The 69,664-nt window shown below is 42.8% G+C and overlaps 2 long non-coding RNA genes across 2 annotated transcripts; both read right to left on the reverse strand.

Annotated features, from left to right (window-relative positions):
* Nucleotides 1-14,204: 14,204 nt before the first annotated feature.
* LOC110343402 lies at nucleotides 14,205-25,720 on the reverse strand. Its single transcript, XR_005879077.1, has 4 exons — nucleotides 25,680-25,720; nucleotides 22,235-22,318; nucleotides 15,076-15,161; nucleotides 14,205-14,663 (listed from the first exon to the last, which is right to left on the reverse strand). It is a non-coding gene; the product is annotated as an uncharacterized LOC110343402 (long non-coding RNA).
* A 17,482-nt stretch (nucleotides 25,721-43,202) lies between these two features.
* On the reverse strand, nucleotides 43,203-54,590 carry LOC121141830. Its single transcript, XR_005878765.1, has 3 exons — nucleotides 54,439-54,590; nucleotides 46,770-47,061; nucleotides 43,203-43,427 (listed from the first exon to the last, which is right to left on the reverse strand). It is a non-coding gene; the product is annotated as an uncharacterized LOC121141830 (long non-coding RNA).
* Nucleotides 54,591-69,664: the final 15,074 nt, after the last annotated feature.

Below are 69,664 nucleotides of genomic sequence, written 5' to 3' on the forward strand. Positions count from 1 at the left end.
GGGATGCAGGTGTGGAAACAGATTCATTTTCCTTGTTTGCTCTCACATTTTCTGACTGTATTTATATTTTGGTACTTTGACTGTAAAACCAAACCCACCAGGAAAGATATTCAGTCCCTAAAGAAGAAAAGACCCAAGACAAGGCAGAAAGCTTTACTTGCTGTGGGATCCACCTAGATTTGACTGCATTTAAAAGTCACAATAGGCTGCTGTGTACTTTGCTCAAGTCTCTGTGTTTGACCACATTCTTCACTCTGGTAAAATAATAAGATTCATCCCATGTTGTTGTGAGCAACCCCCCTTTAGCTATTACAAAATGAAAAATGAGAAAAAGTGGTCCAAATTCATGATCTAAACTGATAGTACATGTAAAATCATGGTATTTTACATGAATTTGTTTTCATAAAATTTTTTTGAGATGGATCTCACTATGTAAATCTGAAACTATGTAGACAAGGCTGGCCTTGAACTCACAGAGATCTAGCTGCCTATGCCTCCTGAGTGCTGGGATTATAGCTGTGTGCCACCATTTCCTTATGATTCTTTACTGGGGTGGACATGACCACACTACTGTAAGATATATGCTTAAAGTAGAATGGGTTGGTGGGACAGAGAATCTGTGTGTCCTTCTTATTAAATAATACCAAACTGCTTTTCAAATTAGAGGGGCCAATTTATAGATTCATTTATTATTATTATTATATGCGTATGGGTGTTTGTCTGCATGTATGTTTGTGCCCCATGTGGGTGCAGTGCCCCCAGAGCCCAGAAGAGGGGGTCATGTCCCCTAGAACTAGAGTTTCAAATGGTTGTGAGACACTACGTGGATGCTGGGAACTGAACCTGGGTCCTCTGCAAGAGCAGTCAGTGCTCTTAACCTCTGAGCTGTCTCTCCAGTCCTGTGAGATGGATAAATTTATATCTCACACATTCCAGTAATACATGAGGACTCCTGTTTTTCCAGGAATTGGTGTTGTCATTGGTGCTTGGAGGATCCTCTCATTTAATGACAAAGTGGCATTTATGGCACTCCCTTTCTGCATGCCAACTGGAAGACCAGCTTCTCATGCCTCTCCAGAGGAAGTGGCCTGCCTTCTAGCTCTCTCATGAGCTGACTTCTTGCAGCTTCACCCCTGCAGGTCACTTCTTGCTAATGTCCATCTCTAAGGAACTTTAGAGCAAACGCACTAAACGACACTGTTCCAGTGGGGGTATTGGTGAGGATATTGCAAGAGATAGGGTTATGGAGGTGTTCTAGTTGACTTCCTCTTGTTGTGATAAACACCATGACCAAAAGCAACTTAAGGGAGGTTAGGGTTTATTCAGCCTACACATCTAGATCTTCTAGGTCACAATCAATCACTGAAGGAAGTAAGGACAAAAATTCAAGGCAAGAATCTGGGAGCAGAGACCTTGGAGGAATGCCACTTACTGACTTGCTCTCTGGATCTCTCAACTAGCTTCCTTATACATTGCAGGATCACCTCCCTAGAGATGGTACCTCTTGCAATTAGCAATCAGGGCAATGCCCCACAGACGCAGGTTAATATGATGGAGGCAATTCCTCAAAAGAGATTCCCTCTTCCCAGGTGAATCTAGGTTGTGTCAAGCTAACAGGAAAACTAAGACAATATAGTGGGTAAAGAATGAATGAATGGGATCTAAAAGTTGTGACATCCATGGCCACCACGAAAGAATAATTGGAGTATAACTGAATGTAAGCAATGGAGGCAAATACTATGGGTGACATCTTAATCAATGTTCTATTGCTGTGAAGAGACATCATGACCATAGCAACTCTTATAAAGGAAAACATTTACTTGGGGGCTGCCTTACAGTTTCAGAGTTTTAGTCCATTATCATCATGGTGGGACACGGCAGCCTGTGGGCAGACATGGTGCTGGAGAAGAAGCTGAAAGCCCTAAATCTGCACCTACATGAAGCAGGGAGAGACAGAGACAGAACAGGCCTGGCTTGAACATTGAAATCTCAAAGCCCACCACTCAGTGACCTACCTCCTGCAACATGGCCACATCTGCCTCAACAAGATCACACCTCCTCACACCTCCTAAGAATACCACTCTCTGGTGACCACACATTCAAATCTATGAGCCTGTGGGGGTCATTCCTATTCAAACCATCACAGGTGATCAGCACTGAACTGAGTGTCTTCTGGTTGATGTATATGGGACCTTTGCCTCCCGTCTCGATGCTCAGGTCCTCTGACTCACTTAGGTTCTCTGGTGTGTGGGGACATTCTTCTTGTCAATGCTGCCGCTGAATTTGGTAACTGCCCCATCCCCAGCCCTAGTTTCCATATCTTGGATCCCCTCAAGCTGTGCAAATGAAGCTCAAGTTCCATATGACACAGCCCCTTCTAGAACATTCTCTAAGTCACCTACCAAATAGGCCCAAGCCCTCCTGGAAAGCACATGTAGGGTCTTCTCTGGGCCTGTTGTCATGAAGATATTACCTGTGTGTGCTTATGTAGGCCCAGATAGCTGAGGGGTGAGTATTAGCAGGCTGTTTGGGTGCCTTGTGGATATGAGGGCATCGGGGTCCCCAGCCTTGTGTGAAATCTCCTTCTTCTTTTGGACATAACAAGGAGTGAGAACAGGGAAGGCAACTTAGAGGAACCAGGAGCTTGGACCAGCTCTCTGTACTACTGTGTGCTAGTTTAAGATTGAAAGAAGTTTGAGAGTGTCAAATGCAAGTCACTAGTCAGGCAGAGGGATAAGACATCTTTTAGGCAGGGCGGTGGTGGTGCATGCCTTTAATTCCAGCACTCAGGAGGCAGAGGCAGGTGGATCTCTGTGAGCTGGAGACCAAGCCTGGTCTACAAGAACCAGTTCCAGGACAGCTTCCAAAGCCACAGAGAAATCCTGTCTCAACCCTTCTCCCCCAAAAGACATCTTTTAGTCAGGTAAAGGGATAAAACATCTTTTAGTTAATTGTTTTATTATTTTTGCTTGTTTGCCATGCTGACACTTGAACCCAAGGCTTGGCTCAGTCAACTGAAGTGACATTTCAAATGCTGTGCCTAAGTTACCCCCTTTGATGCCATTCTGACTCCCAGCTCCAGCTTCTTCTTAAACCTTATGGGTGTTGGTTATTTTCTGGAAGAGTTCCCTAGTCCTTCTAGGATCTTCTTTGGCTCCCCACCTTGTCTAGGAGTATCTAATGGTTAAGGCTGTAGCCCTGCACTTTAAGCCTCATAGACCCTATCAACCATGGCTCTTGACAATAATAGAGAGGAATACTTTCTTCAGTCTCCTCCTCTAACCATGAAGGATATCGCCATGGGCTTTCTGATTAAGTGAAGAGACTTATCTTAGATTGGAAGATGAAGAATTGGCCACCTCTTTAATTTAGACTCCGAGAAACTGAGACCAAACAAACCCTTCTATTACCAGGAATCTTTCCCAGATAACACCCTACAACATATTCTCAAAAGCTGGGCAGTCATTACTCAGTACAACTGGTAATTGGAGAAAAAAAATTTGTGTTGACTTTCAGGACAATTTAGACTTATGGAAGATGTGGGTTGTTTCTATGGATGGAATTGGGGCTCTGTGATCTAATCGCACTACAAACAAATGATTGCCCACTAGCTTCAGGCACAGGAAAACTTCAGCAAAGTGACTCTGTTCCTGTAATGAGAGAAAGGCAAAGAATTCATGTGTGAAGGTGAAACAATGTTTGGGGGCTGAAGGCAGAATCTGTTGTGATCAGAGGGACACACGGAACACTGATGAGTTCCTCACTGTGCAGCTTGGTGTGTGTTGGAATGCATTGCTGGTTGGTTAGAGGTTGCAGTCTGCCATAGCCTGGCAGCTCTGTCTCTGTCTCTGTCTCTGTCTCTGTCTCTGTCTCTGTCTCTCTCTCTCTCTCTCTCTCTCTCTCTCTCTCTCTCTCTCTCTAAGCTTGGCAATATGGAAACCCCTTCCCTCCCCAGTAAGGTTTCCAATTCTCTTCCTGCTCTTATCTAGAGAATGTCCCTGGGCCTGGAGACTGACCTTACCTAAAACCAGATGCCTGATTCATCCTTCGCTTGACCCTTGATACAGATCCCTGCACTAGGGGAGCTCTGCTATACTAAGCCTTGTGATAGGAGTGTGCCACTTAATGCAAATTAGGGTTTGTCCTCAGGCTCCCTAATCCTTTTTTATATGCCTTATAAAGTTGAGCCGATTCTCGGAAGTCTGTCTCCCGGAGGCCCTCCCTCCGTTGGTGTTCATGGCCTGTGTACAAAGTTTTCTGTTACCCCTTCTGCCTCTTTCCTCTCTCGAACTGATGGCCAATAGGCCAAGAGAAAGAGGACCCCTACAGGTTGGGGTGAGGAAAACAGGATTTTAAGCTAGAGAGGCAACCTTTGAAGGGAGAAGTGAAAATCAGAGGGCAGCCAGATGCAGGGATCATGGGTGGGATGGAAGACAATCAGGGCAGGATGGGTGGGGATTGCCAAAGGGCTTGGACTCCAAGGCTGAGAATGGATTTCAAATGATGTCCGATTCCTTCCCTGCCTTGAAGAGTGATGGGATAGAACACCTGTACATAACAGTACCTCATAACAACAGTATTTGTGGGAATCGGGAAAGAGACACTGTGGGTGCTTGGATTGGAATAAGACAAAACCAAATACCTATCATAAGGGAAAGCAAAGGAGATAGAAAATTCTACACAGGCAAGGAATAAGAATGTGGGATACAATCCCTGGAAAGTGGTGATGATGCCATTTCCCCTCACTTTTGGATAAGTAGATTTCAATGTAAACACAGAAGGTGAAAGATTTGGGTACAGTCACTTGATGGCACCAAGCCATCTTTTCAAGGAAGGATTTCACAGAATGCAGGACTTACAGAGTTGGTTACAATCGTTTCATTCATTATTGAACACAAAGCTTCAGAGTTAATAGATGTGCAGACTGAGGACTTTAAGCAACCAATGACGTTTACAGTCCTGATATCATACCTGTGCTGTGAGGAACACGAAGATCCTGTGTCAGGCAGAGTTGAGGTTCTACAGCAGGTGAATCATCATGATGCATGGCAGGATCACTTGTTCAAGTGTGTAATGTGAAAACCGCCAAAATTCAGAGAGAGGAGGTAACAGGGAAGATTCAGATACTCAAAATTCTGGCTGTGAGCCAGGTGCAGGAGGAATCTAGAATGAGGCTCCAGTATGTGCATCACACTTATGCAGGGACCCTACATGTACAAAAGGGTGTCATATTCCCTTGAAATGACCTAGTTGTTCTGGGATCTTCCCCAGAGTGGCAGTTAGGTCTTGAGGTGCTTTTGTTTGTGGGGCAGGTCTGATAAAGAACACTTTGGAATACTGGATAAGGGTCTAGGAAAGCAACGGGTAGCCACTGTGCAATACAGAGCGAAGGAAACTGAAGAAAGGGAATTTTTGGAAGACAGTGTGACAGCAGGCTGCAGGGTGGCTACGTAAATGAGAGACTGGAGGAAGTGACAAAAGAGTGGCCCTGATCCAGGCAGGAGGAGCATAGGATGGAACCAAGATTATAGCTCAGTCAAAAGAGCAGGAGAGATTTTCCACACTTGCAGCCCAGTAGACTTAGCATCACATCTTTAAAATCTTCCGGGGACAAAAATAAAACATGTGACAGAGATGTGGCTGTCACTGTCATCTTACAGAGCCGACATATTTTAAACTTCTTTCAGTTTGGACAAATCTTTCATTCAACTTTGTGACAGAAGCCTATCTGGAAATGTCATCGTTCATTTTTGTTAACTTTTGTGGGCACGCAGTTTTAGAAACTCAGGATGCCTCCTTCCTCCAGCTCTCCGGCACCGCAGGCCTTCGGTAGAGAAGACTGACAGGCAGTGTTTTGTCTGTGTGGTTTCTGTGAGTGGTAGCAATGGGAGTGGCATGCAGGCCAACAGCAAGCTCTCCGCTGCATTAGGGTTGTGGGTATCAGAGTTGGTGACCGTTCTGTGGTGGTGTTGTGATATTTAAAGCTTGATGGATGGCCACGGAATGCCTAGCTGGCATTGTGTGAGTGATTATGGTGTAATTTATGTTCCACATGTGAAACCCCAAATAAACCAATAAATCCAGTGTCAGGGCAATCCCAGATGTCAGACCACTCTGCAAAGTGAGTACACCGGGCCTCCGTGAATTTATGAGCACTGTTTCTCACCCCTCCTCCCATTTGAAGATTGGTTCATCTCTTTAACTCTGTGCTGCAAAGATGTGGAGGTTACAGTCGCCTCAGGACTTTCCTCCTCATTAATCTTGGGATTTGCCTCTGCATTTGAAAATGCTAAGATGCCAGAATGGAAAAAAAAAGCTTTGCTGGCTGTTTTGTTCATTACTCATATCTTTGTTCCTAGAGATAAGTGGAGCATTCCTAAGAAATTCAGGCAAGATTTTCCCATGTTGATTGAAATGAGTTTCTGAAGTCATTTTTAAAAGATGCTTGCTCATTATTGTGCATTACTATTACCAGAGGATTATTTCTCATCTTATGATCTTATAATTTAAGCTATCATTTTAGTCCTTAATTAAAAAGGAGTTAGGAAATAGGCAGATATTCATTATAGAAAAAAAGGTTCTAATATTATTTACATGAAATTGTTTTTTGAAATGTGAACAGAATTTAGATGAAGGCAGAGAGCTAGAAACTACTTGACAATATCCCCAGAGCAATGGATAAGTGGAGTAAAAGGCTTTCGGAGATACTGGTCTGGCCCCTATGTGTTTTACGGGTAGCAAAGCTAAGCCTCAGGGCGCTAGGTATTTTGCTTGTCTTTTTCAGCCATGAAGTTTGCAATTTGGTATTTGTGTCTGATGAATGACATAAAGGAGCCAGGGTTTCCGTAGGTGCCTTGGTTGGAGTGAAGATGATTTAACTGATATAATCACACTCAAATAGCTCAGTGTAAGCAATTATCTCTAATTACTGATAGTTTCCCTCTCCTTCCTAATGAAGAGTACCAAGGGAGGGAGCTTATCTCCAGGCACCAATTTCATTTCAGAGTTAATGGGAAGAGTTCATTCCGCCTGAAAGATTTTGATGAATTTTCATTTCCTCCAACCCCGTTCTAGCGAGGAATTGCTGATGTCTTTAGGCCCCAGCTTTCCTAAAGCCCTATCTTTCCTGAGGGTCTCCTCTGGGCATGTCCCCACTACTATCTGCAAAGCTAAGTGGATCAGGAAGCTCCCATAATCAGTGACAAGTGCTGGCAGCAGGTTCTGGAAGACAGCAAGATTTAGCTTCTGAAGGCTTCAATCAAGAATTCAGCGCATCACCAATCTGAGGCGCTGCTGCTGCTGCTCCTGGTGTGTGTGTGTGTGTGTGTGTGTGTGTGTGTGTGTGTGTGTGTGTGTGTGTGTCCCACACTCAAAACAAAGGTCCATTAATGCTTAAAGAGTTTCCTCAAAGAAGGGTCAATGCAAGTTTTTAATGTGTGTTTGGATTTGGGAATTTGGGTCATTTCTCCTCCTCTTTCTCCTTCTCTCCTCCTCCTCCCCTCCCCTCCTCCTTCTTCTCCTTCTCCTCTCCTTTTTTCCTCCTCTTCCTCCTTTTCCTCTTCTCCTCTCCTCCTTCTCTGCTCTTCTTTTCCTCCTCTCTTTCTCCTTCTCCTCCTCCTCTTCTCCTCTCCTCTCCTCTTTCTCCTCTTCTCCCTGCTCCTCTATCTCCTCCTCCTCTCCTCCTCTTCTTTCTGTACACAAGAAGAAGAGGGTATGCTTCATGTCTATAATCATTTGACTGGCTGGATGCATGTAAAGTGCTTAGATAACTCTTGACACATGGTGTGTAAGTATCAGGCAGTGCATGTTATAGGAAGAACAGATGCTGAGAGACTAATTCCCAAAGAACTGCAGAATATCAGTGGATGTGTGCACGCTGTTCTGGAAAATCACGCAGGAGAGTGACGCCCAATAACATATGTTAGAAAAAAGAAATAAAAACATCTTTTAAAAGCTATAGTTACTGAATTTTAGTGGTCCCACATGAGAGAGAATGATAACATGTTGAATTGAAGAAGAGAAGATTCAGGGAGAGTTAAAAAAAAATACCAGGATTTAGGATGGCACTTTTCAACCTTGGTTCATGAGAGAATGTCGGCGAAACTGACAAGGCTAAAATGAATGGTCCTGTTTCCTGGGATCAGGCCCCATACATGTAGACACCAAGGAAATTCCTTTGTACAGAGAAATCGAGGCTATTATGGAGGGAATTTGGCACGGGGCTTACTTTGTGAATTTCGGAGAGAATGAGGTAGAATGTGGGAAGAGCTGGGAGTTGAGGACTCTGGATTCTTTGGAATTTGCTCTTGTCAAACGCTCTTGAGGAAGTGATACTCCCCTGGCTCTTCTGGGTCCTCTAGGTCCTCAGTGCTTCCCGGCAAACCTCTGTGTCATCCATTTATCTAACCAAAAACTCCACCACACATCTTCAGCTACCTTTTAGTTCTATACAAACCAGCTATGCAGATTTACATTGTTTCTTAGAGTTCACTTTACAGTTAGGCTATCCCTGGATTATGTGATTTGTGACAGCGACTAATCTTCTGTGTCAACATCAAGTTAGGAAATTGTATTTCTAGAGCACCTGGTAAGGCCACATCCCTGGCTCCCTCTTTGAAAAACTTCCTGGCTATGTCACATCCTTGAGAACCCACCATTTCTTTACAAAGACACTTGGAAACAATTTCCTTTTGAGACAGGTTCTCACTGGGCACCCCAGGTTGACCTGGGACTCAAAACCCTCCTCCTCAGCCTCCTGAGTGTTGGAAACAGGGTTCCATTCCCATGCCTGGCTGTTTCTCCTTGTTTCATTTTTGGTTGTGAGCCCGGACTTTAACAGCTGAGTCATCTCTCCAGTCCTATCACTTATTTTAAAAAGATGTTGCTGATGCCTGGTGAACACACCAAAGTTGTACACTGTTTCAGATGCAATTAATTTTTCACACTCACAGTCAAAGAACACACACACACACACACACACACACACACACACACACACACCAACCAGTTTCTCAGACCTCTTCCTCAGCCATACTAGAAATCCCATTTTCTTGTTGTTTAGTGGTTACTTGGTGAGTTTTACTATTATAGCAAGTGGTACTTTCCGTCGTAAATGAGTTCACCTATCATCACCTAATGTACAACCATGTGGTTTGGAAACAGTTGAATTTTTTCTATTAATCCATTTACGTCTGAATTCAGTTTTCTGTCAGTCATCAATTGACTGTTCTAGAACATGCAAATAGTAAGATTATAGCAGTTAACATGATTTACACACAGTTTTTTGGACTGGCTTCTGGTATTGCCATTTTAAGTATGGCGCTATCTCCTGCTTGTTTTTTCCCAAGTGAAAAAGTGCCTGTGACAGGCAGCCCCCCAGATGCCTCCAATGACCCCTGTCTTTTTGTAGCCGTGCCTATGTGCAGTGTCCATCCCCATTTGATTAAGCAGATATGTAACCAATGAGATACAAAGGGCATGTTATTTTAGTCTAGTTCACACCTGCCATAATAGTTTCTATTGGCAATTTTTCCAACTGTTCATTCTAGAGAAAGTCAGAGAAATAATGTGAGAACACTCAAGCAGTCCCAGCATGATGAGAAACGGACACTTTCTGCTGAAAGCTGGCTCTAACTGCTTAGGAATGTGAGTGAGCCTCCTTGAAAGCCAACTGCTCTGGTTCCAGCCTACTCACCAGGTGATGAATCCCAGGACAATGACTTTACTGCACCCTCTGAACCACCCTTGAGCAAGAACTAGCCACTCCTGGTTCCTTGGCCCATAAAAACTCTATAAATTAGTAAAAGCCTGTTGTTTCAAACTGCTGATTTGGGTAGGGCAATTTGCTACATAGCGGCAGACAAGGATCACACTCTGGAAGTTGAATTCAGAGGTTACATTGCAGTTATGAGGTTGAAGATGCAATTTCTAGGTGCACTCACTCTCCAGCATCACTAGATAAGCAAGTAAAAAACGTTGTTTGACCATTAAGGCAGCTATCACATTGAACATAACACTTAGGATAGGACTTTTTCTTCATTTATCTGTCATGTGCATCATATGTTGCCCAGGTTTGTCTTGAACTAGTGATTCAAGCTCAAATAAACCTCTCCCCTCCGCATCCTGAGTAGCTGGGATTGCAGCTATATGTCACTGTTCAAATCTGGTTAGATTGTTATTTCAAAAACGTTGTGACTTTTTCCAGGCATGGTGGCACACTCCCTAACACTCAGGAGGCAAAGACAGGGTGAGCTCCGTGAGTTCAAGCCCAGCCTGCTCTATACAGAGAGTTTTAGGCCAGCCAGAGCTACAAAGTGAAAACTTGTATCAAAAGAAGTAAAACAAGATTCTTTGATTTTATAGTCTAGGCCTCTTTTTTGAACTTTTGTGTATGATAATCACCAACATTGACTTGTGACGTTCAAGTTACTAAGATGAGACTATAGATAGTACTTTTACAAATTATGTGCTTTTCCCCCTACACTTAGAATTCAAAAAGAATCATTTATCTCTTAGAAGCTAAAGGAAATTTTATCATGCAACCCCCTTAGCTAGGACATTTGGGTTGAGTTCCTATTGACAATTTTCTTCAATCCCTTCACTGCATTAGTCTATCTAGATTTTCTGCTTGAATCAACTTTTCAGGTCTGCTAGACCTTAAAGTCAATTAGGAAGTGTTTATGAAATTATCTTTCATATTATTAACCTATAGTTTTCCTTTTGTTGTGAGTTTTATAGTTTTCACAAATCTAGTTGAAATAAGATGAATTAGGAGGAATGGCTGTTTAGTGTGCGTATGTGTGTGTGTGTGTTTCATATAAGTGCGGTTCCCAAGGTGGTCAGAAGAGGGTGACAGATACCCTGGGGCTGGAATTATAGTTGTTTGTGAGCCCAATGTGGGCGCTGGGAAATGAACACTGTTCCTTTGGGAAAGCAACAATCACTCTTAAGAACTGAGCCAGCTCTTCAGTTCCCCTGGAGGTGACAACTGCCTGATGCATGCTCTATCGTAAGGCCTACTCCAGGGTAATGACTTGTCTACTTTACCTAAATGATGATATAGTCAATATACAGTAGAAAGACTCTAAGAAATTAATCAGTAGAACACTAGGAAAACCTTGAATCTAAGTTATTAAAGAAACACGCTCATACATTTTGCTTGTCATTCTCAAAGAAATAATGCTTTATTACTGTTAGTTAAAGCAAGTTATATAGGAACATGGAGGCGCTGGCAAAGGGATTATATGCATGATGGTTGTCATGCTTGCTAGCATGAGGTAGCAAAGTAAAAGGAAAGTTGAATGTATTAACAGGGATTTAGCAAGAATTTTCATTTTATGGTACTTCTCTTTATCCATGGGGAGTTCTAAGAACCGTATGAATGCCAGAAACCACAGAGGGACCAAATTCTGAAGTTATTATATGTTCCTTACATGCACATGCTATGATAAAATTTAACTTATAAGTTAGGCGCAGTGAAACATTAATGATGGCTAATAATAGAATATGCATGGCAATGCACTGTAACAGAAGTTATGTGGAGGTGACCTATGTATGTATATATATATGCATGCATGCACATATATAAATATATGTTGAAATTTTAAAAAGTGGCCTATGAGAGAAAGTCACCATGCAACAGAGCTTGGGGTGGAGGGGTTTTTTATTGGGGGAAATTGAATTGGGAAAAGAAGGGGGAGGGGGAGACTGGTCTCTGGGAACAGGAGCAGCAGAAGAGGCGAGAGAGGGGGGAAGGAGGAGGGAGGAGTAGGCAGGGCCCTTTTAAAAGGAAACATTGTGAATGTGCACAGTTGGTGCTCTTAGAGGCTGCAGTTAAGGGCATATCCTGTTAGAACCCCAAGGACAGGCCAGTACAGATGCCTGAATACAGATGCCCAAATACTAACACTGTATGCATAATCTTTTAGTACCTCTTTGTGGTTTATACTCAGCCTTTTTGTGATGGTATGCGCTAATACAATGTTTGTGTGATAAGATGAAATAATATGAAAGATACACACATTGTGATGTTAGGTGACTATACATGGGTTATATGGTCACAAGTACTATGAAACAGCAGCTGTCTCAGAGCAGAGATGACTACAGAGTGATTAGCAGGAGGGTAACATATATAGTGTGGATGCACTGAGTACAGAAATATGTCCATACTTTGGGTGGAATAAGGCGGGATAGTGTGAGATGTCATTGTGCTACTCTGAATACCATACACTTCAAAACTTATGAATTGTTTATCCATAGAATTTTCCGTTTAGTGTTAAGATCACTGGACCACAGGCAACTGAAACTATAGAAAGCCAAGGCATGGATAAAGGGTAATTACTGCATTCCTTCATTGGAATAGAGGCGCTTGCCCTCTCCTGTCCTAGTGGGATTCTACCCACAACGCCATGCTGGCCACAGTTTCTCTTCCCACTCATTATTCTCTCTGACATCTGAGCTGATGTGAAATAAAGGTTTCCCTTGGCCTCCGACGTTTAGAGCTATTCTTTATGGGATGGCTTGAACTAACTGAACTCTGCTGCTTGCTCAGCACTTGCAACTACATTCAGAGAGAGGGTTTTGATGGTCGGTCCAAGTTTTCCCTTTCTTAAGACATCTCTTAAAACTTCTACCTAAGGAGAGGTTCTGTTTAGACATGCATTTTGACCTCACACTCTTGTAATTAATCAGCACTTGGAGAAGCCTTTGCTTCGCTGCTACATTTTATCCCAGCACGTGAAATTCCACATGAGCTTCCTGGTGGACCACACACTGCAGAGACCCCTGCAAGGGGAGGTTCTTCTCAATCTTGTCCTGTGGCAACTCCTTCCCCTACCAAATTAGAAGTCAAGAGAGACTGTTACCTTCCCAGTGGCTGGGGACATTGAAGGATGTGCCACTGTTTCTTAAGAGAGGTCAGAACTTCAGAGCCTGGACTTTCTGGGGGGATATGTTTTTGAAGGCTCCCTCCCTCTATCTCTCCATCCCTCCATCCCTCCCCCCCTCTCTTGAAGATTTTGTTGACATATCCAGATTTCTGCTCATACCTGCAGAGAAACTGAAACACCTCCTCATTAGCTGAGTGTTCTCCTAAGCCCATGAGTCATGGCAGTCTCTGCTTATGACTCCCGGGACCATATAACAATTTTCACCTTTACCATTCTACATCAGCAGATGGTTTAAAAAAAAGTATCAGCAATGCAAGGGCATTATCATACCACATTAAACTATAACTAAAAGTGTGAGTCTCTTCCATTGGAAGAGCTTTCGATGCTGACACTTGGCATCAGGCACGAGGCAGGGCTCAGGGCCTCTGTTTTCTTCGTTGTCCTGTGACCATCAGCCTGGCTGATGTGGTTTTGGAGGAGCTGTCCCTTTTAAGAAGGCTTCCCCTGCAAACTGTGTTATGTAGTTTCTCTCTGCATTTCCTTGTTTGGGTTCAAATCACCACCCCATTATGGGCTATTAACATATTTAGTTGTTAATGAATATGTCCTTAGAGATGACCCTGTGAAGGGCTCTCCAAATCACAGGGAAACTAATTAGGAAGGGTGCCCTATATGTCACCAAAGCAGAGGTCAGGACTTTGATTCCATTCCAGCCTCCATCACTGTAGGACAAGTGTCCTTGGGATTGTGAGGGGTGGGGGCATTGACCTCCTCCCGGCTTCCATCATGGTAAAATGGGATGGTAATTATAATACCTATCCAGTTTGCTTTTTAAAATGTCAAAAGGCATAACATACTCAAATGTGTTTTAGGAAGTAAAAATGTCAGAGGGTGTTAGAAAGTCTTGCTCCCTCTGCCCTTGCAGAGGCATGTAAAAGCCTACAGCCATTGTTTATGGAGATTCTGAGCTTGGAGACAGCTCCAGAGGTCATCACAGCCAGGCCACCAGCATCACTGGTGTAACAGCTACTGCTGCCCCCATCCCGCGTTCCGATATCTTCTATTGGTGTGAACTCGCACTGTTGCCTGTTGCTTAGAAAATGTAGTTGTTAAGATGTTTTCTTTAGCTCTAGGCTTCCTGGCTGCTCTGAAATGATGCTTCTGCTGTGCCGAACTGTGATGTCACAGACACAAAGTCTCCAGAGACTGTGGCCTCTCCAAACCTCTGACACCATGAGCCCAAACAAGTCTTTCCCCATTTAAAGATGGTTTATCTTGGATTCTTGTTAGGGAAACAGAAAGTCGACTAGCAGGGGATGATGCCAGTAGGGGAGGAGAGAGGCTTCCTTTATCTTGGGGACTTTAATCCAAGACACCATGCTGCTGACCCCAACTGCAAGTGGGGGCACCTCAGCAGCCTCGCCGGTTACTTCACATTGTGCTTGTGTCATTCTGCATGGTCCAACACCGGTTAACCTTAGAACCCATGGCTAGGTGAGCTTTCTTCCCCCTCACCTCCCACTCCTCACCCCCCACCCCCTCCCTGGCCCGGCCATAGCAGCATCCTGTGTCTGCTTGCAAGCCTCTCAGATTCCTCCACCAAGAGAAGCTCCTGCAGTTGCTATTGGTCTGGGAAGCTGCTTCCACAGCTCTACAGGAGGACAAAGACAATCTCAGATCTTGAAGCTTCTTCATATTGAGGTGTGAACTTGCTTGGGAACTCTGAACACAGACTTTACTGTACCCGAATCGAGTAGCACATGCGTTGATCCCTGCCTGGAGAAGGACGAGACTCAAGAGTAGAAACATTTCTGGGGGGTGGGGGAGCATACAGAGGTTTGGAGCTCGGCTCCACCACGCCGCGCCTCGTACTCACTATTCACTTACTAATTAATGATGTGTTTTCCATCCACTGAGTGTCAGACAAGGGGCCTGAACATGGGGCTACCGCATTAAGTAATGGCTGAGAAGATCACTATGGCAGCTTGGGGTGATGGAAGGAGACATCAGGTTCACGGGCACGGGCTGCAGGGTGTGGGATATCTGGGTGGGTATGATGCACATGGCCTGTGGATACTGCCATGGCGTGGGTGAGGCAGATTCGGTGCCATCACATCTCTCACCGGGAAAAGGCTTTCTGAACCCTGCAGTGTGGCTCCATAGTGATGCCTGCCTGCGGTTTACTTACTGATCATCTGTGACTGGAAATGTCAATCCCGGCACGCGGGGAGTATGGCTTCCTTCCTTTGTTCCTGCCTCTTCTCAAGAAGGAGCCTGAGTAGAGAGAAAAAACAGCCAGAAACGCTTGTGTTAATTTTCCTCCAGCCACAAGACAAGAAACACTTTGACATCACCTGAATTAATAAGTTTGAATAAAACACTTGCTACAAACACAGAAGTACCTGTTGGCAAAATTCACACCATGCTTCAAAATTAATTTCCAAGCACGCTGGCATTCACCTTTGCCTTAGAAAGAGGAAAATGGCCTTCCTTTTCATTGTTTAATTTTATTTGACTATTACAGGGGGAAATTAGAGTGTATGGAATATAGAAATTGAATTGGAATCCAGCACAATGAGCTTCTCTTCCCAGAAAGTCAAATGCTGTTTGCATTTAAGCTGACGTGTTCCTTTGGGATTTGTATAAAGATTTTATCCTTTCTTCCTCGTATACTCCTCAAATTAAATCGTCGAGACTTAATTTGACTTCAGTCATTTTCTCTTTGTACAGACGGGCTACTCCAGTAATCAGGCTCTCCAAGACCAAAGTGGGTCATGCATTTCCAAAGACAGTTTAGAGTTCACAAAGAATGACTAGAAGTTCCTGAAAAAAATAACAACCAGGCATTTGATGATGGCGGCGAAAATCTGATTCTGCCTAAAGTGGTACATGAGCCACCGGGTTTAGAAACTAGGGTCCATTGATTTATTACTTTAGAAAGTCCTCTGGCTGTTTAGTTAGCTTTACATCAATTTCTACCTTTTTCCTGATTACAATAAATTATTCTAAATATGTATGGAGAGGGAGCTGGCTTACTATGCAGTAGGACTACGGAGGAAAACCCAGCAGAATTCACTCCCTGGCCTGGTTGGACCACAGTGTCTTCTAAGACAGAGTTTTTAGCTACCAATAATTAGTGTGTGTCAAATAGAAACACAGATAGTCATCAATTCAGTGCAGGCATTTTGTGAGATGCTGTCACCATGGAGGTAAAACCACACTCAACTCCAAATGCAACAAAGACATGGAGGGTCTACATAAAAAAAAGGGGGGGAGGGTCCAGTGGATGCGATGTCAGAAGGGGAGACATCAAAAGCAGGGAATTCGTGGGGCTGGAGGTTAAGGGCACTGTTGCTCTTAAAGAGAACCTGGGTTCAATTCCCAGAACCCACATGACATCTCACAGCCATCTGTAACGCCAGTTCCAAGGGATCTGACCCTGTCTGTTGGGCTCCACGGGCATTGCATACATGTGGTGTGCATATATGTGTATGATTCAGGCACACACGCACACATACGTATTTTTATTAAGAATTAAATAAAATAGATGCTGGTTTGAAACCCGTATTTGTGGCAGCTATTCCTCTCATGACCTGGTCAGAGCTGTAGACCATAGGACATTACTTTTCTTGAGGAGGAGCGGGACCGAGAGCCAAGCTCATGACTACACAGAGGAGAATTCCCCTGGCCATCCTGGTAGACCTTGTGATGAGATGTGTCACTTATGAGCTATTGGAATAACAGTGAGGAAGGTCAAACTGCCCCAGTCAATTGTGTTGTCATATTTGTGGATATTTTAAGCTCACCATGTCCAAATTTGCTGTCATTTCTCTCTCTTAGGCTAAATATTGAACTTAGTGTCTCAGGTTAAAAAAAAAACTGGATTGTTCTATTCTATTTACTGATTAAAGACTGAAATTCCTGTCTTGGGGCAATTTCTATCATATTTAGTAAATAGGCTGACTGTTAGATTTTTCTTCCTAAGCTAAACTTTAATGACTTAAACAACTAATTGTTATTACGAGTTTATCATGTTCTGGGTGCGAGGATTTAGTGTGTGTGTGTATGTGTGTGTTTGTGGTGTGTGTCTGTGTTGTTTGTATGTTGTATATATGTGTGTTTTGTGTGTGTGGCCTGTGGTATATGGTGTATGTATGTGTGTGGTATGTATGTCTGTGTTGTTTGTGTATTGTGTGTATGTGTGTGGTATATGTTGCTGTGTACATGTAGTGTGTGTGGTATATGTTGCGTGTGTGTGGTGTGTCTGTGTCATTTGTTTGTTGTGTGTATTCGTGGGGAGTGTATGCTGTGTATGGTGTGTGTGTGTTGTGTGTGTGTGGTATATGTGTGGTGTGTATGTGGCTTACAGTATGCGTTGTGTGTGGTATATGTGTGCTGTGTGTGTGGCATGTGGTATGTGTTGTGTGTGTCTCTGTGTGTCGTATGTGGTGTGTGTGTGTGGCATGTGGTGTGTGTGTGTGGTATGTGGTGTGTGTGTGTGTGTGTGGTATGTGGTTTCTGTGTGTGTGTGTGTATGTGTGTGGTATGTGGTTGTATGTGTGTGTGTGTGCGTGCTCGATGAGAATGAAATGACAGTGATAAAAGCTGTGAAGAGAAACGATACAAAAAGGAGTGCAGAACAGAGGAAGTGACCTTTGAACCAAGACCTGAGTGAGAAGAAAGGGGAAGAGCCCAGGCACGGATGGCCACAATGATTTGCATTTCTTCTCACTGTAAGACAGACTGTTTTGTACTCTGTTTGATCAGGTCACTGGATTTCTCAGACTATCTGTTAGTCCTCGGGTCCTCCACAGAGCACGTGACACACCAGTCATTTGGTACTGAGGACAGTCAGTCTCAGCCTCGGTTTGTCACTTAGGCTTCCAACTTCCCCTTTTGTCCCTGCCTCTATCTCTTCACTTTACATTTCTGTTGCTTGTTCTTTATCAGCTAGACACAAACCATGCAAGTCTGGAAAGAGGGACTCTCAGCTGAGGAGCTGCTTCTGTCTGACTATCTGATGGGCATACCTGTGGGGTGGAGGTGGGGTGTTTTCCTGCAGGAGGGCCCAGCCCACTGTGGGTAGTGTGAACCTGGCAGGTGGCCCTGAAGCAGGCTGAGCAAGCCATGGGGAGTGAGCCTACAAACTCATGGAAATTGAACAATGCACAATTGCACCATCCCTGGGTAAAGGAAGAAATAAAAAAGAAATTAAAGACTTCCTAGACTTCAATGAGAATGAAGACACAACATACCCAAACTTATGGGACACTCTGAAAGCAGTGCTGAGAGGAAAGTTCATAGCACTAAGTGCCCACATGAAGAAACTGGAGAACAGCCACACTAGAGAATTAATAGCATAACTGAATGCTCTAGAACACAAAGAAGCAAACTCACCCAGGAGGAGTAGATGCCAGGAAATAATCAAATTGAGGGCTGAAATCAATCAAGTGGAAACCAGGAAAACATTGCAAAGAATCAATGAAACAAAGAGTTGGTTCTTTGAGAAAGTCAACAAGATAGACAAACCTTTGTCCAAACTAACCAAAAGACAGAGAGAGATCATGCTAATTAACAAAATCAAGAAATGAAAAGGGGGGCATAACAACGGACACTGAGGAAATCCAGAGAATCATCAGGGCATACTTTGAAAACCTGTACTCCACAAAATTTGAAAATTTAAAGGAAATGAACAATTTCCTGGATAGATATCACTTGCCAAAACTAAATCAAGAACAGATAAACAATCTAAACAGACCTATAACCCCTAAGGAAATAGACGCAGTCATCAAAAGTCTCCCAACCAAAAAAAAAGCCCAGGCCCAGATGGCTTCAGTAAAGAATTCTACCAGAAATTCAAAGAAGAGCTAATTCCAATACTCCTCAAAGTGTTCCACACAATAGAAGTGGGAGGCTCACTGCCAAACTCTTTTTACAAGGCTACAATTACCTTGGTACCCAAGCCACACAAAGATACAACTAAGAAAGAAAACTATAGACCAATTTCCCTCATGAACATCGATGCAAAAATACTCAATAAAATACTAGCAAATCGGATTCAAGAACACATCAGAAAAATCATCCACCATGATCAAGTAGGCTTCATCCCAGGAATGCAGGGATGGTTCAACATTAGAAAATCTATCAATGTAATCCACCATATAAACAAACTACAAAAGAAAAACCACATGATAATCTCACTAGATGCTGAAAAAAGCTTTGGACAAAATCCAGCACCCCTTCATGATAAAGGTCCTAGAGAGATCAGGCATAACAGGAACATACCTGAATATAATAAAAGCAATATACAGTAAACCAGCAGCTAACATCAAACTAAATGGAGAGAAACTCAATGCAATCCTTCAAAAATCAGTAACAAGACAAGGCTGTCCACTCTCTCCATATCTCTTCAATATTGTACTTGAAATTCTAGGTAGAGCAATAAGATAACAAAAAGAGTTTAAGGGGATACAAATAGAAAAAGAAGTCAAGCTTTCACTATTTGCAGATATATGATAGTTTACATAAGTGACCCGAAAAACTTTGCAAGGGAACTCCTAGAGCTGATAAACACCTTCAGCAAAATGGCAGAATACAAGGTTAACTCAGAAAAATCAGTAGCCCTATTATATACAGATGATAAAGTGGCCGAGAAAGAAATCAGAGAAACAACACCCTTTACATTAGCCATAAACAGCATCAAATATCTGAGGATAACGCTAACCAAAGAAGTGAAAGATCTGTGTATCAAGAACTTTGAGTCTCTAAAGAAAGAAATCAAAGAGGATACCAGAAAATGGAAAGATCTCCCATGCTCTTGGATTGGTAGGATCAACATAATTAAAATGGCAATCTTGCCAAAAGCAATCTACATATTCAATGCAATCCCTATCAAACTTCTGGCACAATTCTTCATAGACCTTGAAAGAACAATAATCAACTTTATATGAAAAAAAGACTCAGGATAGCCAAAACAACTCTATACAATAAAGGAACTTCAGGAGGTATCACCATCCCTGACTTCAAGCTCTATTATAGAGCTATAGTCCTAAAAACAGCTTGGTATTGGCACAAAAATAGACAGGTAGACCGATGGAATCGAATTGAACACCCTGATTTTAACCTACACACATATGAACAATTGATTTTTGACAAAGAAGCTGAAATTGTACAATGGAAAAAGGAAAGCATCTTCAACAAATGGTGCTGGCATAACTGGATATTGGCATGCAGAAGAATGCAGATAGATCCATGTCTATCGCCTTGCACAAAACTTAAGTTCAAATGGATCAAAGACCTCAACACAAATCCAACCACACTGAAACTCTTAGAAGAGAAAGTGGGAGATATTCTTCAACGAATTGGTACAGGAGACTGCTTCCTCAACGTAACACCAGTAGCACAGACACTGAGCTCGACAATTAACAAATGGGATCTCCTGAAACTAAAAAGCTTCTGTAAGGCAAAGGACACAGTCAACAAGACAAAAAGACAGCCCACAGAATGGGAAACTATATTCACTAACCCCACATCTGACAGAGGGCTGATCTCCAAAATTTACAAAGAACTCAAGAAGCAAGTCTCCAAAACACCAAAGGATGCAATTAAAAAGTAGGGTACAGAACTAAATAGAGAATTCTCAGTAGAGGAGTCTAAAATGGCTGAGAGACACTTGAGAAAGTGCTCTACATCCTTAATCATCAGGGAAATGCAAATCAAAATAACTCTGAGACACCATCTTACTCCTGTCAGAATGGCTAAAATCAAAAACACGAATGACAATTTATGCTGGAGAGGATGTGGAGAGAGGGGAACACTCGTCCATTGCTGGTGGGAGTGCCAACTCGTACACACACTTTGGAAATCAGTATGGATATTCCTCAGGAAAATGGAAATCAGTCTACCACAGGACCCAGCAATTCCACTCTTAGGCATATATCCAAAAGATACAAATTCATACAACAAGGACATCTGTTCCACTATGTTCATAGCAGCATTGTTTGTAATACCCAGAACCTGGAAGCAACCTAGATGCCCCTCAACTGATGAGTGGATAGAGAAAATATGAAACATTTACACAATGGAGTACTACTCAGCGGAAAAAAATAATGGAATCTTGAAACTCACAGGCAAATGGATGGCACTAGAAGAAACCATCCTGAGTGAGGTAACCCAGTCACAAAAAGACAAACATGGTATGTACTCACTCATCATATATGGATTTTAGACATGGATCAGGATAGTTGCAGTCTGCAATGCCACTCACAGAGAGTCTGGGGAACAGGAAAGAACCTAAGAGAGATATGCATGGTACCCCAGCGAAGAGGAATGAGGCAAGATCTCCAGAAGAGATTGGCATTACGGCAGGAGGACCTTCATCCAGTGACTGATGGAAGCAGAGGCTAACACCCATAAATAAATACTTAACTGAACCCACGGAACCCAGTGACAGAGAGAGAAGAGCGATGAGCAAATCAGCAAAGAAAAGGCAGGTGAAACCAGCAGACACAGCTGATCTGAACAAGGGGGAGCTCTTGGACCCCAGACCGACAGCTGGGAGGCCAGCATGGGACTGATCCAGAACCCCTGAGTGTGAGAGTCAGTGAGAAGGCCTGGGCAACCTATGGGGCCCTGGAGAGTAGAACAGTGTTTATCCCTGACATACAAATGAACTTCGTGTGTCCATAACACAAAGAGGGATGATCTCTCAGCCTGGACTCTTAGGGGAATGCCTGGACCCTGCCCTGAGTGAAGTGACAGACTCTGGATATCCCTATGTGGAAGGAAGTGGGGATAGAGTGGGGAGGCTAGGAGGGATGGTAGGGGGTGCGGGAGGAGGGGAGGGAGAGGGAACTGGGGTTGACATGTGAAGCAAGCTATTTAAAAATTAAAGTAATTTTAAAAACCCTTGAGAAATCACTGCATGATCATGGCCTCTGTTTTGCTTATCAAAATCAGCACCGGAATTCCTAAGACCTCACTACAGTAGGAAGACCTGAGGGGTGCACACATTCTTTTGCTCTCTGAACTGCAGTATTGAAAGCCTTGGATTAATTGTCTGTAATTTTCAGTACATACTTTTCTTTGTCATAAACTATCACAAAGGCAACAGCACACAACATGGTGGAGACTCCATAGAGTTGCAGGATGAGATACCAGCTTGATAATTTTCTTTCATGAAATATTATATATTTTCATCATCAGAGTCTCAACTGGTACACTGACATAAAGCAATCACCTCGGGAGATTACCTTAGCTCTGGTCTCTATAATGGACATTTCCTGCAGCCTTAAAAAGCCTTACCTTCACCACAGAGAGGGAATTGAGAAACACTTTTTTAAACTCACCTTACTTTCGTCTATGGCTTCAGGAAAATGAGAAATGATCAGAAGTGGAAATCGCAGCTTCTCATATCATCTGGCAGCTGAAGTCTTTAAAGAAAAAGAAAGAAAAATGGATTGGAAACACAGGAACTGCCATTGGACGGCTTCAAAGGCTCTTTTTTTTTTTCCGAATGGGAAGCTGGGCTTTCACTGCTGGGATTTAACAGAACAAAGCTACACTTTGGGCCTCAATGAGTCTGATGTGCAGCTGTGGGTGGATCCCTGTGAGCTTGGGCTTGGTCTGCTCTGCCTCTCAGTATCCCATCCACGGCCATACTTCGCATCTTTAGTTCTGGAAACACTCACCCTGCCACTCCAGAGAATTCTAATTGTATTGCAGTTGAAACTCACTTAAATACCACTGGCCACGGGGAGAAAGGAAATAGATGATGTCTAATTTCTACCCAGAGTCAGGTGACCATCTGCTAGCCGCTCCATCACTGTCCTAGAGTCAGGTGACCATCTGCTAGATACTCCATCACTGTCCTAGAGTCAGGTGACCATCTGCTAGATACTCCATCACTGTCCTAGAGTCAGGTGACTGTTAAGAGAAGCTTTTTCTTTTGCTAGCCGCTTTGGTTTATCCCCGGCCAGTCACCATTATGTTAAGAGAAGCTTTTTCTTTTGCTAGCCGCTTTGGTTTATCCCCCGCCAGTCGCCTGGGCTCTGCTGCGCCAACCTGTTTCGAGAGCCGCATGAGTCCCAAATAAACACACAGGAGGCTATATTCATTATGAAGCTGTTGGCCTTGCTTGTCTCTTACTGGCTAGCTCTGCTTTAAGTAATTACCCCATAATTGTTAATCTAAGTATGTCTCTTACCGGAGAATAGTTCTGGGCTCCTACCCCCATGGCGGTTACATGTTGACTCTCCTGTGTTTCTCCTACCCAGAATCCTCCTGGATTCCTAGCCCCACCTATCTAGATTCCTATTGGCCAGACAGTGCTTTATTAGCATAAGACTTCCCCAACATCTCCTCTTTTCTGTTTAAACAAAAAGAAAGGTCTTAACTTTAACACAGTCAAATTGTATATAACAGAACAGTTATCAAATAAGAACATAGTTACAAAATATTAGCAAGATTTAAAGAAAATATCATCCATACCATCCTTGTGAGTTCAAAGTTCTATATGTAACTTATCTTTTATCATAACTAAGGAAAACTATAACTATCTGTCTTCAACTCCATCAAAGACCACAGAAGGATAATATATAAACACTAGGATTGACAGAGATATCTTACTGCCTGGACAGTCACCCGAAGTTCCTCTGTAACGTTGGGGCATCCATCTTCAGCCCATAGGCCACAATGTATCTGGAACACTTCTCAGCAAAGCAGGAAATTTCAAACTGTCCATCTGCATCAGCAGTCTGTCAGTCATTTTTCTGTGTCCTGCAGAAAGTCCCGTAGACTCATTCATGCAGCAGGAACCCTGTAAGACTTAGTTCAGCAGTCACATCCCTATGGGTCCTGCATGTCCAGATTATACAACAATAGTCAAACAGTCTAGGCAAGAGCAGTTTCTTGCCCAAATGGCTAATCTTGCCATGTTGAAAGCAAACTCCATAACAAGTTTCTTCGATGCCCATCTTCCTCTCAGACATAATTGGTGCTGCCAGGAGCAGACAATTCTCATTGTCAAGAAAAACCCTAAACCATTTTAAATGCCATGTTCTGAAGGTCTTTGAGAGGTTTGAAGACTGTCTATCTGTCTCAAATATATTTCTGTATATCTAGAATACCTAACTTATGTAACTAGAAATTCTATTATAAGTAACTATCTATAGTCTGTATTCAATTATGCATTACGTTGTAAAAGATCAGTATAAGCACAATACTTAATCAAGAGGAGAAATATAAGCATCACAAAATTGACTTTGAATTTGTATCAATAAATGAAAAACAATACCCATAACATAATTCCCCTTTTTTACCATTAAAAAGATTGGCTATGATCACTAGCCAATTATAAACAATCCCATTTAGATGAAAACAAAGATTTATAAACAAGATGGGAATTGGGACGTCGCTCATTCCAAACTGCTTCCTGCTGGAAGGGGGCGCTGTTCATACCATGGGGATCATGACAAAACTCAGAAACCTGTATCAGTCCGTATTTTCGGGGCCTGTAAAACTGCATCATCTTAGCTGTTTCAATTGTTGGAACATCTGGTCCACTGCTTCTGGGGGTCTTGGTTCGTCAAACCACAGAAGTCTGGAAGAAATCCTCAGCTTTTTATGTTCTGTGGAAACATAAGCAAAAACTCCTTTTCCGAGTAACATATCCTTATACTTAAATTTTGAAGTCAAGGCATTTTTAAAAGATAGAAGTTGGATTAATTCAGCAGCATTTATAATCAAGTGTACTTTAGCAGCAGTTCCTTCCTGAGCAAGCAAAAAACTGAAAAACACAATAGTGTACAGTATCCAGACTCTCTGTGTATTTTCCATCTTTGTGTGGCTTATTTATTTATTATTACTTTATTTCTTTCACTTTTATTTCTTTTTCTCTGAGACAGGGTTTCTCTTTGGAAACCTGCCTGCCTCTGCCTCTGGAGCAATTCCTACCGGCGTGCGCCACCACAGCCAGCTTTTGTATTTATTTACCACTTTGTCGTTTCATTTTCTCTCTCAATCTCACATATATGTTTAAACACACTGTAAACCGTTAAAGGTTTGTCTTTATCCGAGTCTGACTTTACTGTAAATCTTTATGTTTTTCTGGCCACGTGTCTTATCTGTAAAACTGCGGCTGTTTTAAACTGCCAGTTTTTTTTTTTCGTCAAGATGGCGGGCGTAAGCATGACTTCAGCTTACCGCCTCAGTCCTTGCTGACATCCAGCAAAAGCTGCCACTTCCAGCTGTACGTACACACCTTTCAAAAGTTAGCAGAGTCTCTTAAAAGGACCTTGTTGGTTTTTTTTTTTCTTTTTCTTTTTATGCCGAGTCAGGAAGACTCCAGTAAATGAGCCGCGTGAATCTCGGCTTGTTGTTAGCAAAACAGAGCACACCTGAGAAAAATGCTGCTACCAAAATCTGTGCTTCTCTCTGTTCTTCTGTTTTTAAAATTCCTTTAAATCTTCTGTTATTTTTCATGGAAATTTATGATCCCACTCCTGATCACCATTATGTTAAGAGAAGCTTTTTCTTTTGCTAGCCGCTTTGGTTTATCCCCGGCCAGTCACCATTATGTTAAGAGAAGCTTTTTCTTTTGCTAGCCGCTTTGGTTTATCCCCCGCCAGTCGCCTGGGCTCTGCTGCGCCAACCTGTTTCGAGAGCCGCATGAGTCCCAAATAAACACACAGGAGGCTATATTCATTATGAAGCTGTTGGCCTTGCTTGTCTCTTACTGGCTAGCTCTGCTTTAAGTAATTACCCCATAATTGTTAATCTAAGTATGTCTCTTACCGGAGAATAGTTCTGGGCTCCTACCCCCATGGCGGTTACATGTTGACTCTCCTGTGTTTCTCCTACCCAGAATCCTCCTGGATTCCTAGCCCCACCTATCTAGATTCCTATTGGCCAGACAGTGCTTTATTAGCATAAGACTTCCCCAACAGGTGACCATCTGCTAGATACTCCATCACTGACCTAGAGTCAGGTGACCATCTGCTAGATACTCCATCACTGTCCTAGAGTCAGGTGACCATCTGCTAGATACTCCATCACTGTCCTGCAGATGGATTTTGTGGTGAAAGGAATATTGGGCACATAAAGTGATTTTAGTTAGAAAGAGTAAATCTCTCTGTCTCTGTCTGACTCTGTCTCTGTCTCTCTCTCTCTCTGTGTGTGTGTGTGTGTGTGTGTGTGTGTACATATGCCTTATTGCACTTCCTGACTCTTCTGGAAATAGTTATTTCACTTTCATGTGTTGCTAGAAATCTAATCTCAAGAAAGGACATTTGAGACATCTGAATTTTGTTGTGAATTTATTGTCCCCTTGTGCTTCTCCCTCCAGGGGTGTTGTTCCTCAGTCTTGGTGGAGGGTTGGTTCTAGCAAAGCCTCCTCTATCACAAAGTGCTCAAACCTTCATATGGTCAAGGCTCCTTTGGAAAATGGTGTAGATTTTTCACAGAGCATAGAGATACCACCATAGATGCTAAATCATTTCAAGAGACTCATAACACACATTGTGAATACTCCATACATTTGTTCTGTTGTGCAGCTTAAAAAATGTTGACAAGATAAAAAGAACTCAAGGTATTCAGCACAGAAACAATTTTTCTTTCAGCCTGTTTACTTGAATCGAAGGATACAGAGGTATGACTGCAGACATCGTATAACATATTTAGAAGAAGAATGTCCAATGCTGTATACTATTGCTGAGAGATTTTTTAATCCCCCAAAGAAAACAGCTGACACACATTCACAAAAATAATTTAAGCTTCAGTTACAAGAAAAATAAATCCCTTGCAGAAAGATGGAAGAAACCCCTGAGAAACAAGAAATTTAAAAGACAAATTGATTCAGGGACACTGGTTTGGAAGCATTCTGTGGTTTCCACATGGCTTAGCGTGGAAGAAATGACTGAGTCAGAAGAGGATCTTGTGCGTACTAAAGCAAGCAGGATGCTTGTGGGCCGGCAGCCAGCTCTACTACCCATTACCTTCCTAAGTCCTTGTTTTTTGAATTCCTCATACTCCAAATGCCTTCTGCCCCCCACCTTCCTGCTCAGAGTGGAACACACAGGGCAGAATCCAAGCACTCTGTGGCTGCCTTCAGCGGAGGTCAGCGGTGGCTCATTGGGATACAGCTCTCTAAACTTTACATCTCACCAACTGACCTTCAGTCAGGGAACTCAGTCTTGTTGAATCCAGAGAAAAGCTATTGATTGGTGAAACAATGCCACAGCGATGAATCATCAAATGATTATTCATGAGGCACCTTTGATTTGTCTTCTACTCCTTGGGACCCTGTGGAGTACCCTTTATCTGCCCTATAACTAATGCTATTGTGGTTGGGAAGTTGCGCTGTTTAATATGTATTAGACATGAAACAATGAGCCCATCATGCAAATCAATATTTTTAATACAGAGAATGTTGCAGAGATGAAACTTTCTCTTAGACTCACAGCATAGGAAGTTCCACGAGGATATAAATTACTTAGGAGGGTTTCAATCTAAAAGGAGACTAAATGAACTGAAGGTGAATGCAGATGCATTGATGGTTAAAAAATGCACAAATCTACTGAGGCAATATTTTTGAAATGTGGTAGCAAAACAGAGTAGAAAAGCTTTTTTACGGTATCCTAGTTTGCTTTCTGTTACTGTGATAAACACTGACCAAAAGAAACTTGGGAAAGAAAGGATTTATTTGGCTTGTAGGTTGCAATCTGTCATCAAAGTACACAAGGGCAGAACTCTAAGCAGGATCTAAGGCAGAGAGTTTAGAGGAATGCTGCTTACTGGCTTGTTCACCTTGGCTTGCTCATCTTGCTCTGTAATGCAACCCATGACCATCTGCCCCAAGGTAACTATGACCACAGTGGGTTCCGCTCTCCTCCATCAGTTAGCAATCAAAAAAATGTCCCCTGGACATGTGATAGGAGAATCTAATGGAAGTTCCTTCACCTGACGTTCCCTTATGCCAGGCGTTTCTATTGGACAACCAAAAGTAGCCATCACGTATGGGAAATGAGACAGAAGGAAAATATAGGGCCATCCTGCATGCTGGGAATTTGCCTTGTTGTACTTCCTGACTCTTCTGTAGGTTCTTACAGAGATTTCTATGCATCCTACACATTTTTCTTACTTCTCATTGTATTTACTCATTTCACATTCATCGCCAAAGAAACATTTGTAGAGTGCTCGCCTTGTGCTAATGCTGTCCCCAGGGATGAAGTCAGAAGAATGAATTTTGTAGCCAAATAAGCATCAAGTCAATATTTTCCAATGACTAACTGAACAATTACTGACAGCCTTCTGCTTCCATGAGTAGCTGTACATCTACATATTCAATCAATTATGAATCGAAAACAATTTTTAAAGCTTACACTTGTACTAACTATGTGCAGAATTTGAGGAATGATTAGTTTCTAAGCCACACAGTGTAGCAGCTATTTGCATTGTGTTAGCTGTTATATGAATTGTCTAGAGGTGACTTAAGGCTTACAGGAGGCTGTGTACAGGCTCAAAACATGCTATAGTGGTTTATACAAGGACAAATAAATATCCATGTATTTTAGCATTCATCTGGGGGCCTAGAACCAATCCCCTACCAATATTGACATATGGTTTCATGTAATTTCTCAAAGCATCAATTAAACCTTATTTGTTGGTGACAAAATTGTTTGGATTGTGACAGTGTTTCGCCAGGCTTCCTTCTCCCTCATTGGTATTCCTTTATGGAATTATTCCTCTGTTTTCCATGAAGTTTTTGGATGTGTTCCCTGGAGAGTGTTTGAAATTTGGAGTCACACAGTGGCAGTATTCCCCTAGAGGCTCATGGGAGCTTCCTGATTCTTATCTGTCCTGAAGCACAGGTATTGAACTTGCCTTTGATTCCATGAACTATCCACATTTCTATACTCTCCTATATGCAATTCTTGTTTGACTATGTGAGTTAATGGGTATCAGAGTATATTGCCAATGGCTGTAGACCCTGTGAAATTCAAATGAGCTAATTTCCATGGGACAACCAGTGGAACAAACAACATGTGAATTCAGGAGTGCTATTGTCATAACATTGTTTATTAAGGTTTCATGACCTCGCCTCTCATGTTCCTTATAGCCCAGTCGATGTAGGAGGGTGAATTGGGGCATGATACAACTAGTACTTGGAGACAAAGAGATTCTTGGTGCATAGAGGAAAGGGGATTTACCCAGGCTAGGGCACTGGGGAATGATTACATTAAAGAGACATGATGCAAGATGAAGGATGACAGAAACAGAAGGACTAGAATCTGGGAGGAAAGAAACCACTGCAGAGTGGGGGAAAGGAAAGATGTTTTAACTAAGCAATGTACCTGGAGAGCTGGAAGGAAGGGTGTGTCGCACCCTGGTGGGATGGAAATAGGTTGGCTGTCACTTAAACAACCTGATACAGAATCTACAGAACTTCCTAAATTAGGCTAAGGAATTTGTAATTTACATTAAAAGCCAGGGAAAATTACAGAAGAAATATCCTGTGATGCGGAAAAAAACAAGGCCTCGTGGTTAGCTCTCCTTACAGCTGTGTACCTAGCAATTCCCTCTCCAATGCCAGCATTCATATGTGGAGATCATCAGGCTGGGTAGTCAGAAGTGCACCATCAAAACAGCAAATTCACATGGCACTCGTGGGTTGAAATCAATTATAGAAGAAACCATTATTGGCCGGTCTTTTTACAATGTGAGGGGAAGAACACAATCTTCTATAAGAAATACTATAGTGTAAGCTGCCAGCCAGTTCAGCTCTGTAACTCAGAAAACCATATACCACAGAAAGCCCCTGTAGGTCTGCAGATCCCCAGAAATATAGGGAGACACTCTGTGAGAGTGATAGCAAGGAGATGCTATATGATTTTAATCTTTAGAAATCAGACCTCCCTCACACACAAACACACACACCCAACACAGACACACACTGGCTGCCTTCCAGTGGTGCTTGTAACTTGTTCCTGTGACCACAGGAAAGGAAGTACCCCATGACTACTTCTTTGTCACCCCTAGAAGAGTAATCTCAAGGTAGCACTAATAATCCGTCGTGTACACGTGTCCTCACTTCCTCTTTCCAGAAGGGTCATAGGCTGTTGCACTGAGCAAGCCTTCATTGGCTTGTATAGTCCTTTTAAAAGTCCTAACACTTAGAAAGTAGTCACATTCTTAAGAACTGGGGCTTAGGGATTCACAATTGGGGTGCATAATTGAGTCTACAAGCATCACTACCCACGGCTCTCCTGAGACAACGCTCACCTGTTCTCCCAAGATGAAGGGTAGGAGATGTAAGACACTCATCAGCTCCTTTTGGTGCTTAATTAACAGCCAAATTAATAACAATTAACTTAAATTGAGCATTTATTATTCACTAGATAACAACTAGGCTAAGAAGCAGAATCTTAGTAGTCAATATGGCAGACTGGAGCAACCCAGGGGGATGATGTAGTAGCTACCCAGAATGATGCATCTCAGCGGGTCTGACTCTTAGGAATCTTGAACTCTTGAAATCCTACCTCCTCAAATTTTTCATTATAGGCATCTCAGGACCTCTCTATGCAGAGAGTACCCACCTTGTCTGTTAGCCCTGGCCTCTGAGAATAGAAGCCCTTTGCAGTGAACGGCAAACCAGTGAGTCCCTGCAGATGCAATGCACACCAATTCCATATTGTTTGGGGAGGAGTGCCTGCAGTCCCCAGAGAATTAGAAGAGGACCCTAAATACCACACAAGGAGGAAGGACTACCAATGCATTCCTTGTGTCTGCCAGATTAGTGGCAGAAACAATGACTTTAGAATAGGGGTCATTTGGGGGAAGCAATTGAAGAGATTTGGAGTTCTCAACCTACAGCCTAACCTTTGATATTGTGGATGTGGAACAAAAGATTCAGATTACAGAGAAAATAATTGTCAAGCACAGCAACTTACAGAGAAAATAATTGTCAAGCACAGCAACTTGGTTCTAAGAAAAATTGTTACTAATAAGTATAGTTAATGAACCACCTCTAGCTTTAAGGTCAGCATTTGTGGTTGTTCAAAACTTTTTTTCTAAGCAACACTGTCCACACAAATCCCAGTGGTCGTACCTCCTGTCAAGGTCTTTGTGGGAAACTGACATCAGGAGTTGTGTCTGGCTTGGCTGAATGGAAGGGAAGCTAACATTTTTGAAAGGGCAGGACAAATGCTTCCCAGGTGGTTTCTTCACTACAATTGGTGTTCAGAGTTCTGGGATAAGTTCCCCAGGCCTTCAGTTCTGTTTTCTGCTTTGCATCCCAAAGGAGTTACACACAGCAACCTTTCCCAAATACACACAGCAATCTTTCCCAAACATACCACCTACAAGTCAAAAAAGACCTCTTAGTTCACACCAAAACATGGCTCCCTTCTTCATGGAATGCCTGTCATTCTGATTTTATGGGATTTTGTTTTATTTTGAAGGAGGCTTAAATTACTTTGTTTGCACATTTAGAGGCTTATAGCCTAAAGATCACAAATCCAATAGACTCAAAGCTCTCAGTCAATAGTGTTCATATTTCTTTTTACCAAGGGTCTCATTTGAGGAAATACTAACTAAAAAGAGATTTGTAACCACTGTAAGATTATCTCAGGAATAGTGCATCTATTTAAGTGTAGTTAATACAGAATTTGAAACAATAAAATCTATATAAAAAAAGCCATCTGGGTGTTAAGGCTCAAAACTATGGAGGCTAGAGCAAGAATAGGACATGGGGAAATCTGGAACTTTCAAAAGTACGTGCTGAGATTGGGGATTGTTTGGTTGTTTGGGAGTTCTTTTAGAATTCTTAATAAAACTTATTTGTAGAAGGGTTTTAAGTTTGGAGAAGAAATGAATAGGAAACACAGAGAATTCTCACAGATCCTGCCGTACTCAGTCTCTCCCAGTTTTCTTTACTATTGATTCTGTGACTATGTGGTATACTTACAGCTGCTGAGCCAATATTAGTATGCTGTTATATTGCCTGAGGCCCAAAGCTGGCATTGTCTGTGGGGTTTTGACAAATGCATATTACATGTACCCATCACTAAACGGTCACAGAGAACACATTCTATGCCCTAAAACATCCCCCATGTCCTTAAACTTTCTCCTTCTGAGTTCTTCAAGAAGTTTTAGAGTTTATCATTTTATCTTTGGATATATGACCTGAATTTGTCTGTATTTCCCTATTGCTGGTGAGTTTTACATTTTGATGTTGTCTTCCTCACATTCTCTTCCAGCATGGAGACTTCCCCTGAGTATATCTTATAGGAAAGGTCGGTTGCAGAGACATCCAGCTTTTCCAGGAGTATCATAGTCCCCTCCATGTCTAGAGGACATCTGTACCGTGTGTAGTGTTCCCCTCCATGTCTAGAGGACATCTGTGCCATGTGTAGTGTTCCCCTCCATGTCTAGAGGACATCTGTGCCGTGTGCAGTATCCGAGTCAGGAGGTTTTCTTCTTTCTCAGTTCTGGGAGAATCTCCTCTTACTCTCTCGGTTGGGAAATTTGGTGTGTGTGTGTGTGTGTGTGTGTGTGTGTGTGTGTGAGAGAGAGAGAGAGAGAGAGAGAGTTTGTGTGAGCGTGTGTATGAGAGTGTATGTGTAAAAGAGTGTGTGTGTTAGTGTATGTGTAAGAGAGAGAGAGAGAGTGTGTGTGTGTCTCTGTGTGTGTATAGGACAAGGGGGGGTCTCTTTCTTTTCTCTTGCTACTTGAAAATCTCTTCTCTATCCTTCATCCTTGAGGGTTTTATCACAGTCAAGAGAAGACCTGGCTGAGTTCAATGAGACTCACAGCCTTTGAGATTCCTTCATTTCGATGTTTCTTATCTTGCTGTGGGTTAAGAGGTGGCCTGCTGTCATCTCTTTAAATACGCTGTTTGCAACTCAGTTATTCTCAAATATTTCCTAATATCACTAACCCAAATGCTTGTTTTTCAGAAGGTGTCTCAAAGTTCTTACAAGTTTTCATTTTTTATCTTTATTCTTATTTACTTATTTCTCTCTGTGGATAATATATTTTCAAACAGATTGTATTTGATATCACTATTCTTCCTTTTTTTTTTTTTTTTGGTTTTATGAGACAGGGTTTCTCTGTACTGTTTTGGAGGCTGTTGGACCAGCCCAACTATTCTTCCTTTTGACCTCTGTCACGTTTTTAATTTGCTAGTTGTATTTTTCAGCAATTACAAAAAAAGGGTTTTTTTGTTTTTTTTTAAATTGTTCCCACCAGTGCTACTTGTGTTTTTGGTCAACTTGACATAAGCCAGAGCCATCTGGGAAGCTGGAACCACAACTAAGAAAATGTCCCTATCAGATTGGCCAGAGTACTTGTAGGTGGGGTACTTTCTTGATTGATGTGGGAGGGTCCAGCCCACTGTGGGTGGTGCCTCCCCTAGGTAGGTGGTCCTTGGTGGTATAAGGAAATAGGCTGAACAAGCTATTGGGAGCCAGCCAAGAGGCAACCCATTTCTCCATGGTTTCAGTTCCTGCCCCAGGTGCCTGCTTGAGTTTCTGCCTTGGCTTCCCTCAGTGAGGGCCTGTGATGTGGATGTTAGACAAATAAACCCTTTCCTCCCCAGGCTGTGTTTGGTAATGGTTTTATCATAGCCATGGACATCTCTTTGTTCAGTTTCTCTGTAGGAATATTGAATCATTTATTGATTTTATGTGTGTGTGTGTGTGTGTGTGTGTGTGAGACTGAGGGACCCAGGAGAATGGAGCTGCTGAGTGAGGTGGAGTAAAGTCTCATGCAATGGCTAACTTTATTTATGGCATCAGACAATTTATATAAGAAAGGTCATATGAATAAAGTTCATACGAGTTCAGGCTGTAAACGTTCTGAATAGCAATAGCATGCAACAATGGGTAATCTGAACCAAACCCACTCCTATCTGCTACACCTGGAAGGGCATGAAATACATTCCAAGAACCTTCCCATGTTTTTGAAGAAACTGAGGTCACAAGAGTCTTGTCCTGTTTTCTTGAAGTATTCTCACAGGCACTCAGAGCACTCCTCATACAGCTCCATTCCTGGACCATGTTCTGACAGAAGCCTACTGAGTTTTCTTTAAGATGTATACTTTGGACTCTTCTCCTCAGCATTTACTCATGGCATCTGCTCGGCTTTTGTTATCTGATTTTGACCACTAGGTGAGGCTATTGCTTCCTGAAGTTGTAGATACCTGTTGCCATGTGATGTCACCGGGAACTGAAGGAGTAGGTACTTATGCCAGGCACTTCATGCCCATCTTTCCCACATGTCACGACCACCTCGACCAGCAAGGAAGACGCGACTCAGGAATCCTTCTCACAAGCAGTTTATTCAGGACCTTGATGAACAATGTGGAGGCAGCCGCAGGAGAAACCCCTCCTGCTCCCTAAATAGCCGAGGCCAGCCAACCCTGAGCAGCCACGTGTGCGCAAGCCATAGGCTCACCAGCATGCGTAAGCAATCTGATGATGATGGCGTGACCCCGGCGGGATAGGAACACACCAAATAAGGAGTTGTTTGTCACTCACCGTCGGGATGGTGGAAGGCAGAAGCCAGCGCCATCTTTAAGGTGCTTAAGGCGCGGTGTGGCGCAGCTCTCCACACCCACAGTCATAAGTAGGCTGCTTATTTTCTCTGATCCATGTCTGCTATCATCCCACCATCGTGTAGTGCTCCACGCCTGCTATCATCCCACCATCGTGTAGTGCTCCACGTCTGCTATCATCCCACCATCGTGTAGTGCTCCACGTCTGCTTCTGCCATCCCACCATCGTGTAGTGCTCCACGTCTGCTATCATCCCACCATCGTGTAGTGCTCCACGTCTGCTTCTGCCATCCCACCATCGTGTAGTGCTCCACGTCTGCTATCATCCCACCATCGTGTAGTGCTCCACGTCTGCTATCATCCCACCATCGTGTAGTGCTCCACGTCTGCTTCTGCCATCCCACCATCGTGTAGTGCTCCACGTCTGCTATCATCCCACCATCGTGTAGTGCTCCACGTCTGCTATCATCCCACTATCATGCAGTGCTCCACGTCTGCTTCTGCCATCTCACATAGAACTTTGGGCCAAGATTTTCTGTGAGTGTGACGTTGGTGAATTCCTACTATTTCAGTTGTACAGGGTGGCAGAAGCCTAGGTTTGTTCCAGTGGGGGGTAGATGCATCTTACGTGAGCCAGGGTACCTAAAGGTTCCTTCAAGTACCGTCACTGAATTTCAAACCCTCTGACTCACATTTCATAGTCAGCTCTTGCACCTCTGTCTCCCAGAGCACCTGCTATTGGTTACTTTTCACATTGCCCCAACAAAACGCCTGGCAGATACGAGTTCAAGGAGGGAGTTTACTTTGGCTCTTAGTTTGTGGGGATGGGCGCTCAATGCGTAGTCACATGGTTAATCTGTACGCTGGCATGGCATTGTAACAGCGAGAGGATGTGGGAGAGGAAAAGTATTCCCCCATGGCCGGTCAGGACAGAGAAAGGTAAATGCTAGATTCCACCTGTCTTTTCTCCTTTTATTCTATGCAGTTATCCTCCCATGGGCTAGTGCCACCTTATCCAAAGTGTGGCTCCGCCATTCACTCTACTCTCTGGGAATGTCCCCACAGGCTCCCCACAGGTATGCTCTGACAACCTCCGAGGTGATTTTAAATCCATCACAGTGAAGGTCAACCATTATGTCTGATTTTAATGCTAGAAACTAGGTTTGACTTCTCCATACTTTTTGTGAACTCTTTTTTTCCCTTGCCCTAGAATTTTTTTCCATGGGATTTTTTTTTGTTTTGTCTATGTGGCTGCATGAATGGGGTTTTATTTTTTCTTTGAGAAGTAAATTCATATGTATGTATGTATATATGTATGTATTTCAACTGCTCACTCTCCTAGGGGAGATCATTTTGGTTGGTTTTCAGTTGGGGGCTCCAACGAATAAAATGACTGAAAATTCATGAAAATGTCATTATTAAATATATTTATAAGTACAAGGTATAGACATGGTTCAGCAACTAAAAGCACTGGTTGTGCTTAAAGAGGACTTGGGTTCGATATCCAGAATTCACTTGGTAGCTCACAACCATCTGTAACTCCAGTTTCAGAGGATCTAATGCCCTCTTCTGACCTCCACAGACACTGTACACACATAATGTATAGACAAATATGCAGGTGAAATGATCATATAATAAAGATTTAAATAAGAAGAAACTACAATTATAAGTAAGTCTAGTGAATGGTGAAAATAGCAAAACTTCAAATTGAACGATACCAAAAGCATTTCCTAGTAAAACTTGTGTGAATGTAGCAAAATCATGCTTTGACGGGGATTAATAGCCTACTATGTTATCATTTATCATTGTAGCCACAAAAGAGGACCATAAGCTAAAAAAATGAACAAATTAGGACTTAGTACTTGCCACAAAGGAGCAATGCCTAATTTATCTTTTGACCATATATCTTTCAACTTTAATAAAATATATGAAGCAGCCGTTTTCAGCCAATAGACAACAGGCAGCTCGAGGTTCTCATCCTTGAGAATAAAAATCTGGACAAAGTAAGGCCACGTCTATCCTGGCCTTGTGTTTTGGGAACTCCAAATTTCAGCACAAAAAAAAAATCAGATCATATTTTGTTACAGTTTGGCTCCTCAGTGTCCCCCAGAGCTCATGTTCCCCCCAGACGAAGCCCCCCACTTAGTCTCTATCCAAAGGCACTGTCGGGGAAGTGATAGGGTTAGGGAAGCCTATTGGGAGGATGGAGGTCACTTGGGCATGTGTCTGACCTTTATCCTCATCCTTGGTTCCTGCCCACCATGAAGGGTACAGTCTTGTCATGCAGGGGCTGGGGACATGGGGTGCTGTGCTCCACTTTGCCACAGGCCCACAACGATGGAATCAAGCAAACACGGAACCTCTGAAGCTATGAACCAAAGCAAATCCTTCCCCCTGTGGTGGTTTGGATGAGAATTGTGCCCTCCCTTCCCCAAGCCTCAGTATTAGATCGGTTGATTCCCAGATGGTGGGGCAATTTGGGAGGTACTGATAGTGCAGCCTTGCTGGAGAAGCGTGCCACTGGGGGGAGGGCTTGGAGAGCATATATCCTCACCCTACTTCCAATTCGGGGCTTGCTTTTGAATCTGTGAGCTTGTCATGTCTGCTGCTTGTTACTATGCCTCCTGGCCGCCATGATGGCCTCTTATCCCGCTAGGCCCATAAGCCTAAAGTCTCTCTTTTGTAACTTGCTTTCTGCCATGGTGTTTTGCCACAGCAACAGAGAAATTTATTATAGCAAATACTTTGCTATAGTAATGGACAGCTGACATATTTGTCATATAATCAGAAGCAACAGTGTGGTAACAAGGAGGGGAAAAATCCATCTGCCTTCTGGGGAAAAAAATCCATCCATCTTAAGAAAAAAATCCATCTGACTTCAGTTTTACCAATGTAACAGCCAACTTAAACTGGGAGTCACATTACACCTCAGAAGTTTGCATTGACATCCCATTAGGACTTTAAACACACATCAACTTGAGTACACATATTATGAGACTGGAATTATGAAGGGGTCTGTAAAGCTTTTTAAACCACTACCATAATTTTATGCACAGAAAGCCCATTAGGATTTATCTAAATACTTTGCATCTTCTTGTCTACCTGTCTGGCTTTGTTTTCCAAACTGTCCTTGTAGAATCATTTCCCTGGGGTCTGAAGGAAATAATTTAACAGTTCTTTTAGAAATAAGTCTTGATATTAGACACTCCCATTTTCTAAATTTACAGAGTTTACTTTTATTCCTGCATCCTGGCTACACAGGCTTCTTTTGCCTTCACATTTTCAAATTATGAAGTCCATTGGATTTTAACCACCATTTTTTTGTCACTGAGAAAGTTGCTCAGAAGTTGCCATAGTGTTTTCTTTCTCTGGGTCAGTTTGCAAAACAATTTTTGTCTTTGGTTTGGTGTTTTGAAGTTCCTCCACCATGTGTCCAAGCATAGCTATCTTTTTAGGATGCTGTGCATGACAGAGTACACTTCCTGGAAACATGCGATGTTTTTAAGGCTTGAAAAATCCTCTATAGTTATCATTTAAAATATTTCCTCTGATTTTTTTTCTCAGTTTAAGACTCCATTCATTACCACGTTAGAGGTTCTCCTTCAATCCCCTTTGTTTCTTAGCCATTCCTGTTCCTCCCCACCTTTTTTCTTTTAATTAAATGCTGGTTAAATTTTCCTGACATTCCCTCTCCTAGGCTGCAGATGATCTGCTGTTGAGCATACTCATTGCATCTTGATGCAATTATAGTCTTGTGTCCCTGTTATCTCCTGGCATTTGCTATTGTAGCATTTGTAGTCACTGCTCTGCCTAGATCTGATTGCTTCATCCAGACTTGCTGCCTCAAGTCACTGTCTACTGGTTCTGTGATTCCCAGCCACAGTTTGTTATCTTCTCATCTATGTAACTTTCCTGTTTCTAAGTCACATCCCATTTCAGCCCTTTAGACCTAAGTGGAAAACCTTTGTTCATTCTTCCGGTAGAGTGTGCCTTCTTCTGAAGACATTTCTTCCCTCGCCCTCTCCAGTGTTCCCATGAGGCAGAAACACAATTCTCCAGGTCTACATTCACTTTCACTCAGCTAGCATCTAATAGACAACTTTATGTGCCTTGAGCAATTCTAGATGCTTACAATGTGCTTGTATCTGTAGCATTCATGCCATCTATATCTATCTATCTATCTATCTATCTATCTATCATCTATCTACCTATCATCTATCATCTATGTACCTATCTTTCTATCATCTATTTGCCCATCTTTCTATCAATCACCTATCTAATTATAATTCACTTTGAAAAAAATTCAAGCAAAATTAGTGGATTGAACTATGTACACTGCTCAGTAGGGTGACTTACATTTTGAATAAAAGGCTTACAGTAGCATTCATTGGGAAGACTGCAGATGAACCAAGCCTTGAAAAAGAGGAGGAGCCAGGCACATGGAAGGGGAGGATGGACACCAAGGTAGGAGTAGCAGCAGATGTGATGGTCCTGAGGTAGACGCATGCTTGGCACGCACACACACACATACACACACACACACACACACACACACACACACACACAAATCAACACAGTTGGAGGGGAAAGAGCATGGATGAGAGAGGCGGGAGATGAGGTCAGAAAAGAAAGGAATCAAATCCTTAGGGCATCATGGGCAATTTAATGGTGTTGAGTTTTACTTTGTATCAGGTGGGCAGGCTTTGGAGATTCTGTGCTAAGATACACCTTAACTGACTTAGGACCTTACAGGACCACCCTAGATTCTGTGATAGGACTAAGTTGCAAGCAGAGCACAGGGGCAAACAAAGCCAGTGGGTCAGTCAGAAGATAACAGCAGTGTTCCAGGTGACCCAGAACAGCAGCCTTGAGCACAATGGCACCAGTAGAGCTCAGCAGAAGCAATCCGATTCTGGATGCAGTCTGAAGGCTGACTTGACAGGATACACTGATGGATGGGCTGCGGGACAGGACTGGGGACAAAGGACTACTCAAGATGGCTCCGAGGTTCTGAGCAGTCAGCAGGATGGACTCTTTGAGATGCCAAAGTCTGCTGGAGGAGCAGATATTGTCGTGGGGGGAGGACAAGAAATGATAAATTTTGAGTATGAGTTTGAGACATTTATTAGGCGTCCAAATAGAGATGCCAAATAATTAGTCAGATATATGGATGTGAAGTTCAAGGAGAGGTCTGGCCTGAAGAAATGAACTGGGAGTCATCAGTACATTTTAGTACCTAAATGCATGAGTGACTGGTTGGAATTATCTTGTGATTGGATGGATTAGCTGGCTGGGGGTTGTGGGGAGTGTGAAGACTAAAGTCTTGGACTTTCCAACACTAAGGTTTTGGGGAACAGGGACAGGCCAAAGAGTATAAGAAGGAAACATAAGAATCCCAACAAGCTAGTGGGTCAAAGAGAAGACAGGGTACAGCTCCAGTGAATGTAGCTGCTTGGTCGAGTATAATGAGGGCTAAGATTTGGCTTGATTGAATTGGACTCAAGAGAAGAGGAAGTGGACAGCTAATCTAAATGAACTGTAAAACTCACTACGATTTAAAAGGAAGCAAAAAAGAAATAACAAAACAACTCCAAAGTATTCTTTGGGGGAAATGTGAGAGGGAGAGACCATTCTACCTCTTAAGTAGGAGAAATTATAGAATGTCCAATGAGGATGAGAAGGGGACATTTTTCAAGTGATGTCATGGAAAGAGGTTGATCGAGTTGTCACTAGGAACCCAGATGGCTAATTCCTAACAGGAGGGTGAGCACGTATTGAGATGGGTGCTCACAGAAGTCTAGAACTTTCTCTGCTAAGAGCTCAGTCCTCTGCAGCCCAGGAAGATGACAGTGCTGCCTGACTTTGTCAACTTGTCACAACCCAGAATTACCCAGGAAACAAATCTCAATAAGGGCTTGTCTAGACTAGGTTTGTGGGCATGTTTATGTGGGATCACATTAATTGATGGGAAGGCCCGCCCACTGTGAGTGGCACCATTCCAAGGGTAGAGAGTCCCAGATTATATTATAGCAGAAGCAGCTGCCTGAGCAGCATGCATGCCATTTGCCCATTGCTCTCCTCTCTTGATGAGCTCTTTCAGGGTCCCACCACTATGACCTCCCTGCTGTGATGTAACCTGAAACTATGAGTCCAACAAACCTTCGGTTGCTTTATTCAGAATGTTTAGCACAGCAACAGAAAACAAAGATGGTAACTAACACCCTTTCCTCAATGATAAGAACTACTGACTCTGCAAAAACTTACTCTATTGACCATAGGAAGAGAAATTTCTCTGAGACAAGTTCTGCTAATGCTTGGAACTTTGAGCGTGGTGTTTATAACTCTATGGTTGGGAGAAGGTTCCTACTGTGGTGAAGGTGACTATTTAGGGCCTGTGATGATACTAACTGGGTTCTGTGCCTTCAAAGGAAAAGATTGGTGGAAACTAAAGTCATTTTGGCCCTTAGGACCCTAAAAGAAGCAGGGTAATGAGCCGGTGATGAGTAATTCTGCTTTTGTTCTTAACACAAATGTAAGCTGTGTCTTTATTCCCAAAATGTTTGCAGAAAGGTGTTCTATGATCAGGATGTATGAAAGTGTAAGCATTTTCATGGTTCTGAATTAGGTTTATTTCCCGCAAGTTCCCACAGGTTCTTTAGGATGTTAAGAGTGTTGTGTCAGGCAGTACAAATGGGACATAGAATAATAATCTATTGTGAAAAGAAGTGGGATTGCTTCAGTTTCGTGAGTATTGATTTTTTAAAAACTTCTAATACATAATTTCTCTAGTGAAGTACTTAGTTTTCTCTTATGAAACATAATTGGAATATAATTAAATTATTTCTACCCTTATTTTATTCTTCATCTATTTGTGTTGTAATTTCTCATATGCACAGGTCTGTGCATCATAGACATTAAGTACATTTTTTGTTTTTTGTTTTTTTTATGAGACAGGGTTTCTCTGTATTGTTTCGGAGGCTGTCAGTCCAGCCCGGCCTCGAACTCACAGAGATCCGCCTGCCTCTGCCTCCCGAGTGCTGGGATTAAAGGCGTGCACCACCATCGCCCAGCTTTTAAGTACATTTTTTAAATGAATGAGTCTATTCTAATATTAAGCTTTTCAGTTTTTGCTCCTTAATTCCCATTATTGCTTGACTGTAATACATCATTTTCGGGGGTCTTCCAAAGATAAAGATTTTAAGATTAGCAACATAAAACCTAAATCTTGCTAGAACAAATTAAGTATTGAAAGTCCAAATCAATTTGCATGATTGAATCGATGCATAAATTTCATAAATTCGAGCTTTAGTCATAGGACAGTGAATCTAAATAAGTTATAGCACAAGATTGGGGTGCAGTTCAGAGGTAGAGATTAGTCTAACATGCATAATGCATGCATTTGAGTTCAAGACTGAGAAACATAAATAAGATAAGGTTGCATAAAATTCAATGGAGCTAGGGATGTCTAGGCAGCCCACAGATGAAGGGAGTGGGGGAAGAAGAAAGGAAGGACAGGCTCAGGGTAGAAACTAGAGGATGTTTTTATAATTTTAAGTGCAAGTATGTGTGTCTGTGCACCACCAGTGTGCATGAACCTGTGGAGACCAGAAGAGGGCGACAGATCCTCTGGACCTGGAGTTACAGATGGCTGTGAGCTGCCATGGGTGCTGGGCTCTGCAATAGCAACCAGTGCTCTTAACTGCTGAGCCATCTCTCTCCAGCCCCATACCTTGTGGAAGTTCAGCTTGAATTATTTAGATTAGTTGTTTCCTAAATGTAACTTGCTTACTTGCTTTTTCTTTCTTTCTTTCTTTCTTTCTTTCTTTCTTTCTTTCTTTCTTCCTTCCTTCCTTCCTTCCTTCCTTCCTTCCTTCCTTTCCTTTCCTTTCTTTTTTTCTTTAGTACTGGCTGCTTTATTCACATGAAGCCCTAATTTTTCTCCCAGACAAAGCAGTACTGTACAGATCAATGTTCCACTCCTTGTGGGATATGCTCAGTCTGTTCCCTGCTCTTAGATGGTCTGGGACTGTTGTGTTTAACATGTCTTCCTCTACTTCTCCATTCCTTCTGACGTAGCCTTCAAGGAAAGCTCTTTCTTTGATGTTCAAATGGAGATGACCTTCATTTTGGAAAGCCAGTTAATTAATTATAAAATTACTGAAAAAGCAACCAGCATCTCTGAAGCATAAACTGAGCAGGGTGGCTTTCCAGTTCAGTTCTTCATTACTAGGCTAAGGGATCCAGCTCTAGAAGGGCGGACTGAGGACTTGAGAAAAGCCGAGCCTCTAGAATAGCAGCCAGAGCACTCAGGAAACAAAGCCAGCAAAATTTATTTTTCCCAGAACCCGAAATTAACCAAAATGCTGGAAAAAATTATCAGGGGCTTGCCGTGGAGTCAAGATCAGAGTGTGGGTGAGCTGGTGAGCCTGCCGGGTTTTCACGTCCTTGTTCCCAGCGCCTTTTCTGCTTCCCTGTAGCCTTGAAAGCCAAACTGTGATAGCTGAAAAGCATTTGCCTCAGCCCCAGGAAGGCGGAACGCAGCTGAGCTCCAGAAGCCCCATCCCACAGGACTGTCTCCACTTGACCTGAATGGCAGCTCCCTTCAAAGCTCTCTTCTCGGCTATCTTTATTTGATCTCTCCCAGGATTGGTTCTGTACAAACAGTTTTCATACCTGAGGCATTTTGTTCAAAAACAACCTCAGCTGCCTGAGGGGACAAGGCATTTGGGAAGAGGAAAGGACTGGCAATTTCTGTCTTCTTTTTTTAAGGTTTATTTTATTTTCAGTTATGTGTGTGGGTATTTGTCTTCGTGTGGCAAAGCGCACATGAGTGCGGGTGCCTGTAGGGGCCAAAAGGAAGCACCGGAACCCATGGAGCTGGAGACACAGGCATTTGTGAGCCCCGACATGGGTGCCGGGAACTAAGTCAAGTCCTCTGGAAGAGCAGACACTCCGATCGCTGAGCCATCTCTCCAGCCTTGCATCAGGATCTTAAAAGGGAACATTTGAATGACACAGTGACTGTGCGATGTGAAAAGCTCTGATATATTCCTGAGGATTCAGAAAACCATGTTCAAGGGAAGGGCTGTAAACTTTACTAGGGATAACCCCCGGGGGCCCCAATATCTCACCTCTGGATGGCTTTGCATCTTTGGGCGGGCAATAAGTGATGGTTGGATAGGTTCTGAAATGCTTGCTGGAGTGTGGAAACTCCTTAATGTCTGCATGAGTCTCCACAAAGAGTGAGGTCAGTGCATGCAAGGAACCGGTCTTTGAATTATTAGTTGGCCATCAAGCTAATGGAACAGAGATCTCGGTGGCCACAGGAGACAGAGCGAAGACTTTGAAGAGTGACTCCACCACCCAAACAACCAGCCACAACATGAAACCCCAGGTTGGGGGAAATCTCACATCCCGAGTTTATTGAATGTTTGTTTCTCCCCCTCACACACACAAACATGAAACATCCAAAGAAATTCAGGAAGACAATGCATGCACACAGGAGAAACAGGTATGACTAGAAGCCACGCCCAGAGTAGCCTAGACTTACTAGAAACATACTTTAAATAAATGATCAAAATATATTCAAAGAACTAAAAGAAGCCATATTCGAGGAATTAAAGTATCAGAGCCACATTTACCAGCCACACAGTAAAAAAATCTACAGAGAAATGGGGACTTGAGAAAGGAAACAAAGAGACATTTCAGAGTTTGTGGTACAATAGCTGAAGTGAGAATGTCACCAGATGGGCTTCATAGCAGGGTGAGATGACAGAAAGGGAAAAAAAAATCAAAATTGAAAAAAAAAAACCAAACAGCACAAGGAGAGCATTTATTGTTTTATAAGTCATGTGGTCATCGGGGCTCAGAAGTTTCATGGTCTGCTGTCTCCCAACCAGAACCCAGAGATGTCAAGGTAAAATTCACTCAAGTCTGAGTCGGAGACTCTAAGGGGCCAGTGGATTGAATCCCAGAGACCAACGAAGGTAGAGACAAGCTCTGACATCCCAGAATAAAAACTTTCCTAGTTCTAGAAAGACAACCCTGCTTCCATCTTTTTGTTCTGTCTGGGCACTTGGAGGAATGAGTCACCCTACCCTATCCCACCCCACAGCTCACCAGGTCATACCTTCTTTCAGAAGCCTACTTTCAAGCACAGCAGGAATAATGTTTTACCAACTGTCTATGTATCCGTGAGTCCAGTCAAATTGGTAGAGAAAATTAAACATCAGAAGTGGATACTGTCAATTGCCTCCCAGCATTCTCAGTGTGTGTTTGGGTTTTCTCTCTCTTTTTACAGTGTACTGCATGTACTTCTCAGGGAGCTCTGAGACTCAGCTTAACAAGGTCCACACTGCACATTAAACTCGTGTTGAGAGGCATTAAAATATACGTATTGCCCAAGACCCTTGTCAAGACAGTCTAAATTAAATGGTTTTGAGGAGAACCATGTATTTGCATAATGTGAAAGGTTTTTTGAATCACTGTATTGGGCATGTGCTATGGGTTGACTAATGGCCCTTCCCAATTCATACACAGAAATTCTAAGCACCAGCACCTTATTTGGAAATAGAATAGTTTTGGGTATGACTAATTAGATGAGGTTCTATTGGAGTGGGATGTAACACAATACAAACGGCATCTTTATAAAAAATACGATGGAGGGCTAGAGATTGCTCAGTGGTTAGAGCTCTGGCTGCTCTTGCAGAGGACTTGGATTCAATTCCAGCCTCTACATGGAGGCTCACAACCATCTGTAACTTCAGTTTCAAGGTATCTAGTACCCTCTTCTGGCTTCCACAGGCACTGCATGCACATGGTACTCAGATATACATGCAGGCAAAACTTGCATGCACACAAAAATAAATTAATCTAAAAAGAGGAATCATAAGCATGTGAGAAGGAAAGAAAGGGGTGGGGCTGGTGAGATGGGTTAGTGGATAAAGTGCTTGCTGTGTAAGTGAAGATCTGGATTTTAATCTCCAGAACTCAGGTAAAGCTGGCCATGGTTGCATGATCCTGAAATCCCAGTGCTCCTACGGCAAGATGAGGGAATCCCTGGTATATATACTCCATGGTAACAACTAAGAGATCCTTTCTCTTGCAAGGTTGAAGGCATGAGGAACAATGCCTGAGGTCTCCCTCTGTTGTCCTAACCTGCACTGTGTCATGTATGCACTTGCATTCACACACATGAACTTAAACACACACATACACACACACACACACACACACACACACACACACACACCACTCAAGAAAGAAAGAAAAGAAGGAGGGAGGAGAAAGGAGTAAGAGGGAACTGTAACACGAGTTCTGATAGGTCCTCCCCAATGAAAGTCTTTGTCCTGTTTCCCAGAGCCCAGCCTGATGGGGGTTGTCCTTCTATATATATGTGTCTCTTGTTGATTAATGAATAAAACACTGTTCAGCCAATGAGGCAGGAAGGTAGACGGGATTAGGGAAAAAGGAGACTTCTGGGAAAGGCACCAAAGGAGTAACAGGTCCAGATCCTTCTCCAGTAAGATGAGACCATACATAGATTAATAGAAATGGGTTAATAGTTAAGACATAGCCAGCCAATAAGAAGCCCTAGTCACTGGCCAATAGTTTTTAACTAATATAGCGTCTGTGTGTTTATTTGGGGTTGAGACGGCTGTGGGACCAGGCTAGCAGGCAAGAAAACTCCTTAACACCAGCCAGTTTGGGGACCTGGGACACAAGGAGAAGAAGAGATGGCCTCCGAGAAAGGAAATGCCACTATGACAGCAAGCAGGGTGGTGTTTTGGACTGAGTTTCTGTCCCTTACACAAGGAAAATTCTTCCCAACAAACAAATGTGGATTTTCTAAATCTTGAAGTACTAAAACTTTCAAGATAACATCCCTTTCTCTTGGGCACCAAATCATGTTGAAAGTCAGGGCACAGCACACTTCTACATGCATACTTCATTTATTTTTCAAACAGGAATTCTGTAGTTTTAAAAATAAACTGGCAGGTGCTAGGCAGCACTGAAAAACAAAACAAATGTAGAAATAGCTAAATCGTGGAGAAACAGCTCCAAGCTGGACTGTAAAGTAACACGAGCAGAGCAAAGTCACGAAAGATCGATTTGGCTCTGGCAAACAAAAGAAGACGCCGTCTAGGCCACTTTGGGACTGAGCGGGACTCCTTCAGCTGTACTTGTAAAAGGGAATTCTTGGTCCCGTGCCTGTTGCTACACTCTGTTTCACCTCTTTCATATAATTGATTATTTATGAACCCTTCAGCCTTCCTAATTTGGTGGGCAGACAGAATCCAGCCTGCCATGTTTATTTCTGGTTGAATGGTTACCTGATAGCATGGGCCAGGTAGTGGAAATCAGGTTCCAAGACTGTGCCAAGATTTGGCATTCAGCGGGTGCATCATTCCTGTATATCTCCACAATCTTGGGCATCAATAGGGAGACTCTCCCATTAGGATCTGCTGTAAATTCCACATGACACCCTTTCTTTCCACAGATGTTGTATGGCCTGAAGCACGGCCTGGACCTGCTGGAGGATTCTTTCTTCTCCTTGGGGACATGCAAAGCTGGACGCCATCAAATGGCTCCGACCAGCATCTCCACATGTGTCTCACACAGCTGCTGCAGTTAAAGTTAACACAAAGTTATTTTGCAAAGGTCTGCAGTTGTCCTCTGCTATACAACAGGCTTTGATAAAACATGTGAATTTAATAGGGACCCAAAGGGAGATAGTGTCTCTTAGTTGTTTGAGGATGATGTTAAATTTTGTCATATCCCCATGACTCACCTTTTATTGCCTGAAAGGTAGCCTCCTCTACCAATTCTTACTCACAGTCAAGTGAATACATTTTGAATGTGTATGTCCATTTTAATAACAATAGGTAAACTAGGGAAATGGCCAATGGGTCCTACTGTGAGCTGTACCTGGGGAAATGCTCCATTTGCTTCCTGGACTGCAGGCACCAACTTCCTTGCAGGTAGGTCCAGTTATAACAGTCTTTTACCTGAACACTGCTCCCTCTACAAGTTGAGAGTGGGGAATAGCTAGAGGTCTTCAGGGCCATTTAGCAATGATGGTGTGTTTCATCACGATCTTGAGAGAATATTTTCAAAGCCCAAATCTTCTTGAGGACTCACAGACTGATTCTGGCTTTACAAAGTCCTCATTTGTCTGTTGTCATCTGATCAGCGTGCAAGATATACTCCCAGGCAAGCTCTGCTTTTGTAGTCACATAATACACTCTTTCCAGACTATGCCATCCTAAGGACCAGTGCAGGTAGACCTTGCTCGGTGTTTAGCTGCAAAATGGACCACAGCTCAGGCAGTTGGTTTAGTTTAGCGATCCACACTCTTGGGGCTAAGTTCCACAGACACTCAGATGATATCTGCAACTCACAAAAATGTGCTGAAATGTGGTGTGACAGGAGTTTTGTTTGGTTTTGGTTTTTCGAGACAGGGTTTCTCTGTGTAGCTTTGGAGCCTGTCCTAGAACTTGCCCTATAGCCCAGGCTGTACATGAACTCACAGAAATCTACCTGCCTCTGCCCCCCACGTGCTGGAATTAAAGGTGTGTAGCACCACCACCCAGCATGACAGGAGTTTTTAAAGCCATATTTTTCCTGTTTCCTTTGGCTGTGAAGGCAATATTGGCCTCTGTTTGTTTACCTATCTGTATTTGCCTTTGAGCTGTGAAAAGAATAGAAAGCCTCTGCTCTCTCCACATAGTTCCGTGGAACAAAAGCAGGGCTATGTGTGTGCTAAGCACACATTCTCCAGTGCCACCTGTGGCCTTTTGATGACATCAGGATACTACTGAAGCTATTGAAAGCACACTCATTGTTTTGAGTTCATCCATGGTTTGGATTCATCCCTCCCTCTCCTGTGCTCATAAATTCATGGATAGCATTGTCCCCAAAGAAGCTCACATTTAAGAGTTAGATTTTAAAAAGGCCTAGGAATATTTTTATAACTATTTTTTGTTTGTTCTTTGAGACCGAAGATTCTATGCTGATGGAAAAGTTTGGAATTAACAGCTCATTGCTATGCTCCAGGGACTATTAGCTCTCTGGAAGGAAACCACTGCCCTCAAAGATCCTCTAAGTGTTTTTCTTCAGGTAGGAATGTACTGGTCACAGCTGAGTGGATGCAGATGGCTTCTGTCCATGAACATCCTGCCATGGTGCTGGTGGAAGACTTGAATTAAGTTTCCAAATGGCCTAGGAATATTTTTATTGTCATCCATATTTCTACCTTTTAGAAGGCACTATTAAAATGAGTACAATGAGTTATTTCCTAATTCTTCCATTAGTACCCATCTGCCAGCACCCCTCATGAATACATGAGCCTCTGGAGTTTTCTCTCTTTGTTTTGGGTTTTCTGTTGCTGTTTTTTGCGTGGGGGGGGATGGCGTTGCCTATGTGTGTGTGTGGGGGGGGTAGAAGCCAGAGGAAAGCTTGGGTGCTATCTATCTTGTTTTCTATACAAGATTGATGTTTTTGTACTTTCCATTGACCTGGAGTGTGTTGATTAGTCTAGACTGGGGATGACAAGCATGTGTGTGACACTACCCTGGCCCTTTTTTTTAAAATGTGGGTTCTGGGGATCAAAGTGATGTTCTCATGCTTGGGCAGCACACACGGTACTGATGGAGCATCTCCTTCTGCTCTTGATGTTGTGTGGCTCTGATGCCCCTATTGCTTATAAAAGCATAGCACGTCATGTGCATCCGGCTTTGATTTATGACTTCTGTCCGAGTGTCAGCCTAATGCATGCAATATGTTTAAAATTTTCTGCATTGGGTCATGGAGGGGCCTTCCAGGTCATGACTGTGAGAATTACAGGAAAGACTAGTTCATATCTGACTATTGAAAAGTTTCCTATTACATTAAAATCTATGCCCCTGTTTTCCTTCATCTATCTGAGTGTCAGGCCAAACAGAATTGGTTTGATTCCTCCACACATCATTTGAAGTAGCTGCTACAGCCCAAATCATCTTCCCAATAGGCCATGTCTTCCCTTGGTTTGGCAAACTCTCTTCATTGAAAAGAGTTGCAATTTTCCCTACTGACATCCCCATTTCTTTGGGGTCCATTGTTTGAACCATCTGATGGTGAGATTGAATGACACAAGTGTCTCTGTAGGATGTCTTCATATCTGCCATGCCTGTTACAATGGGTACGCGTTCTCTCTCTCTCTCTCTCTCTCTCTCTCTCTCTCTCTCTCTCTCTCTCTCTCTCACACACACACACACACACACACACACAGAAAGAGCACACACCAAACCACTCACACAAGACTTTCACATCCTTAATGATACTTGTTACACTCTTATGTGCCTGGCACAGGAGGAGATTTAAAAGCATGATCATGTGTAGCAGAACCTCTCTGAAGTAGACATGATGCATAATGACCCACACAGTACGGATGTAAGACAGGTGATCTATCTTCCTAAGGTCAGTCAGGAAGAGATGAGCCAAGCCTTGGATGGGTCTCCTTGACCGCAAATCCCAGTTATTCTTACTGAATGTTCTGTTTCTATTTGCTTTGAGCAACAGGGTCAGTTTTGCTCATGGAACCTGGGAGGGTCACAGCAAACTTGTGGAGACAGCCTAAAATATGTCTGGTCATTCTCAATGTCTTTTTCTGACTCACGCACACACACAGGTTTTAAGTATCACAAGGTCCATAATTTCTGAGATCTGACCTAGATCTGACCTGAGGATTGCTTCTCCCAGTGAGGAGGTGTTTTACTCCAGGCCAGGTGTTACCACACTCTTTCCAGCTTGGAAGTCTTGGTATGTGTGACCACTGCCTTGATTACCAACATAGGTGGTCACAGCAAGTTGGCTCCACTCGGCAGGTTGCAAGAGCAAAAGAAACAGGATCAATGTGTTTACTTGGGTTGAATGTCAAGTACAGGTATGGTACTGGCTCTCAGATTTCTCAGGGAGTGTCTGTGTTGAAGAACAAAGAGTTCTTTTCCTCAGACAGGCATCCATTCTCACACTTGGCTTTTTGGAAACAAAACAACAAAACCCACCAATGAAAAAGGGTGTGGCTCCAGGAGACTCCCTGGAGTCAACCATCCCAGGCGCTCAGGAGACTGTTCCCCTCCAGCCTAGACAAGCTTCCCTGTTTTCCAGGAGATGCTGAGGCTTTCGTTTGCTTTTGACCTACAGTTGTGCCTCTTTCTTTATCGAAATCTGTTCTTAAAGATTACTTTATTATTTTAAATTATATATATGTACATATATAGTGTGTGTGTGTGTGTGCATGTGAGGGCAGGTGTTGGTCCTCCTTTTTGTAACTGAAGTTACAGGAAGCTGTGAGCCATAGGACTAGGGTGCTGAGAGCCTGACCCATGTCTTCTGGGAGAGCAATAGGTGCCCTTAACCACTGAACCATCTTTCCAGCCCTTCAAACTCCACTCTTACATAGTAGCCAAAATGAATGTAGATTCTCAAGGCCTCTTTAACAGGAAAATGCCAGGAATTAAGGGGAAAAAGTGGCATGTTCCTTGGTTCAACATGCAGCATGTGAAAGCAAGTCTAAGGGGTTTGGATTGTGCATCCTTCAGGCAGAGCCAGTGCTATCTTCAGCTCTGACAAAGTAATGAACTGCCTTTTCCATATCAAGACTGAAAGCATATTGATGCTGGAGAGATGGCTCAGTGGTCAAGAACACACCTGCCTTGTATGAGTTTGGGTCCCACACTCACGTTAGGCATCTCACAACCTTCCATAATTCTAGCTTCAGAGGACCCAAGCCTTCTGGCCTCTGTGGACACCTGCACTCAGATACACAAACCCTCCTGAAACACACACACAACTAAAAATAAATTAGTTAATTAAAATTTAGTGTAGTGGCATAAGCCTTTACTTCAGGTACTCAAGAGGCAAAGGCAAGAGGATCTCTGTGAGTTCAAGGCTGGCATGGTCTACTTGGAGAGTTCTAGGACAGCCAGGGCTACACAGTGAAACCCTATCTCAAAAACAATTGAGACAAAAATATGTATACATTGAGATGAAGGAGTCACTTCTCTAGACCTGGTGAAAACAAGGGGACACTGAGTGGAGTGACCAGCACAATGTGGAGTGACAAGCCCAGTGTTGTCAGGTTAGTTTCCCTAGGGGTTGTGGGAAGGATTTATCCCAGGATCCCGTCCATTCACACCTTGCCCATGGTCACCATCTCCCTTTCTCTTCACACAGTTTTGCTTTTGTCATATATCTTTCTGTCCACATGTCCTCTTGTCATGAGGACACGAGTCATACTGGGTATGAGTTCACACTAGAAATCATACTTTAACTGTTCTTCCTTTAAGTACCCTGTCTCCATAGGTTGGGTTTTTGAGTCTTCCTGGGAATATGGAGGGAATAAATCTTCATATTGGAAACCATCTCATCATCTAATGATCCACATGATTTATAATCCCTTTGTGACTTTGATGGCACTTCTATTTCCCTTTAATCTTGATTAGGGTTATAAGAAATCCATGACATTTTTTCCCTTTTTACAAACAGTTATTGATTTTACTAATAGATTCTACTAATTTTTACAGTCATTTTAGTACTTATCCAAGACTTTCTTATTATTTCTGTGTGTGTGTGTGTGTGTGTGTGTGTGTGTGTGTGTGTGTGTAACATGCACAAGTTTGGTCTGAAGACCAAACCCAGGGCCTGGTGCACACTGGATAAGTAAGGGCTCTCTCTGCCACTGAATACCACTTCCAGCCCTACTCTTTAGTTTTGTAATGAAAATGTTCAGGCCTATGAATTGACTTTTTAGATTATAAAGGACACAACAACCACATGATCATGGGAGTCAGACTGTGTGAGTTCAAATATTACTTCTATCTGTAATCTTTTGAGACTATGGTAAAAAGCAAAGTAAGATAATTTGACAATTCTTGGTCCAACACTTCAGTAATTTGCTTGTCAGGGATAATTACAGTAGTTTAACTATTTTGCATTTATCTTTCATTTTATGTTATGAATGTTTTGCCTGCATGCATGTATGTCTGTGCACCATGTGCATGCCTGGTGCCCACAGAGGTCAGAAGAGGACATTGGATCCCTGGAAATGAAGTTACAGATGGTTGTTACCATGTGGGTGTTGCAAATCAAACCCAAGTTCTCTGGAAGAGTCACAGTGCTCTCAACTGTCCATGGAACTGAAGTTTTTCTAACAATGTATTTTCTCCATGGCCTCTGCATCAGCTCCTGCCTCCAGGTTCCTGTCCTGCTTGGGTTCCTGTCCTGACTTCCTTTGGTGTTGAACAGCAATGTGGAAGTGTAACCTGAAAAAAAACCTTTTCTCCCCAACTTGCTTTTGGTCATGCTGTTTCATCACAGCAACAAAAACCCTAAGACATAAACCTAATCAATAAAAAAGAAAATAAAAATCCCAAGGAAAAGAAAAGAGTATAAAGAGCCTGAGATAGTCAATGACTAAAAAAAAAAATAAAAGCAGGGTTTTTGTACATATGAGATCACAGCAATTATCAAAGCATGCACAAGACCAGCAAAAGCTAAAGCCAGATCCCTGTGTGTGTGTGTGTGTGTGTGTGTGTGTGAGAGAGAGAGAGAGAGAGAGAGAGAGAGAGAGAGAGAGAGAGAGAGAGAGAGTGGGGGCAGGAAGTCCCACCCACAACTGATAACTGCTGAGGGAGGGAGATTCGGTTTTCTTTAAGGGTGTGGCTGTTGGCAGGTTGCTCAGATGGATGGCCAAACCCAAGAGCAAATGAGCAGCACAAACTGGACTTGATGTGTTTAGAAACATGTGAAGACAAAAGCTAGGAGGGGGTGGGTCTTGGAGAAGTTGGGGGGGGAGACAAACGTCATCAAAATACATTGCAGAAAATTCTCAAAGAATTAATTATGAAAAAAGAAAAATTGAACATTGCTCTCTTCACAGTTGAAAACACAAGTACCAGGTGACTGACTCATTTTGCTACTCTACATATCTATGGATCAACAAGAGGGGTGCATGGAGTCACAGGTAAATTTTGCAAGTCAAGTGACTAGCAAATTCTGGATCTGTGAATGAGGCACAAATGTCCATGCAATGGAAAATTACCAGGTCTACAGCTCAGTAGAAGCGAATACACGCTATTCCAGGAATGAATGGCACATGCTAGTACATGGATGAGTGATATGTGTTGTTACATGGATGGGCTGCGAAAGCTTTATTCTAAGTGAAACAAGTCAGATAGAAAAGAAAAAATGTATATAATTCCTCTTGCAGGAAATTTCTACAATAAATAAGTTTATAGAAATAAAAGGTGAAAACTAGATATCCGTATATAACTAGAGCAGCAATTCTCAATCTGTGGGTCATGACCCTTTTGGGTCAATTTGTAACAATGAAAATACATCCTGCTTATCAGATATTAACATTACGATTCATAACAGTAGCAAAATGACAGTTATGAAGTAGCAATGAAAGTAATTGTATGGTTGGGGGTCACCACAACATGAGGTCACAGCATTAGGAAGGTTGAGAACCACTGGGCTATCTCTCACTTTGCACAAAAAGCAGCTCCAAATGGAAGAAAAACCTTAACACAAGACACAACCTCAGGAAAGCAGGAAGTACATTTCAAGATCTAGATACGGGCAAGGACTTTCTGAACCAGACTCCAGCTACCCGGGAAACAAACAAAACACCCACTCCCTCACCCCCCCCCACACACACATAAAACTAAAAATCTATACAGTAAATGGAATGGTTAATTGGGTGAAGCTGTTTGAATGAGGAAAAACTCTCCCCTGGCCACACATCCTAGAAAACACAAAGAACTCCAAAAACTGAACAACAAGAAAATAATCCAACTGAAAAGTGGGCCCAGTTGCTGAACACAGAGTTCTCAAAAAAGGAAATGCAAACACCTAGTAAATATTTTAAGACGTGTTCCACAGTCCTGCATTTCCATCATTCACCAAGAAAGCAAATGACAACAAATGCTGCAGGGTGTTTAAGGGAAGAGGAACACTTACTTTCTCACTACTAATGAGATGTACACTGCCGCGGCCACTGTGGAGATCAGTGTGGAAGGTTCTCCATAAGCTGAAACTGGAGTTATCAAATGACCCCGTCGTGCCACTCCTCCCAGTCTAGCCAAAGAACTACACATCCTACCACAGAGACACTTGCTCGTTCACGGTCATTGTTCACCGATGTTTGTTTCCAGGTAGCACGGAAACGAAACCAGCACAGCTGTCCATCGCATGATGAGTGGATAATGGAAATGTGGGTACATAAACACAAAGGGATTTTATCCAACCATAAAGAAAGATGAAATTATGCAATCTGCAGGGAAATTGGTGGGACTGAAAAATATCATAATGAGGTCACCCAGGTTCAGAAGGATAGCCAATCACACTGTGGTCTGTCCTGTGCAGATCTCTAGCTTCTGTTTTCATATGTGTGCGTCTGTGTGGGAGTGAGGGGGGCTGTGGCTCAGAAACTGAGGGGAGAAATTACTTTCAGCAGAAAATTATCCTGTAATTCAATCTTTTTTTTCTGCACTGTATTTAAAATTGAAAAAGTCATGATTGATTGGATTAGGATCTGACCACTTATGAGAAACTTTAAATTTGTGATTGTGTTCTGTCAGGGATTGCTGTTCACATTTTCTTCCAGATGAACTTCTGATTAGGCACGTGACTGGAAAAGTTGTAGTGTTCTGTTTTTGCTCGTGTCTACACATTTAACCCTTCCCATTGAGTCTTGCTTTCATGTCTTTTGTCTTTGATTAGTTCTCATTACATACATCTAAATCTAATAAAAATTTAAGAAAATAAAGTAAAAATCCAAAACATTTTATTCTTTAAGGGTAAATTAAATACTTTAGGTTAAGCAAAATATCTATAAATAATATACATCCAAAATCCATGTGTATATGTGTGTATTTACAGCCTAATAAAATCATATGTATGATTTTAATATACAGTATATTTATATAAATATTCTTTACTATTGTAATATATTTAATCATATATATGATTTTTTACTAAAGTTGGGAAACAGAAAAATGGCAGTTGTATATGTTTGTCGAAGATCTCACAATCGATTCTATTTTCACGATGAAATTACAGAAGAGCACAGCGCTATGAACAGTTGCATTCAGATACTGGGTTAGCTCACTCTGTATGTAATAGAAAATGAGCTGAGGGCGGGGCAGTGGTGGCGCACGCCTTTAATCCCAGCATTCCAGAGGCAGAGGCAGGAAGAGCTCTGTGAGTTTGAGGCCAGCCTTGTCTACAAAGCGAGTTCCAGGACAGCTAGGACTGCTACACAAAGAAACTCTATCTCAAAAAAGATGAAGAAGAAAGGAAATGTGCTGAGTTATTAAAGTCACACCAGGAAGAGAGAAAAGTGATGTCATACATTTAAAGGGTGATTGGATTACTCGTGCTGGCCCTTCCAAAAGCACTAAAGCCAAAGATGATGAAGAAAGAGGTTCTTGTTCATGCCCCCTTGACACTAGCTAAGTGTCTTTTCATCTTGGCTCCAACTTGCATTCTGTTTATAATATTGATTTCAGACAATGACGAATTTTAAGAATTTTCATACAAGGTAAAACATATCACCGAAACCCTTCAAAGTTGAAGGCTAGAAACAGAAAGAAGAGAACTGTGACTATCCCATCAGAAGCAGGAGACTCTGAAGGGACACACCTGTGCCCCTCCCTTCTGTCGTCATACAACTGAGGTGATGGACCCCAAAGAATTAAAACTTCCCCTGGGCATCTCATGCTGGGATGAGGAATGGGTTGAAGCCCTGGTACTCGCCAGGGGAGGCACTGGCTGCCTTGGGGAGATTTCACACAATTCGGAGCTCCTCAGAAGGCCCTGCAGGACAGATCAAGAGCTGAGACAAGGATGAGTTAGTGAGGGTGAGACCATACAGCAACCAGACAGAACCGCTGAATGAAGTCTATCTTTTGCCAGATGTTTAAGTCTAGACCCCATGACTATAGTTCTGAAGAAACAGTTGCTTATCTTCCCAGTGTGGCCACTTTGCACATGTCTTCTTTCTCTGCTCTTCACCATCTGTAATTGGTGTGTGGGGAAGGGGGAGGGCGAGCTTGTTGGGGCTTCCCGGACCTAGGTTCTTAACCTAAAACTCCGGTTACAAAGTTGCAAATAGGGCACAACCATTTAACTTGGTGAAAATAAGTAGTGGCATTCAAATAGCATGACCTTAATGGTGCATGAGCTAAGCCTCAGGATGCTGTTGAGACAATGACCTCTCCTACCTGCCATAGAGAGATACTCTACGGAATCTGAATCATAGAAACAATGTGACACATGACAGTTAAATTCTCTACATGGGGATAGCAACATGCATTAAGTGGAAAATCTGAGTTTCATGGCCCACCTAGGGAGCTGATAATAAGACCCAATAAGCAAGTTACTGGAATTACGCAGTCCTGGGAGCATACTGCTTCTCAACACAGGATCACATCCACACCATGTCCCTTCGTTTTGTATTGATCCGGTCCCCTGCCTTGGTTCTGACTCCTTCCTACTACTTTCTCAGAGGTGAGGAGAGAATATATTGATCCTGGAAGGCTCAAAGAGCCTCTGCTTTATCTAAAAGTGATCGATGGTGATGGCGACAATTTTTATCTTTGTTACTCTCTCCTTCTGAGAGACCAAGCTTCAAAAAGCTTTGCAGAAAAGAAACAGCCGGTAAATGGAAACATACTGGAAATATAAGGTTCATACCTCAGGGACAGAAGCTTGGAGGAAATTCCTGGATCATGCAAGGAGACATTCAACATACAACTGGGAAGATGCTGCACACGTTCGCCAGGAAAAGGATTTATAATGATGTTGGAACCAAAGCTGTGTCTTTCACGTCAGATGTGTATTCGGAAAATGAGATCGGCTCTTGAGTTCCAAATGCAAATAACTGTTTTTCCTATGTTTTCTGGGAAACCCGATCATTACCTTCTGTTCTCCAGAGAAGGGTGGTCTGATTGTTTTTTTTCCATTAAGGAAAGTAGAGTGAGGACTCTGTGGGGGGATTGGGCACCTGATTTGCATTCCCTACAGTTTCCCCTACTTTTGTCCAGGTGAGGAAATATGCCCTTTGATATATACTGGTGAACTTTTTCATTCAAATTCTACATCATATGATGAATATGTATTTAGATGTTTAAAATGGACTGAATGTTGGTGTTGCCCTTCCCAACAAGCTTCTTATGTCAAAATCCTATGCCCAGTCAATAATGTTAGATGATGAAGTCTTATGAAGGAGAAGAAAGCTTCTTGGGGTAGAAGCCACCGTGAATGAGGTTAATTACTAAAGAAACCCTAGAGATTTTCTTCACACTCTTTCTACTATGTGAGACACAAGAAGGTAGCCCAAATGGTGCCTCACAAAAATTTGGCTGTCCAGGCATCCTCCGTTCAAATTTTCAATATCAGGAACTGAGAATTTTTGTTCTCTGTATGCCACCCAGCCTACAGTAATAATGTGTTACAGTAGTCTAGGAAACTAATGTAATATTGAAATGAACATCTCACTCTTCATTCCAGTCTGGAGAAATAGCAATCTTAACTCACATTAAATGAGGATTTGTATTGGAGAACGAAGTGCTAACTTTCATATTTCAACATCTTGTGACACCAGTTCAAACCTCTCACTGGTGACAAAGGATGGCTCTACCACTACCGTTAAGTCAAGCAGCAATAGAGAACTTTGCTCTCTGTAGTATTAAATCACAACACCTTGTTATGTGTTCACAAACACGAATCTCTTTTCTTTTTCTATTTATAAAACTAGACTCTGAAGCCGGGCCAATTAGGGACCAATTAGCTGGAGCTCAGAAGTCACGTTCACTATGGTGACAGAAGCATGTTCCATCATGATAAGCAGAAGCCCCATTTACTCTATAATCATCTCCATTCTGGTTTTCTTCCCTCAGCCTAACTTGGCTTTCACACTTTAGAATTTCAAGCCACAGAGTGACATAATGCCTATAGATTTTCTGTCAAGATCTCTTTTTTTAAACTGCTAAATAATGACATCTATTTTTTTCAAAATTAGTAATAAGTTTTAGCTCAATATTTTTGGAAGACAGACACTGATATTTTTTAGTGGTGTGCATGTCTTTTAGGCAATATTGTTCCTCCCACAGTCCCTAATTCACCCACTTCCTGTTCACATCTGTAGAAAGGTCAGCCAAATGTCAACAATGAAGACTCTGCAGAGCAGACTAGAGCAGTGGGTGAACACCAGGAACAGAACCAGTAAGAGGGGCACAACGTTAGATTTATGTGTGTATGTGCATAGTGTACCATATTGCATGCAATTTTATTATCAGCAATTGGTTCATATAATTATGGAGGTCAAAGAGACCCAGGAGAGCTGACAGTCTAGTTTAAGCCTCAGACACTAAAATTTCAACTATGTAAATCCTAATTGGAGTTCAGACCCCAAAGCAGAAGGCTGATGGCCCAATTTGAATATAATCTGTCAGGGGAAGCAAAATTTCCCTTATTTTAGCATTTTACTTTAATTCAGTTCTTCAACAGATTGGATGGAATCCACTAATAGTGAAGAAGATATTCTGCCTTACTCAATCTTCCAGTTCCAGAAATACCCTCACAGATGCTGGAGAGATGGCTCCGTGGTTAACAGCACTGGCTACTCCTACAGAGGACCTGGGTTCAGTTCCAAGCAGCCATATAGTGGCTCACAACCATCTGTAACTCTAGTTCCAGGGGGATCTGATGCCCTCTTCTTACTTCTGCTGGCACTGCATATACATACATGGCACACAGGCATATACGCAGGCAAATACTAATGCAAATAAAATAAAAATAAATAAATCTCTAACAAACATTTTGCCTACATGCAATATTAAACACACATTCTTCTTCTTTTTTTAAAGGAATGCCTCACAAACTCAGTAAAGTTGACACAAATTGAACCATCCCATCACCAGTTTCCTTTCCACCCCTGGGACAGACTTTGGTAGCCCTCGTGAACTGTGCCTTCTGGTTTCACACCCTAGGTGGGTGTAAGTTTGGTCAACAAGACATTAGTACATGTGTCAAATGGGAAGCTTCTCTGCTCACTTGCACGAGGGTCTTGTACTCGTAGGATACACCATTCTGAAAAATCAGCACCGTGCTCTCCAGGAAGCCCAAGAAGCCTCACAGAGGCATGCATATGGAGCCTGGGACATCTGAGTGAAAGCCCGAGCAGTTCCTGGCTAGTGGCCTGCGCCCTTTACCAGTCATGTGGATGAAACAACTTTTAAACTTTTTAAGTATGCCATAATTCCATTTGATAGCATCACACAAAACGACCTGCCCATCACTAAAAAGGAAACAGCCAATTGATGTTAGAAGTCATGGCATTTTGGGGAGTTTAATACCTTACTAGGTAACTGAAGCAAGCCCCTGCATCTGCATTCTGCTTGTCCGTCAACTTCCTCCTGGGCTACTGTCACAATCTTGCAAGTCACTCTCTGTGTTCAGCCACTCTGGTGCACACTTAACAAAGAACACTTTCTTTTTTTGGTTTTTTGAGACAGGGTTTCTCTGTATTGTTTTGGAGGCTGCTTTGTAGACCAGGCTGGCCTCAAACTCACAGAGATCTCTGCCTCTGCCTCCTGAGTGCTGGGATTAAAGGCATGTGCCACCAACGCCCGGCTTAAAGAAAACTTTCTAAAAACCATCAGCAGCTAGCTCCCTGGGGCCAAGCAGAGAAAGTCTCCTTTACAACATGGAATGTAAATATTCTAATCTAGGCCTGATTCATCTGTCTAGTTCGGCCCATTGCTTCATTCTTTGGGTGCCAACAACAATGGATTTTGTTCTGCTTTGCCAAGGGCCAGTTCTCTTGAATACCCCCACCCATGCTCTCCTCACCCTGCCAACTTCCCCTCCCACCTCAGGACCCTTCAGTACTCTGCCTTTCTCTGTCACAGTACTCACCCCCTGCAGTGACTGTGTCCATTTCCTCACCTCCCTCCTTGAGAGCTTATAGATTCAGAACACAGAATAAATTATATGTTAGTTCAGAATCTAGTGTCATCCACAGAGCTCAGCCCATTCATGTGCCCAGAATGTGTCCCCTCTATGAATCTTGTTTATTCCTCTGTCATTGTCCCGATATGACACTTAACTTTTGCCTGGAACAGATGGGAAAGCTACTGCTCCAAGATTGATTTGACCAAATGTGACCTAGTGAGGCTGAATCATGGTGACCGAATAAATTCCCTACAAAAACCACTTCAAGAAGGAGGGATGTATTTGGGTTCACTGTTTCAGAGAGCTGGCTCCACGTTCTGGTCCTCTGTGAGACAGTGATCTTTGAGGTGATACAACATCCTGGCTGGTTTTATGTCAACTTGACAGAAGCTGAAGTCATCTGAAAAGGAGGGAACCTGAGTTGAGAAACTGCCCCCTAAAATCCACTGTAAGGCATATTCTTAATTAACGATTGATGGGAGAGGGCCCAGCTACTGTAGGTAGTACCACCCCTGGGATGGTGGTCCTGTGTTGTATACAAAACCAGGCTGAGCAAGTCATGAGGAGCAAGTCAGTAAGCAGCATCCCTCCATGGCCGCCAGGTTCCCGCCTTGTGTGGTGACTTCCTTCAGTGATAGACTGCTGCTACCTGGAAGTGTAAACTGAAGTAAGTTTTCTCCCCAACTTGCTTTGGCCATAGTGTTTTGTCTCAGCAACAGCAATTCTAACCAGACCATCAGGTTTTATTGTTTCTGGTTTGGTTTTGATGGAAGGAAGCACTGATGCTTGATGATGGGAACACGGAGGCTAATGACTACTTTGCCAGCTTATATAAAATCGCCCTGTCTCATCTCCATCCTTGCTTCATTTTATGTATCCCCTGCTCACCGTTCTCTTCAGGCATTGCTGTGGCTACTGGCTTCATGCAAGTGTGGACATGTCACATTCCCTCTATTGTTTTCTGCCCCTAGGTGTCTCAGTTGCCCCTAGCTGGGCTGGAAGAGTGTAGACAACAATCATGGCACATGTCTAACCCTAGAACCAAATTGGAGAAACTCTTTATCTATGGGGATGGGGATGATGGGTGAATTCTGCAGTCTTCTATGACTTAAATGAACATTATAAAGTACATTCAATAAAGTTGCCATTATCCCATGGTGGGGAATCCACAGAGACAGCTGACCTGAGCTCAAGAGAGCTCAAGGATGCTGGACCAATGGTCAAGGAGCCTTAATGGGGCTGACCTAACCCTTTGTATGTATGTGACAATCCTGTAACTTGGTCTCTTAGTAAGGTTTCTACAGTGAGAAGAGGACCTCTCCCTGGGACTTGGCTGGCTTTTGGTAGGCAAACTGTTTCCCATGCTGGATTACCTGGCTATGTCCCAGTGTAAGGAGAGGAGCTTAGTCCTGCCTCTCAACTTGAAGTGCCCTGCTTTGTGCAAGCCCATGGGAGGTCTGCCCCTTTCTGAATGAAGGAAGAGTGGAGGGGGAGAGGTAAATGGGAAAGGGGAGGGGATGGAAGGAAAAGAGGGAGGGGGAACTGGTATGCAAAATAAATGAAATGTATATTAAAGAATTAGTAAAAAAAAAATAATGCAGTCTCTTGTAGAATGCAGGTCTCTCCTCACAATAGATAGAAGTATCAAAGTTCCACACCACAGTTCAGACTTAGCTGCCCCTCCCCATGTCTGGCCCAATTAGTTAGTGTCACAAAAGATACTTGGGATCACCTGTTCTGAACCAAACTTAGTCAATGGGAATCGACTCCCGGTATTTGTAAGAAGGCATGACTAGTCCCACACTGAGCCTCCAGCCTCTTGTTCAAAGTGGAGTTGAGCAGGGGCCACAGTGCCTGGGTAGGTTGAGTTGGTTTCCATAGCATAAAGAAGGAGAAGTTTCTCTCTCAGGGACATGAATGCCAATAGGAGTATGGCTGGACTCTGACGGGGATGTTTAGAGAGATAAGAATAGGGACAGTGAGAACATTACAGAACCCAACAGACAGGGACAGAGATGTTGCCTCTGAGCCTTCTCCCCCTCAATCCAGTCAAGTGATTGAGTCGTAGTTTATACACTGTCAAAAAGATGGGAAATGGGTGGGATAGAGCAGCTTCAAACACAGGTGTGGGGCAACTGAATTACACAATACAGAAAATGACCAAGGCTTGTAGCCTAAGAAGGAATAGCAGATTATGGATGAAAGAGGGACACTACTATGGGATGTATGGTCTCCAGTTGTGCTGGGTCGCTCTTTGCAAACTGTTTCCTGGAACACTATAAAGTTTTGTGTCTGTGAATTGCATTTAAAATTATTGTTAATTATGCATACATGTTTGATATACAGTGTGGGCACACATGCCGAATCGTGCCCTTGAAGGTCAGAGGACAACTTTGTGAAACTGAGTCCCACCTTTACACAAGTCCTAGAGATCAATTTCAGGTCACCAGATATGTGCAGCAACTGCCTTTCCACCCACCCACCATCTCTCAGGCCCTGTGAACCGCATTTTTAATAACATTTTTTATTTAGGAACAATCATTTTACATATCAATCCCCCATTCCCTCTCCCTCCCACCCTCCCATGTCCCCTACCAACCCCCCAAGCCCACTCCCCACCAGCTCCCCAAGGATAGTGAGGCCTTCCATGGGGGATCATCAAAGTCTGTCACATCATATGGGGGAGGGCCTAGGCCCTCCTCCGTGTGTCTGGGCTGCAATAGTATCCCTCTGAAGGGAACGAGCTCCCAAAGTCCATTTGTGCACTAGGGATAAACACTGGTTCCACTGTTAGAGGTCTTATAGATTACCCAGGCCTCATAACTGGCACCCACATTCAGAGGGCTTTGTTCAGTTCAATGCTGGTTCCCCAGCTTTACATTTGGAGTCCCTGTGCTCTCACTAGATCAGATCAGCTGTTTCTGTAGATTTTTCCAGCACAGTCTTGACTCATTTGCTCATTCCTCCTCCCTCTCTACAACTGGATTCCAGGAGTATGATTCAGTGCTTAGCTGTGGGTACCTGCTTCTGCTTCCATCAGCTACTGAATGATGGCTCTAGGATGGCAATTAAGGTAGTCATCAATCTCATTATAGGGGAAGGGCATCAAAGGAGGCCTCTCCACTACTGCCTAGATTCTTAGTTGGGGTCATCTTTGTGGATCTCTGAACATTTCCCTACTGCCAGATTTCTCTTTAATCCTATATTGACTCCCTCTATTAAGGTATCTCTTTTCTTGCTCTCCTCTATTCATCCCCTGATGCAGTCTTCCTGATCCCTCTTGTTCTCCCCCCTCCTCTTCTTCCCTTCTCTTTTTCCTATGCCCCCCCCTCGCCAATGCTCCCAGTTTGCTCAGGAGTTCTTGTCCCTTTCCCCTTCTTCGGGGAACCATGTATTTCTTCTCTCTGAGGGTCCTCCTTGTTTCCTAGTTTCTCTGGCGGTGTGGATTGTAGGCTGGTAGACCTTTGCTCTATGTCTAATATCCATATATGAGCGAGTACATACCATGCTTGTCTTTCTGTGACTGGGTTACTTCACTCAGGATGGTTTCTTCCAGTTCCATCCATTTGCCTGTGAATTTCAAGATTTCATTGTTTTTTGTTGTCTGTTTGTTGTTGTTTGTTTTTTTTATGCTGAGTAATAACTCCATTGTGGAAATGCAGTTTTTAACACTCTGTTTAGAGAGATTTCTCAGCGAGCTGGTCACAAAATGCTGCCTCTTTACAGGTATTTACAATCATTTAGAAAGAAAATGCCACAAAACTGTCTGGAGAGCTTGTTAAAAAATGCAAATCCCCAAGCATCATCTCAGCAGCACCCTGATAAGTAGAGAATCAGCCAACAACCCAGCTCCTGGGGCCTTTGATGCAGGCTGCTGAGCACTAAGCTGAGGAACACTGATTAATATGCAGCGTGACTTCGCCACACAAGAGCTATTCAAATGCATTGACATTTAAGGGGCATACAGAAGTAAACAACTCTATATTCTCCTGTCCCCGGACACCATTACTTTCATCATCAGATGGAGTGACATGGCTTAACATTCACAGCTCACACCGAACACCTCATTGATATTCTGAAACATACCCGTAAGAGGGGCTTCATTGTGTTTCTGTTTTGATCAACCGAGAATAAAAATCTGTAACTTTCCAGCCATACCAAACCTCACTAGAAAGCCTTGGAGGCTAGGGAAAGTACAAACACCCCTAAACTGATCAAACAAACAGACAAAAGTCATTAAAGGATATTTCCAGAAAGTTTTTCCTTATGCTTTGAACTCTGAACCCAGGAAATTCCAAGAAGGCAAAAGCACTTGTTGATGTTTCAAAGGACCAGGGTTCAGTTCCCTGTACCGATACGGAGGCTGGCAATCACCTACAACGATACCACATCATCTTCTTTCTTCCTTCCTGTCTGATGACTCATGGAATAAGACTTATTCTCTACCACTTAAACCAAAATAAAGTATATCTTCTCCTCTACCTGCGCAGACTCTCTGTGGCTCAATACAGTCTGTTGTTATTCTGGAAGGTTCCATTGTCTGATCCAAGGTCAGTGATGCAGGGCTTCTCCCTCCAGCCAACTACGCCATCATCACTGGTGTCCTCCACCAGCTGGTACTGCATAGTGTGTGCAGCTTGGAGCAAGAGGGATGATGGTCAGTGATGTCTGCATTACAGTGACGTCATCCTACACAGTATGTGCTCGGCCTATGTATATGACTAGAAGCCGTCATCGCTTTTAAAGGGATAGAGATGCCACTGTTTGGTTGGGAATCGTGGCTTCTGGGGACTCGCTGTATTTAACGGCTACACCCCAGAACATGTTGTCCACAGGAAGTGCCCCCAGAAAGCTCAAAGCTTGTTTTGTTTTTTTTTGTTTGTTTGTTTGTTTGTTTTTGTTTTTCTGTAATAGGACTGCTTGGCTGGGACTGTGACCTGCGGGTCAAGGGACCACCTCCCAAGCCTCACTGCCTCTGACCTCAGTCTTCCAACTATGCTCCCAATGTAATTCTCCAGCCGGCTCCGGCTCTTCTGCCTGGGCCTACAGGTTCCCACTGCCTTGACTCCGGCCCTCACCCCAGCCAGGCCTCTCATCGGGTTTCCTCCTCTGCTGGGAAGGCCTGGTGTGGGTCTCCTTCATTGGCCTGCTCTGTCTTAAAGTGGTCATGTCAACACACCTGAAACCACGCCCAAAGGGTGTGGGCACTACTACAAGTTCACTGGCAAGGCAAGATGCCACTACAGTTAACCATTACAAACAATATGCCATCTTTTCCGTTTTCCATTTCTGAAACCATGTGGGTTACTTCCCATTTGTGCTTTTTTGTCTTTATATAAATAACACTAACCATTCTAAGTTAAAACCAGTAAGTTCATAGGAAATATTTTTATGGATGGAATTCCTTCTATTATGTGTGCTATGAGGGTGTTTTGGCTATAATGAATTACATTATTGTGGTGGTTTGAATGAGAATGTCCATCATAGGCCCTTATCTTTGAATATTTGGTCTGAAGTTGGTAGAACTGTTTGGGAAGGATTCGGAGGTGTGGCCTCCTTGTTAAAGGAGGTGTGCCATTGGAGATGGACTTTGAGTTCTCAAAAGCCATGTGCCTTCCCAGGTAGATCTCTCTGCTATTAGGGATATATGAGCTCTCTGCTGTTCCTGCCACCATGCTGTCATTCAACCATCTGGACCCCAACCCTCTGGAACTATAAGCCTAATTAAACACTATATTTTATAAGTTGCCTAGGTCATAGTGTTTTATCACAGGAACAGAAAAATAATTAATATAACCTGTAGGAAATCAGATTTTCTAGCAGACTCTGCTTTATAAAAATTATCATGTAGATACATTCAGATATTTTCCTAAGCCCCACTATTAGATCTAGTAATTACTTATACTCATTGTGGATTTTTTTGGTTATCAATGTCTTCTAAGAATAATAAATCCCTTCTAATTTTCTTTTTCATATAAATGTCATTCTTTTTAAAAGATTTACTTATTTATTTTATACATATTGGTATTTTCGTCTGCTTGTATTCCTGAATAAGGCATCATACCCCATTACAGACAGTTGTGAGTCACCATGTAAGTACTGGGAATTGAACTCAGGACCTCTAGAAGAGCAGCCACTGCTCTTAACCCCTGAGTCATCTCTCCAACCCCTTTTCTAACTTTGTGACCCTCATCAAAGAAGCCTCTTGTTCAGGAGGGTAGTGGTTAACAACCGGTCGAGGTTCAGGGAATGAGAGAACACTCAGCCCTAAATGGGATGTCTATATTACCTCTTCCTCCTAAGGCTCGGGAATCATGTGGAAGGAGGCAAAGAAAGATTGCAAAAGGTGGTGGCTGACTACAAGGAAACAGTGTTCTTTGGACGCATCCGGGCAGCTGTTCATATGAACTCACAGCAGCTGTAACAACATGCACAAGACCTGTGCGAGCTCAAGCCAGACCAATTCCACGTGGAGAGGGAAGATGGATACAAAGTCCCACCCACAGCTAAGAGCTATTGGCAATTGATAGATTCTGGCGAAGGATGGAGTAGCCAGTGGCAGTTTAACCATGCTCAGTGGAAATGCCACACATCCAAGAGTAGATGAGCAACACAAAATGTACTTGATATAAACACAAAGTTGAGTGGGTGGTGAGTGTAAGGTGGATCTGGGAGGAGCTGGAGAAGGAGGTGAAGATGTTCAAAAACACTGAACAACATTCTCAGAGAACTGGTACAAAAGGGGAAGAAAGAATGTGTGTGTCTGTATTTTATTTTTCCTTGGACCATTAGTTCATCATTGAAAAGATAGCAAATAGCCTTAACTTGTTCTTAGTTATACTCAAAAAGGCTTCTAAAATTTTAGCAGCACCATTATTTGTGCTAGTGTTTGGAAGTGACTTTTAGATGGAAGTTTTTTATTTCTTGTGCAAATGCACCAATACTTTCTCTGAGTTATACTGAGCGTGTTTAGGCCTCTGGTGAGAACACTGATTTTTCTCTTAATGAATGGATTGGCAAGATTACATAATGCTCTCTGTCTTTAAAGGAACACTTAAATTTCTAGGGTGACCCTAACATGATAACATGCATGTGTGTATAATTTTATCTTCTATTTATTTGTGTGAAGATGAGACGATGACTTATGGCAGTGGATTCTTTCCTTCCTTTCTTCCATCATATGGGAATCAAACTCAGGTTTTCAGGCTTTATTATCCACTGAGTACACACACACACACACACACACACACACACACACACACACACACATACACACACCACCACCATCACCACATACACAACACACACACACACACACCACCACCACCACCACACCACATACACAACACATACACTGCTGCCACCACCACATACACAACACACACACACACCATGACCATCACCACACACATAACATACACACCACCACCACATACACAACACACACACCACATACACAATATAGATTGCTAGCTTCACTTGGTTTGTCTGTTTTAGAATTGTTTTCTTTTATCTTTCATAAAAGAAGGCAGTATTACATTTTCCTTGTTCAGAATCTGTGTGAACTTTTTAGCAGTATTAGACAATGTATTGTGAAGAGGACCTGTACCTGACTAGAAAACTGTCTCTTGAATTCATGGTACAGCTTTCTTTCAGGCCTCATGATTTAGCTTCAGACAGAGTTTTAGGTGACATGTCTTTGCAATTTAAGGTAAGAGACCCCCCAAAAAAGAGGTTATATAAGTGTCCTAACACTAAGGACTCACGTGGTTGATAGGAGAGAACCAACTCCTACAAGTTGTCCTCTGACCTCCACATGTGGACCATGGCAATGAATTTCTTTAAAAAGTAAAGAAGTGATTGGAGAGACAAAATGTAATTAACTGGAGGAAGGAAAACTTAAACAGGCTAGTGTATGATGGTGGTGCCTAATTTGCCATATCAAAGGCAGCGAAGCCGGATTGATACCCAGGACGATAGCAGCAAAGCTGTTGCCAGGTGCACCCCAGCCATGCTTTCAGTTCTTCATACACGATGCTCCCGAATCTGCACTCCTCTGTGACATGGATAGTGTTACTGTCCCTGCTTTCCAAACGAGACACAGGAAGATGCTGTGTGAGCTTTCCTCGGGAGATGTGAGATTTTCCTGTCATCCTAGATAGATGTTAGACTGTGTCATACCAAAGACAGTATTCTGCCCAAGTATAACCTGGTGAGACTCGGTGAACATGGGTGAGGCGATATTACAGGAACATGAGTGACTCAAAGGCTTGGGATCACCAAGATGTTCCCCACCTGCCCCCAAGCACAGTTGATGACTGTCGGATGTGTGAGTGAGTCCCATGTAAAGTATTTAGGCAGCTCCACCAGAAAGCATCCTTTCCCTAAACTGCCTGTGGCTTATGTAGCCCTAAGGAAATTTTGAGTCCAGTGTCTCAAGGTTAGGAACCCCCCCTCCTTCCTCCAGCAAGTACTTCAATTGAGAGGAAAGAGTCACATGACATTCCATCCCTTCATCTGTCTCATAGATGCCTTCTCTTCAGTGTCCACGCCTTTTAAACATCCTAGTTGCTTTAATTGGTCATAAATGGTTTGATTGACACTAAATTCTTGACAGCTGCCATTTATCCCTCACCCTTCACCCAAATGTTGCATTATTTCTGCATTATTTAAATCAGGCACCGAGGAGGGAGCCTCCTGCTGTGTTACCAACCCGATTTCTCCATGTTCTACAGCCAAACCTTGTGCTAGTTTCAGTATCTGTAACTGGTGCCAGAAAATATGTTATTTGTAAAATTATCTCATTTGTATAGACTAGTGGGTTTAAGTATAAATTCACAGAATAAAAGATGAGAAAACAGGATATTCCTGGGATTATAGAACATCTTTTTAACCATTCCTTTTGCTCATCTGTGAGCTGATCCTGTTTCACAAAACTATTTGCTTTGCATTCTGAGCTTGTCTTGTGAAACGTACTTCATTGACCCTCGGGAGCCATTCACTCTCTTCCGTGGGAACTATGGTGTTTTATTTCACTCCAAACTCAAATAAAACCAGTGTCACCCTGGAGTCTGAATTTCCTCTTTCGAGTGCCCTACAGGAAGCTTAGCTAGAAGGAAGTCTTGGTGGAAGCCAATTATTTCTATGGTAGCTATTTAAATGAAGTAATTTTAGTTCACACGATGAAGATTGAGAAAAGCCGAACCATCTGGAATGTAGAGAATTACAG

The sequence above is a fragment of the Mesocricetus auratus genome, unplaced genomic scaffold (assembly GCF_017639785.1).
Source record: "Mesocricetus auratus isolate SY011 unplaced genomic scaffold, BCM_Maur_2.0 Super-Scaffold_100008, whole genome shotgun sequence".
NCBI classification, from domain to species: domain Eukaryota; kingdom Metazoa; phylum Chordata; class Mammalia; order Rodentia; family Cricetidae; genus Mesocricetus; species Mesocricetus auratus.